At 35.2% G+C, this 72,089-nt stretch overlaps 2 protein-coding genes across 4 annotated transcripts in view; one reads left to right on the top strand and one right to left on the bottom strand.

The window, feature by feature from the left end:
• Positions 1-2,629, top strand: part of Sema2a (Semaphorin 2a) — a 508,917-nt gene extending 506,288 nt beyond the window's left edge. For all 3 annotated transcript variants that reach the window (XM_089094861.1, XM_089094860.1, XM_089094859.1), the window contains one exon: positions 2,239-2,629. In XM_089094861.1, coding sequence (XP_088950987.1) covers positions 2,239-2,319 — 81 coding nt within the window. In that variant the 3' untranslated portion in view covers positions 2,320-2,629. The remainder of the gene's footprint in view (positions 1-2,238) is intronic.
• A 31,189-nt stretch (positions 2,630-33,818) lies between these two features.
• Positions 33,819-64,884, bottom strand: LOC148949008 (uncharacterized). The gene is made up of 4 exons (XM_089094173.1): positions 64,715-64,884; positions 61,666-61,767; positions 36,756-36,844; positions 33,819-34,252 (listed from the first exon to the last, which is right to left on the bottom strand). Exons 2-4 carry the CDS (start codon positions 61,693-61,695, stop codon positions 33,823-33,825), a joined length of 549 nt encoding a protein of 182 aa, XP_088950299.1. The 5' UTR covers positions 61,696-61,767; positions 64,715-64,884; the 3' UTR covers positions 33,819-33,822.
• Between the last annotated feature and the right edge of the window lie 7,205 nt (positions 64,885-72,089).

Raw genomic sequence — 72,089 nt, 5'->3', positions numbered from 1 at the left:
CCTTTCGGCAAACCATCTAGGGCTAAACGGAAATCAGGTCGTCCTCGTCTGGGGTGGGAGGACGTCATAAAGAAAGATTTAAAGGAAATGGGAACTTCGTGGACAGGTATAAAAAGAGAGGTTTTAATTAGATTGGGATGGAGGAGGAGCGTGCTTAGCTGTGTTGGCCTCAGGCGGCTTGGTGCTGCGGTGAGTTGTTAGTACTAGTAGTAGTAGTAGTTAATCGAAACAATAAAATTGACACTTTTTAATGATGCAAGTTTCGTTTAATGAGAGTTTTGTGATATTCAGTTTTGTGAATATCACAAAACTGGAGAAGTTAAAAGTTTTCTTTGATTTCCGTGATAGTAGGTGTCGCCTTTTAGTTTTCTGTCATTTATTCGGATATCTTATCCAAGCTCAGCAAATTATGACAAGATCGCCAAATCAATTCTAAATAGTATGGATACACATTATAATAGAGACGATAGAGCGACTGTCGATGAACTGACGTGTCTATGTTAATGATGCAAGTTTCATTTAATGAGAGTTTTGTGAATATCACAAAACTTGAGAAGTTAAAAGTTTTCTTTGATTTCCGTGATAGTAGGTGTCGCCTTTTAGTTTTCTGTCATTTATTCGGATATCTTATCCAAGCTCAGCAAATTATGACAAGATCGCCAAATCAATTCTAAATAGTATGGATACACAATATAATGGATACGATAGAGCGACTGTCGATGTAACTGTCGATGAACTGACGTGTCGATGTTAATGATGCAAGTTTCATTTAATGAGAGTTTTGTGATATTAAGTTTTGTGAATATCACAAAACTGGAGAAGTTAAAAGTTTTTCTTTGATTTCCGTGAAAGTAGGTGCCGGCTTATAATTTTCTGTCATTTATTCGGATATCTTATCCAAGCTCAGCAAATTATGACAAGACCGCCAAATCAATTCTAAATAGTATGGATACACAAACAAAACACATTTATAATGGATACGATAGGGCGATCCTTTAGGGTATCAAATCCCTGTAAAAGGTTTTAGGTAAAATTTCTGTTTGATGCGTTCTCACCTTTCTTTGTAGTTCACTGATAAATTTATTCATTTGAAATTAATCATTTGCATAAGCTGTTTGTGGTAACCTTTTCGAAATTTCTTTAAAAACTTTAAATGGGCCTAACCAATAAATCCGTAAGATCCTAAATTTAACAACGAATAACAAGCCTACCTTTCTTCGAAGGGTTATTTATTAATTTTACTTGTAGGAAATCAGCAGTTCTTCATAGCTTAGCTTTTGGCCCTTGCCTGGAGGGAGGATGAACGAGTCGTGCTATCTTCGGATTTTTTTTTATTTTTGACCTAAAAGTGTGCAGGGTAGGGTGGGGATATCGGATCCTAACCCTCTTTACCTCGATTCCCCCCTAAAAAATACTACTTACGGGCCTGTTTCAATCAGTCTCGTTAAAATGCCTACCTTGATGCGATCCAATTTTATCCGTAATGGTCCTCGGGGATGCGCATTTTTGCGGAAAGAGATTAATCGTCCTCTGACTATTTTCGTTCTTAAAAAGGGCACCAGTATTCATGATTTTGGTTTAAATGAGACCCCTTCTGAAATTCTCAACGGTCAATGGTTTGATATGATCACTCCTTGTGAAAACAAAAAACACAGACCAATATACATACACCCATAGCACAAACAATACGACATTTTACATTTTGTAGCTATGGTATTGCAAATTTTGCAGAGGGATTTTTGGGCATTCATAATTTGATGGTTTAGTTTTTATTAAAGAATTGATATCGTTTAGGGAACATCCCCATCCCCCTTTTTTCTGAAATTATGCAAGTTTTGGTCGTTACAATTGGAGAGAAAAGAGGTCATAAGAAAGGATTTAAAGGAAACTGGAGCTTTTTGGGAGGGAGTAAAGAGTAGAGCTTTGAAAAGATTGGGGCGGAGAAGGAGAGTGCATAGTTGTATTGACCTCAGGCACCTTGGCACTGCAGTGAGTTGCTAGTAGTAGTAGTAGTACTGGTAATAACTAAAAGCTAGTTCTGCCTGATGAGCTACCCTTCTCTGTGCTACATTTAATGATTAGTCCCTGACTATATCCCACTCTTGTTTACTTTTTCTACAGTTTTTGTGTTCCTACTTTCTTTATATCCACATTATTCTTTTTTTAGTCACTTGATATTGCTTATTTTAAATTTTTTTCCATCGACAACGCCATCTAAATAAGATTTTTTTCTTCTAGCAATGCTTGACAAAGCTAAATCAGAGTACGAATCAAAACACTCACCCCAACGACATCTTCGCTAGAAGTCCTCTCGTTTAAGTTGAATTATGTCGAGAAAGAACTTTATTTCGAAGATGAAGAATTGAAGTGCGCAAAACATATCTTTAGCCTTTCTTAACTTTCCCGTGAACAAAGACGAAGTGTGTATAAATTTTTACTTTTGTGAAAACAAAATAGAGGAATGCATTCCATGGTGACAGATGGCTCTGTGCATAACAGAAAAACATGTGTTTTAGAACGTTGAAAGCTGAGCAGCTATTAGTAACTATTTTATGCTATGTTTATATAATTAAGTTGCATTGATAATAGAATGTGATCTGTTTTTAAATAATAAACGCCTCATTTTTTATTGGAACCTTGATATCACTAACACTCAGTTTAGATGTTGCCCACAAATCTAATGAAGTTAGTCAGTTTTAAATTTGCTTAGTCGATGAAGCTCTATGAAAAATGTCATCCTTCTAAATAATAAAAGTCTCATTTTATATCACCTATTCTCGGTCCCAGAAATTTAGAACAACTAATCAGTTTAAAAGTTATAATAAGTATCTGCTTAATTTTGGAATAAAAGCGTAAGATAAAATCCTCTTGATTCCGGTGCTACAATATAACAGAAGAATTGACTTTTACTACGCACATCGCATGATGAGTTGACGACTGTTTACTCCTCCTACCCTGCCTCCTGCTAAACAATAAGCGCCTCATTTCTTTTTTTAAAGAGCGGTACCACTAACTCTTGAACCGGATGGTAATGATAATTTTGATAAAAATGACCAACTGCAAACATGATTTGTAGATAAAGACTACCAGAAAAAATAATATAACACTTTCTAATTCATTTTTTGGAAAGTGATAAATAAATCCTTTCATTTCTCACTATTTATAAAATTTATTGAAAGCTTGATTCCAATACGACTCAGATGCTACTCAAAGATTTAATAGAAGATGATCAACTGCGAAAGCGAAGAAATATCATAGTTTCTAATTCATTTTCGAAAGAATTTATATTAGGATATAAAGGTAGGCATTTATATGATGATAATTGGCTTTTATTTAGCACATCGCAATTTAATATAACGACATTTTGTTCGCCCAGTCCTCTCCTCTTTCCTCTTTCCTTCTTTCCTTCTCATTTTTCTGTAATTTATTGCAAGCTTAATATCATATATACTCGGCTAATAAATTTAATAACAGTTTAATCAGTTGCAAATGTGATCAGGTAACCTCTCCTAAAAAATAAATAAAAGTTTCTAATTAATTTTGAAAAGAAAAATTCAAGATAAACTTCTCGTTTCTGATATGAAGACATAATAATAGAATTGGTTTTTATTTAGTACATCGCAAGGTGAGTCAACAACAGCTTAGTCAACAAGCACCCATGCCCCCATTTTGAGACGTTTGAATACTAAATGTTTCATGTAACAAGTGCGTAAATATTCACTGGGAAAAATAATATGTTTTGTGATCATCTAAAAAAAATATATGCAAGACTGAACCTTCTTGTTTCCATTACGACGAAATTAAGAGATAATTAGCTTTTAATAGGCACAGGCGCATCTCAAAGTGGGTTGAAAATTGTAACTGAAACTCCACTTGAATTTTTGAAAAGTGTGCGCATTATTTCTTAATGAGGGTCAATATTTTCAAAAGCACCACTGCTATTTACCTTTTCTTTTTTTTTAGAATGAAAATCTACATCCTAAATGTTAAAGTCAACCTTTAGTTACTTTTCTTTCATGAAGAGAAACGGGAATTTCCGGGAAAAGTGTAAATGGAGAGGGAGGCTTTGAATGGATTGGGATGGAGGAAGAGCGTTCGCATCTGTGTTGGCCTCAATGGACTTAGTGTTACAATGAGTTCTTAGTAGTAGTATTAGTTTACTTACAATCTTGATTTACTTAAAATTTTATTCATTTGAAAATCAGTGTCAAATCGACACCCAAAATTTCCAAGTAAATCTTTAGTTTTGCTTTTCTAAATTTGGTCTTCCTTTGCAATACTTTCTAAAAAGAAGCCGGAATTCAGTATTTTGCAAGCTGATTCAGAATATTGAAAAAGGTTCACCTTCAATTGCTTGCAAAAGTATTTATGCTATTTAATTTTGCAAAGATGGGATTTTCTGAACTGAGCAAGAAAAGCTCGCTGCATTTGTTTAATATCGGGTTGACGGGTTGATAGGGGAAGAACCTAAATTTGGGTTGATAGGGGAAGAACCTAAATTTGGGTTGATAGAGGAAGAACCTAAATTTGGCTATCCTCTCTAAAATAAAATTTTCAATGGCCGTTGCCACATCAGCAATTCTCCTATGACTATACAAAAAATATAGTCTTTGGTTTCTGACTGCGTGAAGGTTAAGCAGATCGATTAAGTAGATACTAACTCTCTGAGTTCACTGATATCAGGAGCATAGTTTAAGAAGAACATTGGGTTTGCATTCTAAAAGAAGGGTGTCTCTTCTCTCAGAGTAAGAATTGATAATATCAAGCCCAGTTTCGCCCTGAATTTAGGCCTCTTGGCCCTCACTCTTAAGCAGAAGCTGATAGATAGCGCTTCACTGTTACTGAAGAGAAAGGGACGAACCCTGCTAACAGGCAGGAAGGAGGATGGGAGCTGCTAACTCTTCAACCGGGTAGTTAAATTCTACTGCCTATTTATGTAGTATATTTAATACCGCCTTTTCAATGCATAAATGTCTTGAATATTTCCAGGAATCATCCACCCCAATATCTTCAGTGCTGTGCTCTTGGTTAGAATTAAGCTCATTTGGTTAGAATTAAGCCCGAAGATAATGCTAAAAAATTTAACAGTGTTTTATAAACAGCTGCAGGAAGAATTTTGACTGCTGGGATGTAATTTATACATACTGTCATTTTTGAAACTTACTGTTACAAGCAGTTCGAATTTCTCTGGCGAGCATAGGGTAAAAATAACGGTAACAATAATTTCAAATTCTGTTTAGTCTATGCTCAAGTAAATCGTCTATTACCAGTCTTACTGAACGTAGTATTACAACAAAGAAATAGATTATACTTTTGAAAAACACATTAATTTAAGAAAAAACTTTTCGTTCTTTTCAATTGCATTAAATTCCATAAAAAAAACAAATTATGTTTTGTGTTATCTTTTCTGGCTTAAAGTTTGATAAAGCAACAAAAGATAAATACAACAAAGGCAAGGTTATTTGGCCTTGTTCTCTGATATACGTTTAAATAAATAAATAAGTCCTTTATTCTCCATAATGGCATAAATACACACTACCATCGGACTGTCAATGACGTGTTAATACATTTATTTGCAATAAAATTAAAAACTTCTGGAATTGGAATTACGCACAAAGTAAGGCATAAATTATGATAAGTACTAGTGGACCCAATTAAAAGGTGACAGACCTAGCTTTTGAAGATCGACCGATCGAGTAAACGGTCGGATGCAGGGCTACAGTTGTAAATCCCACACATAATCATCGCGAATATCTCAGTGGGTTTCAGGTGACAGATATTCGAATCCAAGTTCTATCGCCAGGTCGTGCGGTGTTTCTTTCAGGGTCTGCAGACATAATACCCTGAAATTATTTTCATCAATAACATACTGAAATTTGGAAATAATTTTAGTTCCTGGCTATTAGACACCCTTGAGCTTATCACTTTGAGTCAAAGTCTGGCCAGGGCATTACACCGGGCATGTTTGTTCTGCATTTGGCCTAATTTAAGTCCCAAAAAGTAAACCTTAGTTGCTTGAGAGGAATTGCAAATCGACGCAATGCGGCAAACTACTGTAACCACAAGGCACATTTTTGAACTAAAACCGGAGATGGGAGCACCATTTCAGGTTGCTTTCAGCCGTAACACCAAGAATTCCAGCCTTATCGTGAACAGTGAGGCTGATGTCTTCAATAAGTCTTAAAAACGTTTACGGGAACGTAAACGTTTACGTTAAACGTTTACACGTTTACGGGAACGTAAACGTTAAAAACGTAACGGGACGACAGAATTCATAGTGCAAGACTAGACAGCTCGTCAGTGAACTTATAACGATTCAACTTTTCAAAACTCGATTAAAAACTAATAGAACAGGAATTTCTAACAGTTCTATCTCTTTATCTATCTGTTCTGTTCCAAAGTTCTTAGTTCGGAAAAATTGTAGCAAATTCCCCTAGGTAATAAGTTCAAGTGCTAATCCTGTAACGGCGATTAATGTCTCAACAGTTTGGAAAATGACCTAAATTAGTTATTAAGAGGTGGTCAGGACATTTTAGAAAGTTTAAAACATGATCAAGTTGTACCGAGAAAAATTTTGGTAACTTAGAAGAAGTGAAGGAATCTTTATCGTGGTTGCAGCGGCAGCTGCAACTTAGTAAAAGACGAACCACGGCCCATAGTACATTTTAAAAAGTAAAAACACGAAAATAGGAAATTTTAAAAAGTGCTAAAGCGCGATTGAGTTGCAGGGAATAATAGTCTATGGAAATGCTGAGAAATTTTGGAAAATCTAGAAGAATTGAAGGAAGACTTATTTAATTAAGGAGAAGTTAGTGATGGCATAAAAGCACTAAAAAATAACAAGGGTTAAGGACCGAAATTGTGGATAGTTTCTGATAAATTTTGGTAATAAATTTTGCTAAGACGCTGAAAATGATGCTAGTGATTTGTTATGAAGTGGAAGCACATAGTGATTTTACTAGAAAGTAAAGTGGTTAGTGAGATAAATACTCAATAGACTAAGAGATGCTCTAGGTGAAGTCTGAAAGGAAAAACATTGTGAAAAAAAGATTCAATAATGCCGTTGACCTAACTTAAACGCAAGTGGGACGCCGCAGACTCTTAAAATCAACTTATCACTTCAAGTTTATTGCAACCCACAAATATTTACACCATATATCTGTGTTGATTACACCATACACCATAGTGCAAGACTAGACAGTCTTGTCTTCAAGTTTATTACACCATACACCATATGCACCATATATCTGTGTTGTGCTTCTGGTATTATTTTATAATAACACTTGTGGTTTCTTGCATTTTTATCTGCAATAAACAAAGTCGGAAAAAATCTAAAAAGAGGGATTTCAACACTTCCTAACGGAATTAATCGGCCGATAGGTAAGGCACAAAATACTTTAAGTTCTGTTAAAAACCCAATCAGATTGCCTTTTACTTGATCTGGTGCCTTAGCCCTTGCATAGGAGAAGAGTTTCCTACTGGGTAGGTTTTGTTCAGGTCATACTTTTTACAGGTTACACAGTATTATAAGAAAGTAACACCCCCCCCCCCCTCGTAAAATCTTCCAGTTTATGAGGTAAATATTTGTCGATGTTAGTACCCTTGATATCTATTAGTATTCTTGAAAAAATACAATCAAGGAAAAAGTATAACGCTATCCTAACAAAAGCTATTAATATTGTTCTTTTTTTCTAGAATTCCTTCATTTCACTTCAGAAGCCTTGAAATAGTTAAACAAGAAGTTATTATCTGCAGATAAGAAGTACTGGATTCTTGAGCATTAAATTTGCTCTTTCCCTGAACTAAAAAAAAAATGAAGAAGGTAAAAAGCGTTCTACCATAAACTACCCATATAGTATAAGACATTATAGTCTATATTAGTCTATTATAGTCTATTATAGAAATTATTGTCTAGGAAACGTGTGAAGAAAAAGGGATTTACTTCATACAAATTGCTATTCCAATGATTTTAACAACCTGACTAAAAAATATGTGGCCGAATCCGAAAAGTATGCCGCTCTAACTCTTCACAAATTTGATTTTTTTTTTTTTAGGTTGAATTTGAGGTTGATGGGAAGAAATTGTGACTGAGTAAATAACATAAAATGCGTTCAGATGTGTCATTTGTACCATTTTTTTTTGTTTTTGGCTGATCAGGATGAAACTGACGTTTGATGTCAAGAGAATTATTTTGGGCTCAAAGCTTCGAGGTAGGGTGAGATCGAGGGAGAGGAATGCCCGCAGGTGTACAATTGGCTATAATTGCGGATTATAGCCAATATTTATGCTACTAATTAAACTGAGACTGTTATAGTGCCCTATTTCTCTGAAGAATGTGGCTTTTAGTACCATGAGGTATTCCCTCGCAAATAGCCAGGATTCACAGAGGAACCTTGGAATTCATAGAGGTTCTGAAAAAAGTTCGGCAGAATATGATGTCTATTTTTTTGGCTACCTTATGAATGTAATATTTTTGTTGCAGTAAAAATTTTACTCAATTAAGAGGGGTGATATTTTCACATTGACATGCAGATTGAATGCTTTGTCCAAATATATTCTTCTAAACGACGGGAAGGTAAACCCCTCAATATTAATCTAAATGACTTCTCACGAAACTATGAAGAATTTTACACTAGAAATGCCCTTTTGAGCATTCAGGCACCCTCCTCCATAAAAAATATTTGCTTAGCCCACGTTTAATTAGCCCGTGTTAGCCCCAAATAGCCCGTGTTCATTTACGCAACACTGTATGGCCTTTAGTTATTCTGCATATGTGTTCTATAGGATAGCCGCTCGTTTTATGGACTGTAAAAGAATTTAGAGATCAATATGGCATCTGATGAATGCCAGATTGTGGCATCTGAAACTCGGTTGGAAAGCTACGTATATAACTCTTCAGTAGTTTCAAGCCAATTGGCTATCTCAGAATTTGTGCCTCTATATTTGCTTTAGAATCTTTGGTGTGCGAAAAAAAATGGCATAAACTAACAGTTTTTTTGTTGGATATAAAACTGGCTCTCTTAATCACTCAATATATTTATTATAATTTTATTAATCTATGTGAGTTTGATTGAATATTCAAGAAAGTATCACCCAAAAAACGGAAGACTTACCCAAGCTATTCTTCTTTATTTTCTTTAGTTTGTTTTCAAGTACTTACAAAATAAATTGTTTCCCTTATTCAGGGTGAAATCTACAGCAGTTAGATACTGACAAAAATACGAACCTTGACGGAGCCATACACCATGAGACCAGAGAAGATACAGGATATCACCATTCCAATAAAACAGACAATGAAGAGTATCTAGTAAACCAAAAAATTAATTCGTTTTATATAAAACTGATCTTCAATATCAAGCGAAATAATTAATATTAAAAGGAGATTCCTTACATTTTTATGCGTACAAACACAAAATAGACTAAATACATAGACATATAAAGATACTGAAAAAACAAAGAAGAATGCTTGAAAAAATTAAGGCTGAGAATTGACCCAAAATTCTCTGGTGGCTAGCCGGATATATAAACTGAGCTCAGGGGACGGAATTTGCTATTCTAATGATGATACGGATCAATTTTACTTAAAATGTTAATATTGACACACTTGTATTTGTATTGGTGAGTCTCGTTCAAAATCAGTGCTTTGAATAGGGATTGCACGGGCTTGCCACCCCTAGTAATTTTTCACTATTTTTAGAGCTTTTTATGTTGCCTAAAAAAACACTAAATCAGCAAACAAGTCACTAGATTATTGAAGAAAATCACTAAATCAACCAACAAATCACTAAAATCTAGTGATTTTTTTCCTCACAGGGTTGAAACCCTGGGAGTGCATGAGAGGTTAAAATCCGATGTCTTTAATTTTGATAAGTAATTTTAGAAACAACTCAATGTATATTTATTTCCTTGAGATGATTTTCTGCAAGGCATTTAGGTATATGTAGACACCCACAAATAAGGCCAGTTGCGACACACAAATCTTTTAAGACCAATTATGCATATCACTTGAACTATTTTAATAATGTAATTTTACGCAGCGAAAAATGTTAGCTTAAATCACTTATAGCGAATAGTAAGGCTGCAATATTCAATGAGTTAAATCTCGAATTGCTATCGGGTGCTGTAATTGACCTAAAGCTTACATAGTAGAAAACACATCAACCACAGTAGAAAAATTTATACAGTAGGTTCATCCTGAAAAATATTTGTCTATTGAAGTCTCGACGCGAATAAAAGCTCCCCCTACTTTCTCTGTGCAAACAAGCCAGTGTATATTTCTCAGTAGCTCGAGCAACTTTGAATAATGGTGCGAATTTGTATTATTCATGATTGCGAAAGCAGAAAAATAGGGGGGGGGGGGTGATCCGCCGAAGTGGTTCGCTCGCTACTGTCCAATCTCAGAGGTATGACTTAACTGAGGGGCCTATCCAGGATATCTAAGAGCGAGGTATGGATTAAAATTTAATAAACACGGTAATTTCTAGTGCTAACTTTTAATCAACACTGCAACAGGGAAATAGCCGGAATTTCATAAATAGTGAGAGAGGGATCCACAAAGTGGCAGACTATTTGAAATTTGCCACAAAATATTTTACCACGCAGGGGCAACCTAATAGCTTTAGCACAGTTTATCTGTTAGGTTTCACAATAATCTGTGGTTTTAGATAATAATAGTGCACCATGGAGCGGCGAATTTTTTTTTCTTGGCAAGCAAAAATATTCCCTTGAATTTTTCATCTTTTATGCTCTTTTTTGGGCCATAAAATTGTCCTTCAAAATTTCATGGATAACCTTGGTTTTTCTTCTAATAACTGTTGGAATAGCCCTATCCAAGAAAATACCAAACGTCTGTTAATAACAAATTGTCGTGAAATTCTTAGTGAGTTTTCAGAAAATTGAAGGACATCAAAAGAATTGTATTTGTATTATAAAAAAGAATATAAAGTAATGCTTGTTGTTATTATTGTTGTAAATATTCTGCCACGAACTTGCAAATTACGTAAAACTTCTCATCAAAAAGTATTTTTTTATGACTCATTAATTTAACCCTCACGATTATTTTCATTATCGGATTACGTTCATTCGTGCATTACGTTTATAACCCGTTCATTACGGATTACGTTCATATCGTTCAAATTTTTTCAAATTGTCGGTATCTTTTCATTATCGGGTTACGTTCATTCGTTCCTTACGTTCATAACCCGTTCATTACGGGTTACGTTCATATTGTTCAAATTTTTTCACATTATCGGTATCTTTTCATTATCGGGTTACGTTCATACGTTCATTACGTTCATAACCCGTTCATTACGGATTACGTTCATATCGTTCAAATTTTTTCAAATTGTCGGTATCTTTTCATTATCGGGTTACGTTCATTCGTTCCTTACGTTCATAACCCGTTCATTACGGGTTACGTTCATATTGTTCAAATTTTTTCACATTATCGGTATCTTTTCATTATCGGGTTACGTTCATAACCCGTTCATTACGGGTTACGTTCATATCGTTCAAATTTTTTCACATTATCGGTATCTTTTCATTATCGGGTTTCGTTCATTCGTTCATTACGTTCATAACCCGCTCATTACGGGCTACGTTCATATCGTTCAAATTTTTTCACATTATCGGTATCTTTTCATTATCGGTTTACGTTCATTTGTTCATTACGTTCATAACCCGTTCATTACGGGTTACGTTCATATTGTTCAAATTTTTTCACATTATCGGTATCTTTTCATTATCGGGTTACGTTCATAACCCGTTCATTACGGGTTACGTTCATATCGTTCAAATTTTTTCACATTATCGGTATCTTTTCATTATCGGGTTACGTTCATTCGTTCATTACGTTCATAACCCGTTCATTACGGGTTACGCTCATATCGTTCAAATTTTTTCACATTATCGGTATCTTTTCATTTTCGGGTTACGTGCAAGTTTGGTATAAAACTTGGAATGTTTCAGAATTTTGTTAAAATTATTAAATCATTCTAGTTACCAAGTTTTTTGTCAGTTTCTAATAATATTTTGTTCTGTCCAGGGCATATTTCGAACCAGAGGGAGGGGGTATGGCCCCTCACTAGATCCACTAATGGCCTTGCTTGCGTAATTTGCTCTAGCTTAATTATTTAGCATAATTATAACATAATTATGGAACTGAAATATCAATGCGACGCGCCTAATCTCCTAATCAAATGTCTTCACGTTATGGCACTTTTCAAATAAAACTTATTATTAACTTGATTATCCTTATAAATTCGTTCTTTGTTTTGCTTTTCATTCTTAAACCAATGTTATCTTTACCTTTTGCATTATTATAGCCAGACCAATTATTTTCTTTTTTCATCTCATCAGCGTATTGCATTCTTCCTTATCCCCTAGACGCTTGATTCGTCTTATTTCTTTTCCTATTCCCCAGGCTTTGAATACGGATACCACACGCGTGCCTACTCATGAAAAAATCTAATGTCGCTTATGTTTCTTCTGGTTTATATGTTCTCCGGAGGAGCAGCATCCCGGTCCTGCTTTGTCTAATGGTTGAGATAGGAGATGATCGTACTGTACAAATTTTTCTATAATGACCTCAACTTAGTGCTGCTGAATAGGAGATGTCAGAAATTTTCTTCTTAAAGTGTGGTAGACAATCCTCAGAGTTTGTAACTCGGCTCACTAAATAAGATATAGATAACTCTTAAATTTGTTTTGAAGTAACTTTTCAAATTCCATCATCAAGTAAATTTAAGTGATGATAGCAATGTAAAATTTTGTGGAAAACCTATATTTCTCTTTTTTTAGATATGAAGTCTAGGCGCCATAACCAATCAAAACATAATTGTTTTCATGGCATATATTGTTTCCATAGGCAGCGCAATCGCGCTGCCTAAGTAAAGAACAATGTTGGCACAATGTATTATTATTTTTTTTGTTTTCTTCTTATTCTATACCAGGACACTTCGTATTGAAGGAGTTGTCATAGAAACTTCGAAAAGGGCTCCTTCGATTGGAAAATGGAGTGGCTTGTGTCCTTTTTAATGCTCAAAAGTGATTGGAAGGCAGCTAACATCCCTTCCACGGACACCACTTCCCCAAACACATCCAATCAAAATATTGAGATAGCCATATTGTTCAGCGTAGTTGATTTCCAGATAGAAAATATGTTTTTGAGCCACTTCCCTACAACCCTCAGGGCAAGGGTTTTAAGTTATGCCCTGGGGGCATGTAAGAACGATGTTGGCATAATGTATTATTTTTTCCTTTAGACCAGGGCACTTCCTATCGAAGAAGTTGTCGTAGAAACTTCGAAAAGGGCTCATTCAATTAGAGATTGGAGTGGCTTGTGCCCTTTTTAATAGTCGAAAATGATTGGAAGGCAACTAACACCCCTTCCACGCCCACCATTTCCCGAAACACATACAATCAAAATTTTGAGATAGCCATTTTGTTCAGCGTCGTTGATTTCCAGGTAGAAAATATATTTTTGAGGAGGTCACTCCCCCACAGCCCACAGGGGAAGGGGTTTAAGTTATCCCCTTGGGGCATATAAGAACGATGTTGGCCCAATGTATTATTTATTATTTTTTTCGTTTAGACCAGGGGCACTTCGTATCGAAGAGGTTGTCGTAGAAACTTCGAAAAGGGCTCATTCAATTGGAAATCGGAGTGGCTTGTGCCCTTTTTAATAATCGAAAGCGATTGGAAGGCAGTGTTCAGTGTTTATTCAGATCTTGTAGAGTGAACTCTAAAAGGTTAGATTATTGTTGTTTTTTTTTTTTTTTTTTTTTTTTTAGCAATGAGGACGAATTGGCGGAGGTCCTTGTCGAAATATTCGCTGGTTTTCGTCTTAATATTTTACCAATGGCTGACAAAATCCTCGTTTTCTCACCCTTTTCTTGTCTTATTTATCATTTATTATTTCCTTTCCTCTCTTACCCTTCATACGTAAGGCAACTTCCACGCACACCATTTCCCGAAACACATCTAATCAAATTTTTGAGATAGCCATTTTGTTCAGCGTAGTTGATTTCCTGATAGAAATTATGTTTTTGAGGAGGACACACCCCCACAGCCCTCAGGACAAGGCTCACTAAATAAGATAAAGATAACTCTTAAATTTGTTTTGAAGTAACTTTTCAAATTCCATCATCAAGTAAATTTAAGTGATGATAGCAATGTAAAATTTTGTGGAAAACCTATATTTCTCTTTTTTTAGATATGAAGTCTAGGCGCCATAACCAATCAAAACATAATTGTTTTCATGGCATATATTGTTTCCATAGGCAGCGCAATCGCGCTGCCTAAGTAAAGAACAATGTTGGCACAATGTAGCATTATTTTTTTGTTTTCTTCTTTTTCCATACCAGGACACTTCGTATCGAAGGAGTTGTCGAAAAGGAGTAATTATTTATTAATAAATAATGAGGGCAGCTAACACTCCTTCCACGCCCACCATTTCCCCAAACGCATCCAATCAAAATATTGAGATAGCCATATTGTAAACTTCGAAAAGGGCTCATTCAATTGGAAGTTGGAGTGTCTTGTGCCCTTTTTAATAGTCGAAAGTTATCGGAAGGCAACTAACACCCCTTCCACGCCCACCATTTCCCGAAACGCATTCAATCAGAATTTTGAGATAGCCATTTTGTTCAGCGTCGTTGATTTTCAGGTAGAAAATATGTTTTTGAGGAGGTCACTCCCCCACAGCCCACAAGGGAAGGATTTTAAGTTATCCCCTGGGGGCATATAAGAGCGATGTTGGCACAATGTATTATTTATTATTTTTTTCGTTTAGACCAGGGACACTTCATATCGAAGAAGTTGTCGTAGAAACTTCGAAAAGGCTCATTCAATTGGAAATCGGAGTGGCTTGTGCCCTTTATAATAGTCGAAATTGGTTGGAGGGCAGTGTTCAGTGTTTGTTCATATCTTGTAGAGTGAACTCTAAAAGGTTAGATTCTTTTTTGTTTTTTTCTTCTGTTTTTTTTTTAGCACTTAGGACAACTTGGCGGAGGTCGTAGTCGAAATATTTGCTGGTTTTCGTCTTCATATTTTACCACTGGCTGACAAAATCTTTGTTTTCTCACTCTTTTTTAGTTTTATTCATCGTTTATTATTTCCTTTCCTCTCTTAGCTTCATACGTAGGGCAACTTCCACGCACACCATTTCCCGAAACACATCTAATCAAAATTTGAGATAGCCATTTTGTTCAGCGTAGTTGATCTCCTGATAGAAATTATGTTTTTGAGGAGGACACACCCACACAGCCCTCAGGACAAGGGTTATAAGTTATGCCCTGGGGGCATATAAGTTTTTATAAAAAAAAATTGTCGTAGAAACTTCAAAAAGGGCTCATTCGATTGGAAATTGAAATGGCTAGTGCCCTTTTTAACAGTCGAATGTGATTGAAAGGCAACTAACATCCATTCCACGCCCACCCTTTCCCCAAACACATCCAATAAAAATTCTGAGACAGCTATTTTGTTCATAGCAGTTTAAAGTTCAGGAAATTATACCTTTGAGCAGGACACTCCCACCCCCATAGTCTTCAGGGCAAGGGTTATAAGTTATTCTCTGGGGCATATAAGTTTTTATTGAAACCTTTGTCATAGAAACTTGAAAAAGGGCTCATTCAATTGGAACTTCAAAGGTCTAGTGCCCTTTTTAATAGTCAAAAGTGATTTGAGGGCAACTAAGCCCCCTCTCACGTCAACCTTTTCCCCAAACACATCCAATCAAAATTTTTAGATAGCGGTTTTATTCAGTGTAGTTGATTTCCAGATAGAAATTTTGTTTTTGAGGAGGGCACTCCCCCACAGCCCTCAGGGCAAGGGTTGTAAGTTACGCCCTGGGGGCATGTAAGGTTTTTATAGAACTTGTTGTTGTATAAACTTCAAAAAGGGCTTATTAGATGGGAAATAGTCAAAAGTGATTGGATGGCAACTAACACCCCTCCCACGCCCACCATTTCCCCAAACACATCCAATCAAAATTTTGAGATAGCCATTTTGTTCAACGTAGTTGAAACTTCAGGAAATTATGGCTTTGAGGATGACAACCCCCCCCCCCCTCCACAGCCCTCAAGGTAAGGGTTGTAAGTTATGCCCTGGGGGCATATAAGGATTTTATAGAACGCATTGTCGTAGAAACTTCAAAAAGGGCTCATTCGATCGGAAATTGAAATGGCTAGTGCCCTTTTTAATCGTCAAAAGTAATTTGAATGCAACTAACACCCCTTCCACGCCCACCATTTCCCCAAACACATCAAATCAAAATTTTGAGACAGCCATTTTGTTCCACGTAGTGGAAAGTTCAGGAAATTATACCTTTGAGCAGGACACTCCCCCCCCCCCAGTCTTCAGGGAAAGGGTTATAATTTATGCCCTGGGGGAATGTAAGTTTTTATTGAAATCTTTGTCGTAAAAAGTTGAAAAAGAGCTCATTCGATTGGAAATTCAAAAGGTCTAGGCCCACCTTTTCCCCAAACACATCCAATCAAAAATTTTAGATAGCCGTTTTGTTCAGCGTAGTTGATTTCCGAACAGAAATTATGTTTTTGAGGAGGACACTCCCCCACAGCCCTCAGGGAAAGGGTTGTAAGTTATGCCTTGGGGGAATATAGGATTCTAATAGAACGCTTTGTCGAAGAAACTTCAAAAAGAGCTTATTCGGCTGGAAATTGAAATGGCTACGGCCCTTTTTGATAGTCAAAAGTGATTGAAAGGCAACTAACACCCCTTCCACGCCCACCATTTCCCCAAACACAACCAATCAAAATTTTGAGATAGCCATTTCGTTCCACGCAGTTTCGTAGAAACTTCAAAAAGGGCTCATTCGATTGGAAATTGAAATGGCTAGTGCCCTTTTTAACAGTCGAATGTGATTGAAAGGCAACTAACATCCATTCCACGCCCACCCTTTCCCCAAACACATCCAATAAAAATTCTGAGACAGCTATTTTGTTCATAGCAGTTTAAAGTTCAGGAAATTATACCTTTGAGCAGGACACTCCCACCCCCCATAGTCTTCAGGGCAAGGGTTATAAGTTATTCTCTGGGGCATATAAGTTTTTATTGAAACCTTTGTCGTAGAAACTTGAAAAACGGCTCATTCGATTGGAAATTCAAAGGTCTAGTGCCCTTTTTAATAGTCAAAAGTGATTTGAGGGCAACTAAGCCCCCTCTCACGTCAACCTTTTCCCCAAACACATCCAATCAAAATTTTGAGATAGCCATTTCGTTCCACGCAGTTTATAGTTCAGGAAATAATACCTTTGACTAGAACACTCCTCTCACAGTCTTCGGGGCAAGGGTTTTAAGTTGTGCCCTATTGTATAAATTATTTTAGTTATGCCATGGGGCATAACATTTATTTAAAGTTTGTTATGCAATTATTAAAAAACTCTTTCATAGAAACGTGCCTATTTTGTTCTGATCAATTCTAATCCTATATCTATAGGATCATAACCCCCAAGTTGTAAAACGATGCTCAAGGCAATCAGAATAAGCATACAATAAATGTGAGGAAAAACAGAATCAATAAATACCAAGTTTCTTATTAAACCCCACAACCTCTCTAAGTATCTCTTGTTTATATAGATGACTCACTTGTCAACACAATTTGAAATAAACGTAGCTCTGACGAATAGAAGCCTTTATATATATATATATATATATATATATATATATATATATATATATATATATATATATATATATATATATATATATATATATATATATATATATATATATATATATATATATATATATATATATATATATATATATATATATATATATATATATATATACATATATATATATATATATATATATATATATATATATATATATATATATATATATATATATATATATATATATATATATATATATATATATATATATATATATATATATATATATATATATATATATATATATATATATATATATATATATATATATATATATATATATATATATATATATATATATATATATATATATATATATATATATATATATATATATATATATATATATATATATATATATATATATATATATATATATATATATATATATATACATATATATATGTGTGTGTGTATATATATATATATATATATATATATATATATATATATATATATATATATATATATATATATATATATATATATATATATATATATATATATATATATGTGTGTGTGTGTGTGTGTGTGTGTGTGTGTGTGTGTGGCTGTAAGCTTGTAAATCGTGATTTTTGTTGGTTCTCTTTGAAGGTTAGATTATTTTACATTCTTTACTTCGAACTTTTGTGGCCAGTCGTTATTTTTTAATATTGCTACATATTTTTAGATTACAAACAAGCCACCTTAAACCTCACAAATTAGATGTAGACTTAAATGTGCAGTAAGAGAGTCACCTTTATACACCCACATGGTAGGATACGTGCAGAAATATTCATCGAACTTCACCCCTCCTCCACCCTAATTACTCGAAGAACCTCTTGCTGAAAGTTAAAACATTTTGATCTAAAATTCATGTTTCTAGACTTCGAACCCTTCCACCCAGAGAAATATCTTTAAGCCCTCCTCACTAAAATTTCTAACTTCAAAATAAAAAAAAAATTCAACCTCTCATTATTGAACTTGAATTAATGAGGCTTGAAATGAATCAACACAGTCAAAAAAGAGGAGAAATAATTGGGCATAATTCATGGATGCTATGTCTCTTTACAGACGAATGTGCCATCATGCGGTTTCTTGACCTCTGAAACGAGGAAGCTACGTATATAGTTTTTCTATAGTTCCTACTCAACTGTCTAGCTGACAAATTTAACATTAGCATCTTTTCTAATGTTAAATTACATTTTTCCCCTTTTGGGCAAAAATTATTATTTTGCGATAAAAAATCATAGAAAACGATGTGTGGACTATATTTCACATATTTTGTATTTATTTTGAGTTATATATTTCAAATATTTGTTAGCGATCGCTATTTGTTGTTTATTAATGTTTTACCGATATTTTTTTTATTTATAAGCAAGTCAACAAAAACTAAGAAATTATATTTACCCTTCATAAGACCTAAAGTGTCAAAGTAAAACTATTATTAAAGATGACATGGTTAGTTTTTTTCTAGGAATTTCTTAAATACATATAATTAGCTGTCAACCTTGTACTTAACAAATATTTTTGCTCATAAGAAAATTCTGACTTGGCAAAATTTGTTTACATTACACTAAAACCAGAAGTCGTTATAAATTGATCATAGTAACCCGTTTACTTTTGAAATAATATGGCATGCTTAAATATTTAAACAGACAAAAAGTGTAAAAAAAGGAAAGCTTCATTAGTGCTATTAGTAACAGGCAACTTCCACGAGACATACGCCAAGTTAAACTTTTAACGCTAAGTTAAATGTCAACATACTTTTTTGTTCATGAGCACTTAGTTCAAATGGAGGGGATTGAGGGTATTGTATCCAGGGCCGCATTTAGGATTTCTGTTGGGTGGGATTTTTGTTCGGGAGATAACACAAATCTTTAAAAACGCCTTAAATATGTGTTTATAAGGATTTTTGTTACGCTTTTATGAGCTGGACAGCATTTTTTTTTTTGGGGGGGGGGGGGGGGGTTAAAAACCTCTAGCCCCCTTCTGGGTATGACCTTGACTGTATCTCTTGAAAAATGTTAAAAGCCCAACTATTCCACTTTTTCCATACTACCCTCCTTCTTCTTTTCTTTCTTTTATGTTTCTTATCTTGGCTGTATTCAAATGATGAAAAGCAAGATTTCTCATTTGAAAATAAAGGTTGACGCCAACAGTTGAAAAGAACAGAAATTATCTTTTACTCTAGGGGGACTGCTACAAATTATACCCCCACTCTTTCTATTTATATTTTAACATCTGAGAGGGAAACAAAATTCTACATATCTGTCCACTTTTTAACTTTTTTGCGATTTTGTGTTTTAAAAACAGTTGAGAGCTTGAAACCCTGCTATTCAAATTTTGCAGTCAAGTTAAGGACCGCCTTCTAAACCCGTTTGTATTCATCAGAAGATAACCGCCCCATTTTTGAACGGTAAAATCTCTTCTGCATAGCTAATTTTCGGTTTTCATACCGTCCAGCCTCAAAGACACTAATTGTGTTGAGGGAGCAACACTTTTTTTTTTTTTTCTTATACCACCGATTTCAGCTGACAGCGAGAAGATGATAAGGGTCAAACCTTCACAGTTTTTACAGGAAATACAGACCTTTGACCAGACTGATAAACATAATATTATATTTTGGAAAGGTGCATATAGTTCTTGCATAAGGCCAAAATTAATGGTTTTCACTTGCCCTTGAGCCAGAGCCTACAGTGTGTAAGCTGAAGTGGATTTTACGATATATCCCGGAAAGGACTGTATTAAGTTATTCTTCCAAGCTGTCGTTTTTTCGAGCCAACCTCCAAACCTCCTGGTTTTCCCTCCTACCACCCCCTTCCGTCCTCCACCAACTTTATAGCACAACGGTAAGCGAGTTGCACCTTATTCGAACCGTAATCACCTAAAGACTTTCGGCATGATTATGGAAATGAAGTGGGACAGTTGCTTAACACCTCCACCCCCTTCTTTCTAAATATCAAGTGATAAGGTAGTTATGTTGCCTCTGTTTTAAGAGGAAACATACAAGTATTTTCTGCTTGTATAATTACTTGTGGAAATTGTACCCTTAGCACCATCAGGACTACTTCCCATCGCAAACTTTTCCGTAGAAATGGAATTATTTTTACTGGTCAGGAATTTATTTTTACTGATCATGAATTATTTTTACTGATCAGCTTGAAATTTATGAGGCAACAATCCTGGGCTGATAGAACACAACAGTGAAAATTGTCAGTTTGAACTCCAGTCTGTTTGGAATTAGAGGGACAAGTAGTGTTTTGGCTAAAACTACAGATCGGATGTATTTTCTGAGTCGTGAACCCCTTCTAAGTCAAACCAATCTTCCATACTAAAGTGTTGGTATTCACTTGGTATTAGATAGGGGGGTATCAAAAGCCAAGGAGACGCTTTTCAAAAATTTTTAGACTGAAATTTTAAATTTTTTGAATTTAATTTGCCCCCCCCCCCAAAAGTGTCTAGAATAATTTCAGCTAGTTTTAGTTTTAAAGTAACTGTACTTTTATTTAAGTGCGATTGGTTTTTTTTAATTTTCAGTTCAGTCTTCTTTGGAATTTATTTTAAAAAAATTTATGGAATAAATCTATAAAGTTTTAAGCCAAATGATCTTCTCAGAATTTTGAATCGAAATAATTTTGGCCCTAATGGGCCAAAGATTTGGTTTTGCGGTAAAACAAAGACAGGGGTCAGGGCTTTGATGTGGCACGAACTCTCTGCTATTTAGAAAAGGCAGAAGAGCCTTAAATTTGTAGTCGAATGTCCCCTCTCCCAAACATTAAAGGACCACAGGTTTGACACGATCACACGCGGGGAAATAAACAAACAAACTCACATCCATGAATAGCCCTCACTGGAAAAATGTAGAATTTCGTATTTTTGCTTATAGAAATCTCCAGGCATACCTCCAGCGTTCTTTAGCATCTGAAATTTTACGGTTATGTTTTCATTAAAATCGCCTTTTTTTTGGGGGGGGGATGTTCTCCCCAGTTTACAATAATTATCCAATTTTTTTTATTATCCAAATTAGTACATTTAAGACTACTTCGGTGTTATAGACGACGCCTTCCTCTTTCCAAGCAATAATAATACCGAACTACAACCAAGCATTGCTTCCATACTAGGACGATTAATAAGAAAAAACGGTGATCTACTATTCGCCTATTCGCCTTAACCACGTCATTGCCAAGAACAGAAAGATCTTCCAAAGACAAGCGGGTAGACTAATAAAGACAGGGCTTTAAGGAATAGAAAAAATAGCCCGTCTGGAAAATTTCATATGTAAACATTATATACCCTGGCTGGCGGTTCAGATATTTATCCAAAATATACACAAAACTGATACGAGGGAAAACTTCGGTTCTTAAATAAGGTTTTTAATGAGAATTGAAACAACTAGGGGAACTGACAAGAAGCTTCAATGCATACAAATGTGGGGAGAGGGGTTCAAAAATGTATTTTCGGAATAGCAAGGTGGACAATTTTGTTCTTTTTCTTTTTCCTCACTGAAAATGCAGAAAAACTTGCAAAAACTCTAGGTGCCCCCCCCCCTATTGATAGCACTGGAACTGACTCTGAAGTTCTATAGATTAGAGCTGGACAATTTCTAGACATGTGCGGTTTTAACACTTTAGATTTCTAACTGAGTTTCAATCCAACCTTAAATTTCCAGAATAAAATGCCTTTAAGCTATTTTTTTTGCTGATTATAAAATAGTTAGAACTAGATTAGTGTGCAAAAATATGCCAGTTTAAGAAAATGTACGCTGACAAACATATTCTGCTTCTTTCCGTAAAAAGTCCTTATATATACAATATACATATATACAAAATAATATAATATACAAATATACAAAATCTGTTTATAACTAAATTTTCATAAGTAAGTTTATGATTTTTCTGGTAATTCTAGATGTTGTTGGAAGTATTTCTTTGTGGAGAACAAATTGAGTGTCATCTAATATCTGTTTCCCTAAGTCTTTGTGCATAGCTTTAGTTGATCATTAAGAAAGCAAGTCACCACAGAAAAAGTCAAATCATCATTATTTATATTGTTCACAAATCCACCACCCAAAGTGGCCATAATGACTTGAAGTGTATGTCATACATACTTGTCATGGATTATCATATTCAATATTATAAATAACAATTACGACATAGTAACTTTGGTTACCTTTAAAATAAAGATTCCACGATCGGCTTTATTATGATCATCTGACTTGATTACAATTTGTACTTTTTTTTTCAAGGGGAACCTGGAGTATATAATTGTAAGTATAGCTAACAGCCCCCTAAAAATTGAACTAGATCTAAAGCAAAATGAAAGGTTTCATTTTTAAATATGATGAATTTGGCATTGAGCATTCATCATATTTCTGATGAATTTCTCATGATTTCAGATCATCTGACATATTTCAGAGGAATTCTGAGCTCAGAATTCATCAGAAATATGAGGAATTCGGCATTGAGCATTTTAAGTATTTAATAGGCTATGTATAAGTTTCAACAGTCCCGATTTTTGGGGACGATTGGGACTTTTCTAAGAACAAGTGGAGAGAAGGGGTTTTTAGCGAGACATGCGTTTTTAAGCTTAGATACAATTATTTTGGCGCATTTTAGTGTATTGCATGACAAACAAGAAAAAAATGAATAATAAAAAAAAGAAGAAAATCTAACTTTTAACTAGCTTTTCTTCATTTATTTTGAGCACTCAATACGGCTTGGCGGAGGTCCTTATCGAAACATCTGCTTTTTGTCATTTTCAATCTTTTTCTGTCCACTGACTGACATTACCCTCATTTTTCTATTAATTATTTGATTTTATTAATTAAAAAAAACTATTTCCACAAAATAAGTTTTTCAAAGAAAAGTAAAGAACTCTATTAAACCAAAAATGAGCAAAAATAAAATAAAATAATCTATCAAGCGTGAAACTACCACAAATCAGCAGCGATAAATAAATGAAGCCCAAAACGACCAGAAATTACAATAAATAACCGGGTCAAACTCAAAACGAGCAGAAATTAACATGAGTTGGGCTCAAAAACCCTATACCTTCTCAAGGCCCGAACAAAAATTGCAAATTACTGAAAAAAAATAAAAGTTTTTTCTTTATTAAAATTTAAAAAACAAAAAAAATAAAAAATTTTATTACTAAATATAATTATATGTATATTAAAATGACAATGGACATTCATTTGTAGCACTTGTATTTCTCCTTTTCACCATTTTTTTTAGAAGAGCATTCCTTAGTAGTGTCAAGGTATTTACTCTTGTTTTCTCCCTCCCGAAAACCCCATTCACCAGCTTCAGATGAGCTTGGGTAGTCAATCCTCAAAAGAGAAGGGAGAATCGCCCACAGCAGTCTAGCATCAGAATGAAGTGGCACTTGATCCTAAGACTGTTACTAGAAAGAGGACGTCTTTCTCCCCTTTTGAATTGCTCCTCAAGGGATCATTTCTTCCACTACAGCTGATCCTTCATGTGTCCAAGAGGATTTACATTTATAGGCAAGATTTTGGCAGCTATTATTGGCTTCAGTTTCTCTAATTTCGGCAGCACATTCCAAAAACTACCCTGCCTTATAATCAGACACTAGGTAGGACGACCAGTGGCGGGACAGTACCTTAAATTAGCAGTAACAGGTCCCAATTTGTGCCTGTTACTTTCATAAGTACCAAGTAGATAATTTCGGAGACCACACTGCCTTTGCATGACGTTAAAATAAAAGTTTAAAATAGCGATAAAATCATTTTTAATAGACAGTGTATAGAAATCAGAGGCAACGCTGTAGCGTTGCCTAGAGTAAAGGCCATACGGCTCCAATGTTTTATTATTATTTGTTTTTTCCCAGAGGCACTTCATATGGAAGGGGTCGTCATCGAAGCTTCAAAGGGGGCTCATTCAATTGGACATTGAGAGTTCTAGTGCCCTTTTTAATAGTCGACAGTGATTAAAGGGCACTTAGCCCCCCCACACACTTTAGTTCCGCAAATACATCCGCAAACATAGTTGAGACAGCCATTTTGTTCAGAGTACATATTGTCTGGATGGAAAATATGTTTTTGAGATAGGCTCTTCCTAACGACCATAAGCGCAAGGGTTTTAAGTTATGCCATAGGGGCATATAAGGTTTTTATAGAAGGCGTTGTCGTAGAAACTTCAAAACAGGCCCATTCGATTGGAAATTAAAGAGCTAGTGCCATTTTTAATAGGCGAAAGCGATTGGAGTGTAACTAGCCCCCCTCCCCCCACGCCCATCATTTCCCCAAACACATCCAATCAAAATTTTCAGACAGCCATTTTGTTCAGCGTAGTTGATTTTCAGATAGAAAATATGTTTTTGAGTAGAATAATCCCCCATACCCTCAGGACAAGAGTTTTAAATTATACCCTGGGGGCATATAAGCTTTTTATAGAAGGCGTTGTCGTATAAACTTCAAAACATGCTCATTCGATTGGAAATTAAAGGGCTAGTGCCCTTTTTTAATAGTCGAAAGTGATTGGAGGGTATTTATCCCCCCACACCCGTTAGTCCCCCAAAAACATCCAATACAAAATTTTGATATAGCCATTTTGTTCAGCGTAGTTGATTTCTAGATAGAACATATATTTTTGAGAAGGACACTCCCCCACAACTCTACGGGCAAGGATTATAGTTTAAGCCATGGGTGCATAAAAGCTTTATATTGAAACTGTTATCGTAGAAACTTGAAAAAGGGCTCATTCGATTGGAAATTCAAAGGGATAGTGCCCTTTTTAATAGTCGAAAGTGTCCAAGAGGATTTACATTTATAGGCAAGATTTTGGCAGCTATTATTGGCTTCAGTTTCTCCAATTTCGGCAGCACATTCCAAAAACTATCCTGCCTTATAATCAGACACTAGGTAGGACGACCAGTGGCGGGACAGTACCTGAAATTAGCAGTAACAGGTCCTAATTTGTGCCTGTTACTTTCAGAAGTGCCAAGTAGATAATTTCGGAGACCACACTGCCTTTGCATGACGTTAAAATAAAAGTTTAAAATAGCGATAAAATCATTTTTAATAGACAGTGTATAGAAATCAGAGGCAACGCTGTAGCGTTGCCTATAGTAAAGGCCATGCGGCTCTAATGTTTTATTATTTATTATTTTTTTCCCAGAGGAACTTAATATGAAAGGGGTTATCGTAGAAGCTTCAAAGGAGACACATTCGATATGAAGTAGAGTGTTCTAGGGCCTTTTTTAATAGTAGAAACTGTTTGGAGGGCAACTAGCCCCCTCCACTCTCATCATTTCCCCAAGCACATCCAATCAATATTTTGAGATAGCCATTTTGTTCAGCGAAGTTGATTTTTAGATAGAAAACATGTTTTTGAGGAGGACAATCCTCGACAACCCTCAGGGCAAGGGTTTTAAGTTATGCCCTGGGGGCATATAAGGTTTTTATAGAAGGCGTTGTCATAAAAACTTCAAAAAAGGCTCATTCGATTGGAAATTCAAAGGGTTAGTGCCCTTTTTAATAGTCAAAAATTTTTGGTGGGCAAATAGCCCCCCCCCCCCCCTACGCCCATCATTCCCCCAAACTCATCCAATCAAAATTTTGAGATAGCCATTTTCGTTCAGCTTAGTTAATTTCCAGATTCCCCCACAACCCTCAGGGCAAGGGTTTTAAGTTATGCCCTGGGGGCATATAAGGTTTTTATAGAAGGTGTTGTCGTAGAAACTTTAAAACAGGCTCATTCGATTGGAAATTAAAGTGCTAGTGCCCTTTTTAATAGTCGAAAGCGATTGGAGGACAACTAGCCCCCCCCCAGGCCCATCATTTCCCCAAACACATCCAATCAAACTTTTGAGATAGCCATTTTGCTCAGCGTAGTTGATTTTCAGATAGAAAATATGTTTTTGAAGACGACACTCCCACAAAACCCTCAGGGCAAGAGTTTTAAGTTATGCCCTGGGGGCATATAAGGTTTTTATAGAAGGCGTTGTCGTAGAAACTTCAAAACAGGCACATTCGAATGGAAATTCAAACGGCTAGTTTCATTTTTAATAGTCGAAAGTGATTGAAGGGCACCTATCCCCGCCACCCATCAGTCCCTCAAACACATCAAATCAAAATTTTGAGATAGTCATTTTGATCAGCATAGTTGATTTCTAGATAGAAATTGTGTTTTTGAGGAGGACACATCCCCACAACCCTCAGGGGAAGAGTTGTAAGTTATGCACTGTGGGCATATAGGGTTTTTAAGAAGGCGGTGTCTTAGAAACTTCAAAAATGGACCATTCGATTGAAAATTCCGAGGGATAGTGTCCTTTGTAATAGTCGAAAGTCATTTGAGGGCAACTAACCCCCCTCTCACGCCCACCTTTTCCCCAAACACATCCAATCAAAATTTTAAGACAGCCATTTTATTAAACGTAGTTTTAAGTTCTGGAAATTAGGTATTTGAGGATTACAACTCCCCTAAAGCCCTCAGGGCAAAGGTTATAATTTAAGGATTCTCCGAATCCTTCATATTATTTCTTATGGAAGAATACTCGTATAAACTTTAGAGAAGGCTCATTTGATTGAAAATTGAAAGTTCTTGTTCACTTTTTAGGAGTCAAGAGAGATTGGAGGGCAACTAGCCCCCCCCCCTCCTCCACGCCCTAAACGCATCAGATAAAAATTTTGAGATAGACATTTTGTTAAAATAGTTCAAAGTTCTGATAACAAACAACTCTGGTGTCGACACATCCCACCCGGGCCCAGGGGTAGGCGTAGTAAGTTATACCCTGGGGCATAACTTATTAAGGGGAGTTTATAACTTATGGGAAGGGGTTTTGTATGGGAAGAACACATACGAAATCTATTATAATTATCCAATTATAAGGTTAAAATACATACTCTGTGATAGATGCAAAATTGCTTTGGCAGACAAATTCCTATTAAGGTCAATTCCAAATAGTCGTGATCCCTTTGTGTCAGCAAGTGAAATGGTCTAAACCCCCCTTACTGGAGCTATTTTTTCAATCCATTCATTGTTGTCAATCGCTGTCCACAAGTTATGCAAGCTGTCAATTGTTCATATATAAGGTTTTTATCAAAGAGGTAATCGTATAGACTTTGAAAAAAACCTCATTCGATTTAAATTGAAAGTTCTAGATTCGTTTTTTAAAGTCAAGAATAACCGGACAGTAAGCACCCCCCCCCACGCCATAAAAACTTGAAACTTTTTGCAATCAAAAACGAACAAAAATTAATTTAAAAAAAATTCCGAAAATTAATTTTTTCAATTAAAAGTATAGGTAATTTTAAGAGTATGATAATCATATGCAAATACCTGTTACAATTCAAACTCAAAACAACCAGGATTAACCATATAAGAAAAATTGAACCCCAAAACGAACTGTAACTTTATTAACATTCATAGCAAAAAACGAACTACAACTAATAATGTAAATGAATAAATAGATCTTAAAGTGAGTAATGCTTAGATTGAATATGAAAATCAAGCTTAAAACGAAAACAAATATTTTGGTATTAAAGTATAAATGAAACTTAAAACGAACAGAAATTAAATAAACAATCAATGCGAACAAACATACAATATGTATTAATGTAAATGAATAAATAAATCTTAAAACGAGTGAAACTTAAATTGAATGTGCAAATCAAGTTTGAATCGTATAAAAATAACTACAAACAAGAGTTTGGGTATCGTCTCACTGCACAAGCCTAAAACCTACTGTGTCATTGGCGCTTTACTGAAAACGAATTATATTACAAATGTTTTCTTTTTTACTTAATATTGAAAATAAATATTAAAATTACAGTAAAATTTTGAATTGATGAGCTTTTAGCAATTAATATCATTATGCATCAAATATTCAGTTTAATTTATTAGTTCTTTTCAAGATTGGTGAAGACAAATATAGTTTCACTACAAGCAAAATTTGAATACTGCCCCCTTCTTTAACTGTAAAAACCTAAAGCCTTTTGCGTCATTGGTGCTTCATTGAAAACGAATTACTCGTATATTACAAATTTATTATTTTCCAGTTCTTACAGCATTGAAAACGAAAATAAAAATTACAGAGAAAAAAATCTTGAACTGATGGATCTTTTAACAATTAATATCATTATATATCTAATATTCAATTTGATTTTGTTTATACTTTCCAAGACTGTTCAAGACTCATATAGTTTTGCCATTTTTTTTTAACTCTGCCATTTTTTGTAACTAATCTTGCCCCAGATGTAACCAGATGTATTGAGGATGTGGCCCATATTTTCACCGAGTGCCAGCAACTTTCTATATTAAGGGAAAAGTTTTTTGAGGGTGGTAACTGGGAGTTCCCGGGGATCCTGAAAACGACTGTAAAAAGGACAATCAGGCAGTTATGTAATTATGTAAATGAAGCGTTGACATCAATGAGTGAAACTTGATATTTATGTAATTTTTATTGTGGAGTGTAATTAAGAATACTGTTCTGTATGGCCTGTTTTTTTGGCTTATAATAAATTATTATTATTATTATTAATAAAGAAAATCTTATTCAAGAACACTGCTTTGAATCGAGACACAGATGAATATGGGCTGAACTCTATCTATGACTATTTATTAAAATCGGAAACAGTAAAGTTCAGTCCCCCAAATGTAGTTGACTTCGCTCCAAATTTTATATCATTGAACGCACATGAACTGAATCCAAGTCGGTCAAAGAGGCTAGCTTCCGCCTTTGCTTTGAAAAGAATTAGAGAATTAAACAATATGTTGTTTTATTTGATTTCGAATATATACACTTTTGTTTTAAACTGTTTTAGTTTAGTTTTACTACTGATGACGGTCACTGTATATGTGGCCGAAATATCTGGTATTTTTTGTGAATTTCTATACACTGTCTATTAAAAAGGATTTTATCCCTATTTTGAACTTTTATTTTATCGTAGAAATACTGAGATAAGGATGCCCCCCCCCCTGCGGCATAAATATTATTTGAGTGTGGTTTTTGAACTCGGTCTTTGTATTCAAGGGTTCACAAAAGGGCGGATGTTTTTTGTATAAATCTCACCTTATCTTACTTGTTTTTTGTACGGCTATCTTTTGGAATCTTTTGTGTTAGAAATCTATTTGTAAATTTTCCTCTAAATTATAAAGTTAAATTTTCAATGTTATTGCACAAAAATTGATAACAGCCTTGCTACACGAAATATGTAAATAAAAATTTAAAAAATTTGTTTTACGCCTAATTAGAAAAAAAAATAATGGAAATCCAAAAACTGAGCCAATTCCCCCGACATTTTCTTTTGCTTTGTGTTTAAGCATTCCCAAAATTGATGCCCAGTTCTTGGAGCTAACATTTGGTAAAAATGACATCAAACACGTCTTTGAATTACAACATTTAAACAAATATTTGCTAAAGGCAGTTTTAATTACACAAGAAATAAGGGCTAGTGAAATATCATTATGCGCCGGTGTTTTCAATTCGCTAATATCATTTATACATACTATTATGCCTACCTCGCGTTCAACAGAGCTTATTGCAATTTGCTTTTAACCAATTTTCATTACTGTTCAATTCTCTCGATTAGTCTGCCATTTTTTATATAGGGCAAAGAATATGGATAACTAACAAGAGTGGGAACTGGCGCTGGTTTTGACGGGAAAACAACCTCAACGCCATCTAGCATTCGGCGATATGACATTTTTTTTCAGTTTAATAGTAATAAGAATAATGAATTTAATTGTTTCATTGGTAAAATTAGTGTAGTAATAAGTGTCTGATCTCAGCTCCTGCCAGAAGCATGGTTACAAAGCTTGAAAAATGCCAAGTATCATCAAACACTAGATGGTGGTGATCGTTATTTTTGTCGACACTAGCACCAGTTTCCACTCTGATAAGTTACTCATACTCTTTGATACAGGGTGAAAATACCCCAAACAATAACATTACATTCATACTGGCATATCAGGAGCGGAATCTGAGCTGAATTTTTCAACTTCTACAGACTCATCAGTCAGATTTACGGCCTGCTCTCCGGTTTCTACAGAAAATCTACGGAAAATGTTCAAGGAAAAAAAAATACATGATATTCACAAGAAACCTCCAAATTAGTCAATAGAATCTTTCAAAAAAGTTTTTCCCCTTCTGAACTGTAGGGCTGGTCACACAAAACTGACATCGGCACTGCTTGGCAAGCGCATATTTTTTCCAGGGAGGGGGGAGGACTTTAAAAAATCTCTAAAGACAAACCAAAAATTTATTTATATCCATTTTTGTTAACTTGGACAAAGTTTCAGGGGGAGAGGAGGTTCAAACCTGGTACCTCTCCCCTGGATATAGCCTTGCTGCTTGGGTAAATCGACGTCTGTGCTGACTAAAGGTAGAAAAAAATTCTAGTTTTCTCTTCAGATTTGCAATACCAACATGAATTTGACATACTCAATTTTAAGCACTGTAGTACCATTTAGCTTAAGTACCACTAGGTTTAAGCAATGAAATCATAATGTCATAAGAAGAGCAAATATAATGTATTTAAGGTAATGCTTTGATTAAAAAACAAAACTGTTTTCCTACTTTAGCAATTGAGAAAAATAAGCACTTGAACAAGGTCTTGACCTCACTGGCCTATCCATTCACCTTGGACAAAGCAGTACAACCCAGCAATCAAACAAATAGAAGTGTCCAAATTCGTGCGAAGTTAACATTAATAAATGTAAGCCGTCGTAAAATTACCTCACATCATCACCTCACATCTGGACTCCTCAGAGGAATACACACTTGCCAATATGGGTTTTGGCGTATTAAATTCCTAACCCCTTGTGTAGTGCCGCTTGGAAAATACATGCATGTTCTTAAAATACCAAAAAATATACGCACCAAATGTGGTTATACCATCCTTATTCAAATCTACCAAATAACTTTTTAAAAGGTTTCCTGAACCTTCAAACATTCACAACGCGAAATAAGTACCACTAGTATAAGTTACCTAGTATAAGTTATACTAGGGAAGTCAATACAAGCACGGGTGACAATATTTGATAGTTTCATATGTGTATATTCATAAAATAAAGCAATGAGAAATTAAATGATCTCAAAATTCAAATTTCTGCCGATACCGTAATTCCCTCGTTCACACACATCTGCTCTGATCTGAACGAGCATTTCAGCTCAGCGAGGCTGGCCCTTAACATATAACTTTTTATTTCCTTTACCACTTTGTGATTCTTGTCTTTTTCGGATATGATCTTACGACAGGTGAAAGAGTTTGAAATAGTGAGGAATTTCAGCTCGATGATGGAATACGTCAATTATCTACTCTTAAGGTAAACACTTGATTAAAAACTACCATTAGTTCAATGATTTTTTCGATATAATCTCCTCAGAAAGAAAGGAATTTCAGTTCACAGCTGTTAAATGAGCAATTGTGCAGAAAGATCTGCCGTAAAAAAACCCCACAAAAAACGAATGACTTGTGAATTTTTCTGTAGCTGCAGTACGTATGGCTCACCTATAGCCTACTCTATATCTATGAATAAAGTTGGACTGCCGTTTTGTTAGCGAAATAAGCTTATTCAGACAGAAGTGCTTGCAAGTCTAGTTTTCTACTCTGCTCTTAGCTTAATTTACTTAACAAATTTAGTGAACGAAGGAACCGCAGTTTCTGCAGGAATTTGAATTCTGAGAATATCTCCTTTCTCATACGTTTATTTTATGACTTCAAATACGCTGTATTTTATAAACATACCAACTATTATCTCTTTTATTTGTATGGACTTATTCAAAATGGTATTTGTGCAAAAAGGCCTGGAGCAAAAAAAAAAAAAAAAAAAAAAACAACCCAATAGCCGTTTTGTTTTTGCCGCTAGCAATGCCCCCCTAGAGCCCAACCTATATAGGTGAGTAAAGTTGGGCTCCATTTTTGTTGATGAAATAGGCTTTATTCAGATAGAAATGCTTGCAAGCTGAAATGTTTGAAAGGTCTATTGCAAATTGCAGAAATGCTGCAAGCAAATGTTTGCAGCTCACTACTCTGCTCTTAGCTTAAGTTGCTCGGGTAAGGACAGGACCATCTAAAGAAAGAACAAACGCCAGCAGCCAGACTTAAAGAACGGCTTCAGATAGGTTCAACAAACCTGTCTTCTAAAAGTTTTAGGGGGTTTGAGGCTGACACTGTGTTAAACTGAAACCTATGTATTCTTCATGTTTCAGGATACAGGGTTATCTCTACCTTGGGTTTATTTTTTCAACCCTTGGCGTGAAGTTCTCACCTCACAGTGACATGGATGGAATACAACCAATGTGATTATCGCACGGTACGCGAGCGATAAATACTCAGCCTAGATTTCAGATGGTTCCAAATTACCCTTGTGGTACAATCTTAGTCAGGAAGCCGGTACAGTTTTTATCAAAACTTTAGCAACGCTGTTCAACAGACAAACATATTACTAATTATTCCGCAGCGTTTTAGCAACTGATTTTCATCGTTTTTCCGCAAATGGTGCCGCCACAAAACCTACGGAAATTTCCACTAAATTAGAAGAGACATCTATGGAAAACTTAGTTGCTGGAACCGATAGGGGGGAAGTGGAAACATTGCGTAAACTCCCCTTTTTATTTACTCTAAGGCCACCGTTCAAAAAAAAAAAAAAAAAAAATGAAAACGACGAAGAAAAATGTGTTTGCAAAAACTCTAAATATCCCCTAATGAATTGAACCTGGGGGAGCCTATGATATTGCTCAAAAATATTTTTCCTATTTTTTTTCTTTTCTATGCTGAGTGGTTGAGCTAAAGTGAGTTAAAAAGTAGTATTGTATTTGAATATTATAAAAACAGTTTATTCTAAAATTCAGAGCATCCTTTTTCTTCCTTTTTTCTCTTCGTAATTTTTGGCGGAATTAGCTCATAAGCCCAGCCAACTCAAATTTTTAATCAATCTAACTTCCAAGTTTTTTTGGAACTAAGATACCACATCAGGGTAGGACATGTTTTCAAGATTCCTCCTCCAAGCAAAATTTTCTAAGACTCCCCCAAACAGAAGAACCTGTGTGAACTTACGGTCAGAGCCATAATTCCGTTTCCTCTTTCATTTTCCCCTTTTCTATTCTAACTAGATCAACTAAAGTGAGTAAAAAAGTAGATATGTATTTGAAATAATATAAAACAATTTTATTCTTAAGTTCAGGGCATCCTTTTTCTTCCCTTTTTCTTTTTTTTGCCTTTTTGAGGAAGTATTTCACAAGCACAGCCACCTCTAATTTTTATATAATCTAGCTTCCAATGTTTCTTAGAACTAAAATCCCTAATCAGAGCATAAGTGTATGTATACTTTTGCACACATAGAGAATGTTTCTTTGCTTTTTTATCAACAAATGCACATGGCTTATTCACAACGTCGGACCGGCAGGAATGTTCAAAAAACCTCTGCCCAGTTTCTGAGTCACGAAATAGCTCCACCAGTTCTCCTTCTATATTTATTGCTCCTTTTGGCTCCACAAGCTCCATAACCGTTGGGCAGCATTCATAAATTGGTCGTTCGGGAAACATTTTCTCGTTGCCCAGAAGGAAATCCCAAGAGTTATTTGAGAGCATCTTTGATGATTTCGAATTTCTAAAAAAAGGAATAAAATTAAAAGTTGCCGGCTATTAAATAGTGACTTCAGGTACGTTAAACTAAAGTCTGTTCTTCGGTACCAGGGTCGGGTGTCAAACCCGGATAATACCCGAGTTTAAACCCAGGTATCATGAAATCAATAAGTAATTTTTACAACTTTATAATGCCTCCATATATACAGGTTGCCCATTGGACCAATAGTTGATAAAACTGTTACACAAGGGAAACCAAAGTCAATACTATACATACAAAAAAATAGGGGACAAACCTCATTGATGTATTGCCTTCATGAACCCCTCCCCCAAAAACAAACAATAATGTTAATCCACAAGAATTAAACGTTTATTTTTGTGAGAAAATATCGATGACAGTTCTGCCTTATATTCAGGGAGGTACTAGGTACTACCACGTCATCTATCTCATTTTTTGGTTTCCAACGAGTACGGGTGTTAGCAAGCTGCTACACGAAGTTCGAATAAGCATAAACCCGCGTACTGAAGGACGATTTTAATGAAATGTATACTTTTCCACCTGACAAAAATTATATGCAATAATTTTTATTAATTTTGAACAGCAAGTAAATTTTAAAGCATCAATTCAAATTTACACAACTTAAGGACCATTATCATTCTTTAAATAAAAAAAAACCTTAGTTAAATATAAAGTTGGGCTGGCATTATTCGTCTTACCTTCAGGGATAGATCCAGGGTATGGTATAGGGACATGTGTCCCTCAGAAGGTTAAAAGTTGCACTAATTATAAGGGTGGAGGGACGGAAAATACCATTGAGGGAGCAAAGTTTCATTAGTGCCACTCCCAAAAACTAATTTTGTATCCGCCCCTGTTTAGCTTAATTTAAAACTTCATAGCTTCTGTATTTCCTTTTATTTCCTAACATACGTTGCAAATCTGAAATAATTTTCAATCCCAAAATCATTTTTTTTTAACAATTACTAGCAATAGCTAAAAAATTACTAAAAGAAATAAAAGAATTGGGGGTACACTTAGTCAAGGTTTTGCTTTCGTGTATTTTCCAAATACTCATGCCCCGTGTGGAGTCTTTGCGTTAAAATGTGACTTCCATTTTCAGTTTCCCTTAAGAATGACATGCGGTCACTTGTTCAGAATGGCAATGTCATTGAATGGGATTGTCATTCTGACAGTTGATATTATGTCATTGTCAGAATAAAATCTGAACCTATAATTTTTTCACTAATTGACAGTTTTCTTTCCACATAACAGCAAATTATTGTTTCTGCTGCAAAATTTTGTATAAATTGCTGTAAACAATCTTTGGCAACAAATAATTTACAGAACCTCTTTGGTAACTTCGAGTTTCTAAAGGAAGAGGGAAAAAATTAAAGAAGTATTAAATCATAATTAAATCATATTAATTAAGTCATAAATCATAATTCCAGGAATTAACTCGTTAAATTGGCCGGTGGGGTTCAAGCACGAAATCTGGAACTTTGCATAACAAGAATAAAAGCTAAAATTTCCTTCATTTAATAGATAAAAATTATCGAATGCTTTTTGGGTTTTCAAACAGCTACAGTTGTTTGTGTTTTCAATAATTATTGTTACATTTCAGTCAGTGAGACCAAAACAAAAATTCAAAAGGAATGGAAATGTACTGAATTGAGAATAACAAGCCAATTAAATTCTGAAAAATATAAACCATAAACTATAAAAAATATACTTAATTGACTGGATTAAAACCTTATAAAATTGCATCATAAATCAGGAGGAATTTAAGAGGATGCTATACCATAAAATCATTTTGCGAATGTCAACGACGACTTCCCGTCACAAAGACAAAAGACCCATTAGCGAATTCTCCCATGGGACTAGCCCTCATCGACAGTTATTGAGAATATGTGGTTTGACTATGGAATTTGATAAATAATTTTTAGACCACATTGCTTTTCCATTTATAAGAATTTAAGAGAGAAAAATAAGTTTAATTTAAATAAAGCAGTGAAAATTTTTTTCTTTCAACACGTGGTTTAAATTTAGAAAACTTAACTTTCTTGCGTGATTGTTCCACTGTTCTATTTAAATTAAACCCTTTTTTCTCTCTTAAATTTTTGTAAAGAAAATTTGATTGAAAAGACAATGGAAGCTTAGGTCCCTTTTGTCGGCAAGCTTGTCAATCAAAGCGGTTTGCACAACAGGAAACACCCAAAGCTTCTAAATTGCTCAAAGGATATTTCCTTTGAGATAATTTTTTAGCACTCTTCTAGCACGTATGCTAGAACATTTTCAGGGACTGTCCTTTCCTGATTTTTAAAAGAAAATTCTCGTCCGTTTAATGAGAAACATTCACACTTTCTGATGATGTAGGTTTCATTAAAACTGAATATCTCATACTGATAAAACTGAATAAGCAATAATGGGATTGTCTTACGAACATACGTCACAGATATAAACCAATAGAATTACAGCACCTTTTTACCACTAGATTACAAGAAAGTGATATCTCTTTTTATCTTTGACTCACCTGTATCTCTTTTCTTTTACAATCTTGAATGTACTATTCCTACTGATCATTTCAGTCGCTTCGGATGAAACAGCAAAAATGACAACAACCTAAAAATAATTCTATTTAGAAAATAGCAAAATTCACACATGCCAAAAATTGCGAATGAAAATGATGCTGTAAATTTTAGTATTTACATAGCAAATATTGAACTTGTGATAGAAGACAGAGAGAAACTACTTAATCATGCCTTTTTTTCTAATAAATGCAAACAATTTTAAACAGATTTTAGAATTTTTTGCTGTTACTATTAAGTGGATCTTGTTATCATACTTATTACCAACGATTATTTTTTTTTTCACTTGCCAATAAAAAAAATCTTTATAATTTGATAAGAAACGACACGGACAAAAGTCAATAGTGTGGAGACAGGGGGGGGGGTTCAGAGTTTAATTATTCATCAATAAATTTACGGGGCCATAGAGCCCCGTAAGACTCTATGGCCTGGAAAAAACAAAGGAGAAACAAAAATGAAACAAATACATAAAAAATCATTTTCAACACAATATATTCACACCTTCAAGAGATTCAAGACACACAAAAAGACACACACATACACAAAAAAAAAAAAAAAATCATCCACCTCAAAAATCCCCATCATCAAAACCTAGACAAGGGAGTGTAAAATGATTTCAAATTAATTCAAATTACATATTTAGAATCAAGCCCCGAAAGATGCAATCTACTCAAATAATTGGTTAAATCGGTAACTCTCAGCCAATCACTCATCTCAAGCTGGAAAAATTATCGAGTCCTGGTTTCTTTTATTTATCAATTTATTTACAAAAAAAAAAAAAAAAAAAAAAAAATACTGAATCTAACAAAATGAACAAAGACATGGTATTAGTAAAAGCACTAAGTAACAAGTTTCACAGGAAAATTTCAATTTTTTAGTGATTTAAATAGTGGTACCAATTGGGACTGGGGCAGGGGGTGGGGAGTTTGTCCTCTCTAAATTTCGAAAAATACCTTTTTCTTAATATTTCATTGGTAAACCTCCCCTTTTTGGTATTTTTACTGGAAAAAAATTAAACAAAGATTGCTGTCCTAACATTTGAAAAACATAGATTTTGTCCCCCTCCCCCAAAATTTTCCTAAATTGGCACCACCGATTTATATATGAAAAGTTTAAAACTTTACTAAGCGCAGTGGCGCAGAGTGTATCTAATGCAGCTACATTATGGAATCTTCTCTTATAGAAGCGCTCAGGGCGCTCTTTGTCCAGTGTAAAGTTTTTCTTTATCTTCTTTGTAACTAGACCCCGGCGCCGCACCGATAAGGGAAGGGCAGAGGCGGTGGGGCATAAAATAGCAGCGGCGGTGCGCCGCCGGAGCGATCAATGTTGACTGCAAACATTAATGCTTTCATCAGTCTCTCTCAAATCCAAGCTTGAATTTACAACATATTTGGGCCTATTCATGAGTTAAAAAACTTTGCAAGTTACTGGCTGTTCGCTGGTCTTTTTTGTCCTTAATCAAGATAAGTAGAAATCTCGTAGACTTGAAGTGGAAGTGATGTTTCGGGACCGTTGAATAATAGTTGTAACAACAAATAATAGATCCACCATATCATTCAATAATATCCAAGGAATCTAATTAAAAGGGAGCACACACAAAAGCCACATTAGGCCAGTAGCCTATGAGAAACCCAAAAATACCCAAGACAATGAAAAAGTCCCAATGGGGGGCCCTGGGTCTATCAAAATATTTCTATGGCTTACCAGGGAATTTGATATCATTTTCTTCCATTTCAGCTTTAAATCAAAAAATAATTAGCATTTTGGCATCCCTGCTTTTAATTATTTTTTTTTAGGTATTATCATTTAAAAATGATAGACCGTTTCAATCTTCAATTCCCCAACCTTGTACATAGTCAATAGCTAAATATTGTCTCAATAGAAGGTTGTTTTTTGTTTGTTTGTTTTTTTTTGGGGGGGGGGGTAAAAAATTTTCAGAGAGAAGATTGTATTTTCTTTAATCTATCAGGCGTTCAATAATTGTGTATTAAACATTCAGAACATGTATATAAAAATAGCAAAAAAAAATCTACAAACTTACGATTCAGCTGTCATAATAATCTGTTGGCTATCAATTTCAAAATCCAACTTAACCTGTATAGTGTATGCGTTCCGTTCAACTTAAAAATAAAATTCTTAGCTATGAATGATGTAAGAATCTTATAGCAATTGGGAAACTGCATTCGAAAGGTTTTAATCTCATAAAACAGTTCGTCGTAACGAACTGTAAGGAAGGTGCGACCCAGCTCAATAGTAACCGAAACTCTAAAGAACGGATATCAATTTTGATACCAATCGATACATCCAAAGAATCAGATTTTATGTTGATTTTAAATATATAAATTTTAACCCATAAAAAGTTACGAGCCTGAGAATATTTGCCCTATTTTCGAAAAAGGGGGAAAACAACCCGTAAAAGTCTTAATGAAAATCACATCATCAGATTCAGCGTATCAGATATTCCTATTGTAGAGATTTAAAGCTCCTATATGCAAAAATGTGGAATTCTGTATCTAATTTCTGCCAGAAGAAAGATCACGGATGTGTGTTTATTTGTTTTTTCTTTTTCTGTTTTATTTTGTTTTCATCCCAGGGGTGATCGTATCGACCCAGTGGTCCTAAAATATCGCGAGAGGGCTCATTCGAAAGGAAATCAAATGTTCTAGTGCCCTTTTCAGGTGACCAAAAAATTTGGAGGGCAACTAGGCCTCCTCCCACGCTAATATTTTCGAAAGTCATCGGATTGAAATTTTGAGAAATTTTGATTTGTTCAGCATAGTCTAAAAATCTAATAACTATGTCTGTAGGTGTAAAATGACCCCCCAAAGTCACCGGGAGAAGGGCTGCAAGTTTTAAACTTTTTCCCATTGTTTACATATAGTATTTGTTATTGGGAAGTATACAGCCATTTTTTGGGGGAGAGGGGTGTGCTTGGGGTGGATTTCTAGGGGGAGAATCTTCCTTTGAGAGGGAAATCTCTGATGAGTCAATATTCTAGGGGAAATTGTACACTGAGGGGGTTTTGACAGAATTACTATACGAAATTCGTTTTAATTGTCTTACATTCTCTTTGCCAAATTTTTTATATGAAGATATTCCGGGGGAATTATCCGAGCGCTTTTTCCGCGCGTTTTGTTTTCTGGGAAAGAATTTCCACGGAAGGGGTTGTTTCTGGAGTGATTGAGAAACTGATTAAATATTACAATGTTATTCCGATGAAAAAATGCTAAGGAAATTTTTCTGGGTAAATCGTCCACAAACAATTTTACGGAGAGGGGGGGGGGTCTCAGTGAGGAATGAACTGTCTGGAGGGAATTTGAAGGGGGGCGGGGGGGGGTTGCTTTACATTGGATGAAATTTCCACGGAGGAGTCTTCCATGAGCGGGAGGGGTATATTTCATAGAGGGTGAGCCAGATTTACCGGCATTATTTAAAAAACAAACTGAAATTATGCCATATATGAAGGGTTGCCCCCCCCCCTCAATACCTATTCTTTACGTTAAAGTTTGACTGTTTACTAAAATTGAAACACAGGGCCCGTTTAATTAGAAAAGGAACTTTTTTAAAATGCTAACGGTTTTAGTGCAAAGAGGAAGGTATTGAGGAGAGGGCGACCTCTCATGTCCGGAATAAATCTGCCAAAATTAATAAGCAAACCGTGTTTTAATTTTTCTTGTACGGTGAGCAAAATCGAACCTGCTTTAGTTGAAAAACGTCAGAGAAATTAAATAAAAAACAGTTTTTTTAACTTAAAGAAAGGAGCGACAGGAACAGAGATTATTCCGTATATGAAAGGGCCTCTTCCCTCCTCAATGCCTCGCTCTTTACGCTGTAGTTTGACTATTTTTTACCACTCTACTTTTTAAACAATAAAAAACTTTACAGTAAAGAGCGAGGCGTTGAGGAGGGGACATCCCCTTTCATATACGGAATAATTACTGTTCCTTTTAAGTTTTAATGTCGCTCCTTACTTTATGTTAAGAATTTTTTTTTTTTAATAAATTGCATAAAGACGGTACTTTCGTCAACATATCAAGAACCGTATATTGCAATCGTATCTATCGGTTTATATGCAAAGTAACACAAGACACGAAAATTAACGAACAAGAGAGTAGTGAAGAATTATGGTATACAAAATAATACTTGGCAGGGATAGTCACAAGTGATAAATCACTAGGAGTGGCATGGTGATTGGGTGATTTTAGGGGATTCGAGAATCCAAATTTGTTTTCGGGGTGACGCATATATTCTCAGGGAAATCCCCGAAAATCGAGGATAGTGCAAGCCCTGCGTGATTTCTAATCAGGAACATCAAAGTACTTAACCACACGAGAAAAGAAAAGCTCCGACTTTGCGGTTGATGCAATAAAGAATTACCGCAAAATTAATTCGAAGTCCGCCGAACGCCACCACCTCTGCCGGCGGCGTTGCGACACTTCTGTGGTGATCAAAGGGGCCTTTTTCGTTGGTGGCGTTCTGTCGATTTGCCGGTGTGGCACCAGGGTCTATTTTTAACCCTATGTCAGCGTTGTCCGATAATATGGGGTTCGACCTGTGGAGGATTTCAAGCGTCTTTATCTTTCATAAAGTTTCTTAGCATAAAATGTTTATGCATACATATAATACAGTTAGGACAATAAATGTCCGTACGACGAGGACAGAATCGGAACTGACTAAAGTGATCTTAATTGGTCGCTTAAATTTAGTAAAAATAGGATACAGACACCCGGAACTATGACTGGAACTGTCATACTTTAATCTGTCAATTTTAGAACTTTGTAAAATTGACAGATAGCCATTTTGTTCAGTGTAAAGTCTCTCTCTCTCTCTGTGCTCTCTTCTCTTCTCTGTAGTCCTATGGTAGAATTGGCTGACAATATGGGGTTCGACCGGTGCCTGTAGAAAGGCCTCAATTGATCCCAAAATGACCACGTGGTTTATGGTTTTCTCAGTGAGAATAAAAAAACAGGAATTTTCTCACTTAAATAACATGAATTTTCTTACTTTGATGGATGTTTTCTTGGATGGTTATAGGTGTTGGTCAATTTATTTGATGTTTTTCATGGATGTCAACAGTAATTCATGTCTTTTTTCATGGTTTTTGTCAGTGAGAATGAAAAAACAGGAACTTTCTCACATTTATGGATGTCAACAGAAATTTATGTTCCTGTTTTATGGTTCGTTGTCAGTGAGAATGAAAAAACATGAATTTTCTCACTTTGATGGATGTCAACAGCAATTCATGTCCGTTTTATGTCTGTTCGTTGTCAGTGAGAAACAAACATGCTCGACGCGAATGTTATGAGATTGTTTGGCTAACCTAACCTGAGAAATTGATTTACATAATCGGTGGGGAAATTACTGGTTAACGATATAGTGATTAAAAAACAATCATGGTTTATTTGATCGTTAGGGTAACCTAACCTGAGAACATGATTTAAATAATTGGTTGGTACATTATTGATACACTAAGGAGGAATTAAGCAAAAAAAATGGTTTCCTATTTCTATATGCTAACCTAACCTGAGAAATCGATTTACATAATCTGCGGGGGATTTATTGATTCACGAAGGGGAATTAAGAAACATTATGGCTTCTTTGATCTTTAGGCGAACCTAACCTGAGAAATTGATTTACATAATCGCTAGGGGAATGTATTGATTCACGAAGGGGGAATTAAGAAACATTATGGATTTCTTTAATCTTAGGTCTGAGGGATAAACGTTCTTTAGGTCAGAGAGAAAAATTAATATTCTATTTTGAAATAGGGCTTCATTGATCTTTACTGTCAGGAGTTAGAAATGACATCACTTGTTATCTTGGAATTATGAGGGAGGCTAAAGAGATAGAAATTCTATTTTTAAATACGGCTTCACTGAGCTTTAAGTCGGAGAGATCAATTAATATTCTAACGAAACCTTAATAGTATAGCTAGGAAAATTTATGAGATGAAGAGATTAACATAGGAAAAGGTTTCCTAGAAATTTGAAATGTGAATGCACAGAGATGCCAAAAACAAAAGGAACACGCTGAGATTACTTTTAGGGGATTATTTGGCTGAAATGGTCTTAGACATTTTAGGGAATTATTTCGGCGAAACAGTTAGAGACATTTTAAAAAAGGTTTTTAGAAAAGGTTTTAGAAGAGGTTTTGAGTGTGGTCGTTATAGTAAACAAGTTCTATTTGAACAGTGTCGTGAGGTCCTCTACCCCAACCCCAAAGGGCCCCGATCGCCCTACCCCGATCCAAAGGGCTCCAATCCCCATACCCCAATCCAGAAGGAACCCCCCGGTCCCCACAGGTTCCCAGGGCTCCCACCCGGCCCCCCCGACCCCCAAAGGCCCGCCCCAGGCCCCGGCTTTCGTTGGTGTATGTTTTCTGAAACCTATGATTTGGGGTGTATGGGGTGCTATTTTTGACTTTTCTGAGTTGGATTTCTTAGTCTTTCATAGGTATGTGTTGTCTGAAACCTATGATTTGGGATGGGTGGTTTGCTATTTTGACTTTTCTGAGCTGAATTTCTTAGCCTTTCATAGGTGTGTGTTGTCAGAAAATTATGATTTGGGATGTATAGTTTGCTATTTGGACTTTTCAGAGCTAGGATTCTTAGTCTCTCATAGGTTTTTGTTGTCTGAAACTTCTAGTTTGGGAATGATTAGTTTGCTATTTCAGACTTTTATGAGCTAGGCTTTCCTAGTATATCGTAGGTGAATGTTGTCAGAAAATTATGATTTGGGATATGTAAATTACTATTTCGAGCTTTTCTGAGCTAGATTTCTTAGTCCCTCATTGGTGTTTGTTGACTGAAACCTCTAGTTTGGGATGAGTAGTTTGCTATTTCAGACTTAAATGAGCTAGGCTTTCCTAGTATATCGTAGGTGAATGTTGTCAGAAAATTATGATTTGGGATATATAAATTACTATTTCGGGCTTTTCTGAGCTAGATTTCTTAGTCCCTCATAGGTGTTTGTTGTCTGAAACCTATAGTTTGGGATGAGTAGTTTGCTATTTTTGACTTTTCTGAGCTAGGTTTCTTAGCCTTTCATAGGTGTGTGTTGTCAGAAACTTATGATTTGGGATATGTAAATTACTATTTTTGACTTTTCTGAGCTAGATTTCTTAGCCTTTCATAGGTGTTTGTTGTCTGAAACCTATAGTTTGGGATGAGTAGTTTGCTTTTGGACTTTTCAGAGCTGGATTTCTTAGCCTTTCGTGGGTGTGTGTTGACTGAAACTTATGATTTAGGATATGTAAATTACTGTTTCGGGCTTTTCTAAGCTAGATTTCTTAGTCTTTCGTTGGTGTGTGTTGTCTGAAACCTATGATTTGAGATTTGTAATTTTGCTTTTTGGACTCTTCAGAGCTAGGATTCTTAGTTCCTCATAGCTGTTTGTTGTCTGAAACCTATAGTTTGGGATGAGTTGTTTGCTATTTCAGGCTTTTCTGAGCTAAGGTTTCTTAGTATTTCATAGGTGTGTGTTGTCTGAAACTTATGACTTGAGGTGTCTAATTTGCTATTTCAGGCCTTTCTGAGCTAAGGTTTCATAGTATTTCTTTGGTAAATGTTGTCTTAAACGTATGATTTGGGATATGTAAATTAATATCTCGGGGTTTTCTAAGTTAGTTTTCTTAGTCCGTTGTTGGTTTGTGTTAACAGAAACTTATGATTTGAGATATAAGGTTCTTAGCTTTTTGTTGGTGTGTATTGTCTGAAACCTATGATTTGGGATTTTTAGTTTGATTTTTGTACTTTTCAGAGCTAGGATTCATAGTCCCTCATAGATATTTGTTGTCTGAAACCTACAGTTTGGGATGAGTAGTTTGCTATTTCAGGCTTTTCTGAGCTAAGGTTTCCTAGTATTTCGTATGTGTGTGTTGTCCGAAACTTATGATTTGAGGTGTCTAATTTGCTATTTTAGGCTTTTCTGAGCTAAGGTTTCATAGTATTTCGTAGGTGAATGTTGTCTGAAACTTATGATTTGGGATATGTAAATTACTATTTCGGGGTTTTCTAAGCTAGATTTCTTAGTCTTTCGTTGGTGTGTGTTGTCTGAAACCTATGATTTGGGATTTGTAGTTTTGCTTTTTGGACTTTTCAGAGCTAGGATTCTTAGTCCCTCATAGCTGTTTGTTGTCTGAAACCTATAGTTTGGGATGAGTTGTTTGCTATTTCAGGCTTTTCTGAGCTAAGGTTTCTTAGTATTTCATAGGTGTGTGTTGTCTGAAACTTATGACTTGAGGTGTCTAATTTGCTATTTCAGGCCTGTCTGAGCTAAGGTTTCATAGTATTTCGTAGGTGAATGTTGTCTGAAACTTCTGATTTGGGATATGTAAATTACTATTTCGGGCTTTTCTAAGTTAGATTTCTTAGTCTTTTGTTGGTGTGTGTTGACTGAAACCTATAATATGGTATATAAGTTCCTTAGTCTTTCGTTGGTGTGTGTTGTCTGAAACCTATGATTTGGGATTTGTAGTTTGCTTTTTGGACTTTTCAGAGCTAGGATTCATAGTCCCTAATAGGTTTTTGTTGTCTGAAACCTATAGTTTGGGATGAGTAGTTTGCTATTTCAGGCTTTTTTGAGCTAAGGTTTCCTAGTATTTCATAGGTGTGTGTTGTCTGAAACTTATGATTTGAGGTGTGTAATTTGCTATTTCAGGCTTTTCTGAGCTAAGGTTTCATAGTATTTCGTAGGTGAATGTTGTCTGAAACTTATGATTTGGGATATGTAAATTACTATTTCAGGGTTTTCTAAGCTAGATTTCTTAGTCTTTTGTTGATGTGTGTTGTCTGAAACCAATGATTAGGGATGGGTGGGTTGCTATTTTTGACTTTTCTGAGCTGGATTTCTTAGCCTTTCATAGGTGTGTGTTGTCTGAAACCTATGATTTGGGATGGTTAATTTGCTATTTTTGACTTTTCTGAGCTAGGTTTCTTAGCCTTTCATAGGTGTGTGCTGTCAGAAAATTATGATTTGGGATTTGTAGTTTGCTTTTTTAGACTTTTCAGAGCTAGGATTCTTAGTCCCTCATAGGTGTTTGTCGTCTGAAACCTATAGTTTGGGATGAATAGTTTGCTATTTCAAGCTTTTCTGAGCTATGGTTTCTTAGTATTTCATAGGTGTGTGTTGTCTGAAACTTATGATTTGAGGTATGCAATTTGCTATTTCCGACTTTTCATAACCAGATTTCTTAGTCTTTCGTAGGTATGTGGTGTCTAAAACCTATGATTTGGGATGTGTGGGTAGCTATTTTTGACTTTTCTGAGCTGGATTTCTTACCCTTTTGTAGGTGTGTGTTGACTGAAACCTATGATTTGGGAATGAGTTGTTTGCTATTTTTGACTCTTCTGAGCTAGATTTCTTAGCATTTAATAGGTGTGTGATTTCAGAAAATTATGATTTGGGATGTGTAGTTTGCTTTTTTGAATTTTAAGAGCTAGGATTCTTAGTCACTCATAGGTGTTTGTTGTCTGAAAATTCTAGTTTGGGATGAGTAGTTGGATATTTCAGGCTTTTGTGAGCTAAGGTTTCTTAGTATTTCGTAGGTGAAGCTTCCACGTCAGTTTTAAGTTCACCAAGACATAAAAAATTTAAAGTTCAGTTCTAATTTTTCAATAGAAGATAGGAAAAGTTATACTATGATTGTGATTATTTTCTATGAAGATAGAAAGTTTTACTTTAATTTTAAATTTTCTTAAATTCAGTTCCGACTTTTCTCAAAGAGATGAAAAAATTTAAAGTTCAATTAAAATTTTCACAAAGTAGTCAAGGAAAGTTCAAGTTCTCTTCTGAATTTTCTCAATGAAAAAGAAATTAGTCATTTATCATTTCTATTTTTCCAAATAATATAAAAATTTTCCACTTTAGTTCAGATCTGTCTCGAAGAGATGAAAAATTTAAAATACTGTTCCAAATTTTTTCACAGAAGATAAAAAAGTTCAAGTTCTCTTCAGAATTTTACCAAAGAACACAATTCAATTCTAATTTCTCCAGAGAAAACAAAAATCTTCCACTTCAGTTCTTCATTTCACAAAGACATAAAGAAATTTAGAGTTCAATTCTAAATTTTTCGGTGGAAGATAGAAAAAGTAATACCATACTTGTGAATATTTTCACAGAAGATAAAAAGTTCTAGTTCAATTTTAAATTTTCTCAACGAAGTGAAGAAAAGTTCAAGTTCTCTACTGAATTTTACAAGAGAACACAATTCAATTCTAATTTATCCAGAGAAAATTAAAATCTTCCACCTAAGTTCTTTATTTCACAAAGACATAAAGAAATTTAAAGTTCAATTCTAAATTTTTCAGTTGAAGATAGAAAAAGTAATACCATACTTGTGAATATTTTCCCGGAAGATAAAAAGTTCTAGTTCAATTTAAAATTTTCTCAACGAAGTGAAGAAAAATTCAAGTTCTCTTCTGAATTTTACCAAAGAACACAATTCAATTCTAATTTCACCAGAGAAAATAAAAATCTTCCACTTCAGTTCTTTATTTCACAATGACATAAAGAAATTTAATGTTCAATTCTAAATTTTTCGGTGCAAGATAGGAAAAGTAATACCATACTTGTGAATATTTTCACGGACGATAAAAAGTTGTAGTTCAATTTAAAATTTTCTCAACGAAGGGAAGAAAAGTTCAAGTTATCTTCTGAATTTTACCAATGAAAAAGAAATTAGTCATTGATCATTTCTATTTTTCCAAATAATATAAAAATTTTCCACTTTAGTTCAGATCTGTATCGAAGAGATGAAAAATTTAAAATACTGTTCCAAATTTTCCACAGAAGACAAAAAAGTTCAAGTTCTCTTCGGAATTTTATCTAAGAACACACTTCAATTCTAATTTCTCCAGAGAAAACAAAAATCTTCCACTTCAGTTCTTTATTTCACAAAGACATAAAGAAATTTAAAGTTCAATTCTAAAGAAATTTAAAGTTAGCCTACGTACGCGCGCGTACGTAGGCTAACCTAACTTAACCTAACCTAACTTAATCTAACCTAACCTAATCATACACCTAACTTTTTGCCTGTCTCTCACCTAACCTAAGCTAACCTAAGTGAAGCGTCCGTAGGCTAACCTAACCTAACTTAACCTAACCTGATCTAACCTAACTTAATCTACCCTAAACTTACCTAACCATACTCGCCGGAAAATTTTAGGTTAACTTATCCTGAGAACTCAATATAAGTTAACCTAACCTAACCTAACTTAAACATGTAGAAATGTTTCTATTTATTTATTAATATTTATTTATACCTAACCTAACCTATTGTTTTGGAGGTTAGATGAAGGAGTTTGAACGATTGTCTTTAATAATAGAACGCGTCACTCATTTTCTAATTTAAAAATTTTGATGGGTAAATCCATAAGACAAAGGAGCCAACATTTAATTTAAAATTAGAATAGAACTTTAAATTGTTAATCTCTTTGAGAAAAAAGCCAGAGCTGAAGTGGAGCCTTTTTATTTTATTGGAAAAATTAGAAGAGAACTTCGATTTTTTTATGTATTTAAGGAATTAATAACTGAAGTGTAAGCTTTTTTAATTTTAATTGGTAAATTTCAGAATTGAGCTAACTTTTTTACTTCTTTAAGAAAATTCAGAAGAGAACTTGAACATTTTGCACTTCTTCGAGAAAACTCAGAATTAAAGTGATGCTCCTTATCTTCATGTCGAATATTCAAATCAATGTATAACTTTTTCTATCTTCTATGAAAAATTTGGAACAGAACTTTAAATTTTTCATCTCTTTTCAAAAAATACGAAGTGAACTTAAGAAAATTAGAATTAAAGTGTAATTTTCTATCTTCATTGGAAAATAATCATAATCATAGTATAACTTTTCCCATCTTCTACCGAAAAATTTAGAACTGAACTTTGAATTTTTTATGTCTTTGAGAAATTAAGAACTGAAGTGGAAGGTTTTTTCATTTTAATTGGTAAAATTCAGAATTGAGTTAACTTTTTTCTCTTCTTTAAGAAAATTCAGAAGAGAACTTGAACAATTTCCACTTCTTCGAGAAAACTCAGAATTAAAGTGGAGTTCCTTATCTTCATGTTGAATATTCACAATCAATGTATAACTTTTTCTATCTTCTATGAAAAATTTGGAACAGAACTTTAAATTTTTCCTCTCTTTGAGAAAAATCAAAACTTAATTTAAAAAAAATTATAAATAAAGTAAAACTTTTGATCTTCATGGAAAACAATCACAGTCATAGTATTACTTTTTCTATCTTCCATCTAAAAATTTTGAATATAACTAAATTTCTTTATTTCTTTGGGGAACTTAAAACTGAAGTGGAAGATTTTTATTTTCTCTGGAGAAATTAGAATTGAAGTGTGTTCTTTGGTAAAGTTCAGAAGAGAACTTGAGCTTTTCTTCACTTCGTTGAGAAAATTTTAAATTGAACTAGAACTTTCTATCTTCCGGGAAAATATTCCCAAGTATGATATTACTTTTTCTATCTTCCACCGAAAAATTTAGAATTGAACTTTAAATTTCTTTATGTCTTTTGTGAAATAAAGAACTGAAGTGGAAGATTTTTATTTTCTCTGGTGAAATTAGAAAGGGATTGTGTTCTTTAGTAAAATTCAGAAGAGAACTTGAACTTTTCTTCACTTCGTTGAGAAAATTTTAAGTTGAACTAGAACATTTTATCTTCCGGGAAAATATTCACAAGTATGGTATTACTTTTTCTATCTACTACCGTAAAATTTAGAATTGAACTGTAAATTTCATTATGTCTTTTTGAAATAAAGAACTTAAGTGGGAGATTTTTATTTTCTCTGTATAAATTAGAATTGAGTTGTGTTGTTTGGTAAAATTCTGTAAAGAACATGAACTTTTCTTCACTTCATTGAGAAAATTTAAAATTGAACTAAAACTTTTTATCTTCCGTGAAAATATTCACAAGTATGATATTACGTTTTCTATCTTCCACCGAAAAATTTAGAATTGAACTTTAAATTTCTTTATGTCTTTTGTGAAATAAAGAACTGAAGTGGAAGATTTTTATTTTCTCTGGTGAAATTAGAAATGAATTGTGTTCTTTAGTAAACTTCAATAGAGAACATGAAATTTCCTTGACTTCATTGATAATATTTAAAATTGAACTAAAACTTTTTATCTTCTGTGAAAATAATCACAAGTATGGTATTACTTTTTATATCTTACGCTGAAATATTTGGAATTTAACTTTAAATGTCCGTATGTCTTTGTGAAATAAATAACTGAATTGTAAAATTATGGTTTCTCTGGAGAAATTAGAATTGAAGTGTATTCTATGGTAAAGTTCAGAAGAGAACTTGAACTTTCCTTGACTTCGTTGAGAAAATTTTAAATTGAACTAGAACTTTTTATCTTCCGTGAAAATATTCACAAGTATGGTATTACTTTTTCTATCTTCCACCGAAAAATTAGAATTGAACTTTAAATTTCTTTATGTCTTTGTGAAATAAAGAAATGAAGTGGAAGATTTTTGTTTTCTCTGGAGAAATTAGAATTGAAGTGTGTTCTTTGGTAAAGTTCAGAAGAGAACTTGAACTTTTCTTCACTTCGTTGAGAAAATTTTAAATTGAACTAGAACTTTTTATCTTCCGTGAAAATAGTTTCAAGTGTGGTATTACTTTTTCTATCATCCACCGAAAAATTTAGAATTGAACTTTAAATTTCATTATGTCTTTGTGAAATAAAGAACTGAAGTGGAAGATTTTTATCTTCTCTGGAGAAATTAGAATTGAATTGTGTTCTTTGATAAAATTCCGAAGAGAACTTGAACTTTTTTATCTTCTGTGAAAAATTTGGAACAGTATTTTAAATTTTTCATCCCTTCGAGACAGATCTGAACTAAAGTGGAAAATTTTTGTATTATTTGGAAAAATAGAAATGATCAATGACTAATTTCTTTTTCATTGGTAAAATTCAGTAGAGAACTTGAACTTTTCTTCACTTCGTTGAGAAAATTTTAAATTGAACTGGAACTTTTTATCTTCCGTGAAAATATTCACAAGTATGGTATTACTTTTCCTATCTTGCAACGAAAAATTTAGAATTGAACTTCAAATTTCTTTATGTCATTGTGAAATAAAGAACTGAAGTGGAAGATTTTTATTTTCTCTGGTGAAATTAGAATTGAATTGTGTTCTTTGGTAAAATTCAGAAGAGAACTTGAATTCTTCTTCACTTCGTTGAGAAAATTTTAAATTGAACTAGAACTTTTTATCTTCCGGGAAAATATTCACAAGTATGGTATTACTTTTTCTATCTTCCACTGAAAAATTTAGGATTGAACTTTAAATTTCTTTATGTCTTTGTGAAATAAAGAACTTAGGTGGAAGACTTTTATTTTCTCTGGATAAATTAGAATTGAATTGTGTTCTTTGGTAAAATTCAGTAGGGAACTTGAACTTTTCTTCACTTCGTTGAGAAAATTTAAAATTGAACTAGAACTTCTTATCTTCCGTGAAAATATTCACAAGTATGGTATTACTTTTTCTATCTTCCACCGAAAAATTTCGAATTGAACTCTAAATTTCTTTATGTCTTTGTGAAATAAAGAACTGAAGTGGAAGATTTTTGTTTTCTCTGGAGAAATTAGAATTGAATTGTGTTCTTTGGTAAAATTCCGAAGAGAACTTGAACTTTTTTATCTTCTGTGAAAAAATTTGGAACAGTATTTTAAATTTTTCATCTGTTCGAGACAGATCTGAACTAAAGTGGAAAATTTTTATATTATTTGGAAAAATAGAAATGATCGATGACTAATGTCTTTTTAATTGATAAAATTCAGATAATAACTTTAACAGTCCTTGACGATTTTTTTAAAATTTTAAATTGAACTTTAAATGTTTTCATCTCTTTGAAAAAAGTCTGAACAGAATTTTATAAAACTTAGAATTAAAGTAAAACTCACTATCTTCATATAAAAGAATCACTATCATGGTATAACTTTTCCTATCTTTGATGGAAAAATTAGAACTGAAATTTAAATTTTTTATGTCTTGGAGAACTTAAAACTGACGTGGAAGCTTCACCTACGAAATACTAAGAAACCTTAGCTCAGAAAAGCCTGAAATATCCAACTACTCATCCCAAACTAGAAGTTTCAGACAACAAACACCTATGAGGGACTAAGAATCCTAGCTCTGAGAAGTCCAAAAAGCAAACTACACCTCCCAAATCATAATTTTCTGAAAGCACACACCTATGAAATGCTAAGAAATCTAGCTCAGAAAAGTCAAAAATAGCAAACCACTCATTCCCAAAACATAGGTTTCAGTCAACACACACCTAAGAAATGCTATGAAATCCAGCTTAGAAAAGTAAAAAAATAGCAACCCAAATATCCCAAATCATTGGTTTGAGACACCATATAGCTACGAAAGACTAAGAAATCTGGTTATGAAAAGTCGGAAATAGCAAATTGCATACCTCAAATCATAAGTTTCAGACAACACACACCTATTAAATACTAAGAAACCATAGGTCAGAAAAGCTTGAAATAGCAAACTATTCATCCCAAACTATAGGTTTCAGACGACAAACACCTATGAGAGACTAAGAATCCTATCTCTGAAAAGTATAAAAAGCAAACTAAAAATCCCAAATCATAATTTTCTGACAGCACACACCTATGAAAGGCTAAGAAACCTAGCTCAGAAAAGTCAAAAATAGCAAATTAACCATCCCAAATCATAGGTTTCAGACAACATACACCTATGAAAGGCTAAGAAATCCAGCTCAGAAAAGTCAAAAATAGCAACCCACCCATCCCAAATCATTGGTTTCAGACAACACACATCAACAAAAGACTAAGAAATCTAGCTTAGAAAACCCTGAAATAGTAATTTACATATCCCAAATCATAAGTTTCAGACAACATTCACCTACGAAATACTATGAAACCTTAGCTCAGAAAAGCCTGAAATAGCAAATTACACAACTCAAATCATAAGTTTCAGACAACGAACACCTACGAAATACTAGGAAAACTAAGATCAGAAAATCCTGAAATAGCAAACTACTCATCCCAAACTATAGGTTTCAGACAACAAACACCTATGAGTGACTATGAATCCTAGCTCTGAAAAGTCCAAAAAGCAAACTACAAAACCCGAATCACAGGTTTCAGACAACACATACCATCTAAATACTAATAACCTGATATCAAAAATCCGATGTTTCAGTCAACCCACACCAACAACATACTAATATATCTAACTTAGAAAAGCCCGAGATAGTAATTTACATATCCAAAATCATAAGTTTCAGACAACATTCACCTACGAAATACTATGAAACCTTAGCTCAGAAAGGCCTGAAATAGCAAATTAGACACCTCAAGTCATAAGTTTCAGACAACACACACCTATGAAATACTAAGAAACCTTAGCTCAGAAAAGCCTGAAATAGCAAACTACTCATCCCAAAATATAGGTTTCAGACAACAAACACCTATGAGGGACTAAGAATCCTAGCTCAGAAAAGTCTAAAAAGCATAACTACAAATCCCAAATCATAGGTTTCAGACAACACACACCAAGGAAAGACTAAGAAATCTAACTTAGAAAAGCCCAAAATAGTAATTTACATATCCCAAATCATAAGTTTCAGTCAACACACACCCAATAAAGGCTAAGAAATACAGCTCTGAATAGTCCAAAAGCAAACTACCCATCCCAACCTATAGGTTTCAGACAACAAACATCTATGAAAGGCTAAAAAATCCAGCTCAGAAAAGTCAAAAATAGTAATTTACATATCCCAAATCATGAGTTTCTGACAACACACACCTATGTAAGGCTAAGAAACCTAGCTCAGAAAAGTCAAAAATAGCAAACTACTCATCCCAAACTCTAGGTTTCAGACAACAAACACCTATGAAGGGCTAAGAAATCTAGCTCAGAAAAGTCCGAAATAGTAATTTACATATCCCAAATCATAATTTTCTGACAACATTCACCTTAGATATACTAGGAAAGCCTAGCTCATAAAAGTCTGAAATAGCAAACTACTCATCCCAAACTAGAGGTTTCAGTCAACAAACACCTATGAGGGACTAAGAAATCTAGCTCAGAAAAGCCCGAAATAGTAATTTACATATCCCAAATCATAATTTTCTGACAACATTCACCTACGATATACTAGGAAAGCCTAGCTCATAAAAGTCTGAAATAGCAAACTACTCATTCCCAAACTAGAAGTTTCAGACAACAAACACCTATGAGAGACTAAGAATCCTAGCTCTGAAAAGTCCAAATAGCAAACTACACATCCCAAATCATAATCTTCTGACAACACACACCTATGAAAGGCTATGAAATCCAGCTCAGAAAAGTCAAAATAGCAAACCAACCATCCCAAATCATAGGTTTCAGACAACACAGACCTATTAATGACTAAGAACTCCAACTCATAAAATAAAAAAATAGCAACCCATACACCCCAAATCATCGTTTTCAGAAACCCTACATCAACGAAAGACAGGGCCCGGGGAGGTCTTGTCTGGGTCAGGGGGACCGGGTGGGAGCCCGGGGAACCTTTGGGGGCCGGGGGTTCCTTCTGGATTGGGGTATGGGGATTGGAGCCCTTTGGATCGGGGTAGGGCGATCGGGGCCCTTTGGGGTTGGGGTAGAGGACCTCACGACACTGTTCAAATAGAACTTGTTTACTATAACGACCACACTCAAAACCTCTTCTAAAACCTTCTCTATAATCATTTTTTAAAACATCTCTCACTGTTTTGCCGACATAAGTCCCTAAAATATATAAGACCGTTTCAACCGAATAATCACCTAAGAATAATCTCAAACTGTTCTTGTTGTTTTTGGTATTTCTGTGTATTCAAACTTCAAATTTATAGGAAACCTTGTCCTCTGGTACTATCTTCGTCTCAAGAATTTACATAGCTAAACTATTAAAGTTTCGTTAGAATATCAATTTATCTCTCCGACTTAAAGCTCAGTGAAGCCGTATTTAAAAATAGAATTTCTATCTCTTTAGCCTCCCGCATAATTCCAAGATAACAAGTGATGTCATTTCTAACTCCTAACAGTAAAGATCAATGAAGCCCTATTTAAAAATAGAATATTAATTTTTCTCTTTGACCTAAAGAACGTTTATCCCTCAGACCTAAGATTAAAGAAAGCCATAATGTTTCTTAATTCCCCCTTTCGTGAATCAATATATTCCCCTAGCGATTATGTAAATCAATTTCTCAGGTTAGGTTCGCCTAAAGATCAAAGAAACCATGTTTGTTTCTTAATTCCCCCTTCGTGAATCAATAATTTCCCCACCGATTATGTAAATCAAGTTCTCAGGTTAGGTTAGCCTAAAGATCAAAGAAGCCGAGATTGTTTCTTAATTCCCCTTTCGTGGACCAATAATTCCCCCACCGATTATGTAAATCAATTTCTCAGGCTAGGTTAGCCAAACAATCTCATAACATTCGCGTCGAGCATGTTTGTTTCTCACTGACAACGAACAGACATAAAACAGACATAAATTGCTGTTGACATCCATAAATGTGAGAAAGTTCCTGTTTTTTCATTCTCACTGACAACGAACCATAAAACAGGAACATAAATTGCTGTTGACATCCATAAATGTGAGAAAGTTCCTGTTTTTTCATTCTCACTGACAAAAACCATGAAAACAGACATAAATTGCTGTTGACATCCATGAAAAAACATCAAATAAATTGACCAACACCCATAATCGTCCAAGAAAAATCCATAAAAGTGAGAAAATTCATGTTTTTTCAAGTGAGAAAATTCCTGTTTTTTCATTCTCACTGAGAAAACCATAAACCACGTGGTCATCGTGGGATCAATTGAGGCCTTTCTACTGGTGCACGAAGTGTAGCACAGTATAAAGATATAGCAGTAAGTTTACCGCAGATAATTTCTGGCTCTTCATTCTCGGTGCGAACAAACAGCTCCTCCCATTTATTCTTGCATTAGCGCGTACAAACAGCTCCTCTTATTTGATCTGCCATCAGTGGTCCAATTACCCTTGAACACGTAATTTGGCAGAAACTTTCTCAAAATGCCTGTAAAACCAACTTGAGACTTCGAAACCTACTTTTAACTCCTAAAAATATCTAATAATAACATTGCACTACTAATTACCAATTTTCATATAGGTATTGGAATAAATTAATTTAAAATTAGTTTCTTCAAAATTTAGTGTTCCAACGTTGAAGCCAAGTTTCGCGTTCAAGAGAAATCTGGCTTGTCTACCTGTGAAAAGATCTAATGTCACCTATGTTTCTACGTTCTCTGGAGCACTCGCACCTCGGTCTGGGTTTTTATAATGGACGAGATAGGGAAAGATCATACTGCCTATAATTTACATACTGTGATGTATAGCGTCTCTAACTTTCATAAAGTTTGTGTAGAGTATAAAATTGTTATTTATACATATAATACAGTTAGAACAAGTAATGTCCAAACGATGAGGACAGAATCAGAATTGATCAGTAATCTTAATTTAATGTCTATATTCACTTCAACTAGGAAATGGACACCCGGACATAGATAGAAATTGACTTAATTTACGACTCTGCAATTTAACACAAAAAGGCAATAATGTTTACAATATTGCCCTTATTTTTCCAGTAAATACACAGGTAATTTCCAACAGCATATTTGACTATAGCTATGTTTTGGCTTAAGACTTACCACACGAGAATGATTATGTAGCCAGGGGCGGATGCGGGACTTTTTTTAGGGGGGGGGGGCGAAAAATAGGTTGATCCTATAAACTTGCGTTAGGAGCAAGTTAAATTAACGCAAACTTACGTTAATTAAGTAAATTACACTACTTTAGACTACGCTAGGGGGCGCCCCTCCCCCCTGGATCCACCACTGTATTTGGCTCTCATTCGAGGTTAGATCGAGGGATTTCAAACTGCCCTGCAGTATTGTACTATCTAAATAGCTTAGAATTGAAGATTATCAGACATCTTTTTTTCCTTTTTTTTTTGGTGGAAAAAATTCCTTTTTTTGGTGGAAGAACCCTGTCAAAATACCACCATAATTCTTCGACTGTTATGTTCGTTCACTCAAATTTCGCTGGAGGGCAAATTTTAATTATTTTGAATAAATAGTATTGTTTTTGAACTATTCAAATGCCAAAAAGTTGTAAAATTACTAAGTGTGGTGTTAATAATGCGGCTTGATTTTGAAGCCGTCTTATAGCCCAAATACATTGGCTTATTGTCCAGAAAAAATCTTGTCTGTCAGGCACTTTCTCAAACCCCTTCGCTCATTCAATAAGCATTCAAAATAGGCAGAGAAAAAAAAATCACACACACTAGATATAACTATAGAAAAACAAAACTATTCTTTAGAAAATGAAATATCTATCACAAGGAAAAACTTCCTAGGAGTGAAACAGGTACTGGGAAGGGGGAAGAGACAATATATTTACCCTTAGAACATAGAAATACACGAAACACGTGAAAAATTTTGTAAGAAATCTAGCACTTTTCCAAAAAAACCACGTTTTTCAAACATTTTCCCCCTTCCTACAAAAAATTGCTTGATGGCTTTCCCTCTTTCTGTGCAAAATTTCTACCGAAGCCGAGTGACAACCCTATCAATTGACTCTTTTTAAAAACGACAAGGATCCAAATTACTCGAATTTCCCGTCATATCCGTTGATCATTGTTGACTGACAGATTGACATATGGTATTTCTACAAGTGTTGACAAGCCCAGTTGCAATAACAGATTAAAATTCAATAAAAGATTAATCTTTTCATCTGTCTTAAAAGGAGGGCGATAGAGGTGATTTCTGACGGAAAGATTAGGATACAAATTGCAGACCTTTCTTAACACTTCAGACTTCTTGACTTGATCAATAAATGCTGCAGGTATGAAAATGATTCGATTAGTAAATTGTACGGACTGGTGACAAGAACTAATCAACAATATTAAACCTGACATGCTTAAAGATTTAATCTGGACTTATTCATCAAAAGAAAATGAAATTAACGCCCTTTTGATTGTAGCTCTTCTGGGTTTGTTCTTCTGGCCTTCTCTCCTACCCCCCTCCTCTCTCTTCTGCAGTTTCATCTCTTTTCTTGCCTTTTGAATTTTCCTCCCTTCTTACAATAATAAAGAAAACTTAATGAAGATTCACACTGCTGAAGATACTTGTACATACTACTCCAAGATTTACGCCTACCTTTACAAAATAAATTTAAAATAAGCAGAACATGCACCTATACCAATCAGGCTCGTACGGAAGAATTTTTCGGGGGGGGGGGGGCAAATAAAATAGATTTCACCTGGTAGTTTAAATAAGAATTTCCCTACAATTCGGGAGAATTTAAGATTTCAAGGAGTTCAGGCACCAAGGCCGCACTGCGTAAGGCCCTGTTACCAATGCATGACAAATTATTTGCATAGATAAACCTGTGCATTCTGAAGGATGTACATCGGAAACATGATCAGCATTTTTGATATGTTCTATTTGTTTTTGTTCAAAATAGAAAACATAGTTTTCGCATTGTTGTCGTCGAATGGGAGGGGAAGACATCCAAAAATTATGTCCGTACTCCATTCCAAGGCTAGACCACTCCTGGCCCCGTAAACTCAAAAATTGTTGAAATCATTTTTGGTCATAAATGGGGGATGTTCTACTAGAACCATTTTTTTTTTAGAAGCTGTGCCCCAACTTCTGCTGTACCCCAAACCTACCATGGAAACTATTGAGTCAAACAATTTTTGAATTTGAATGCTGGTGGAGTGCTATCACAAAACAACTTTGTCCCAGGGTTGTTAAAGAGTGAACGATGGCCCACAGCTGCAAAAAATAACAAAATACGTTTTCGATGAAACTGTCTGGTGAGAATTCCATTTTTATATATTAATAGTTATTAGAATTGATGAGGATTATTCGGATCTGACTTAATCTTATCTTATTTTTGGAAAAAAGATATCCCTGAGTATTTTGAAATGAAGCCTTGAATCCCTCAAAAATGGCGTATGGTTGAAAAAAAATTCATTGTCGTAAACACTATAGTCGGAGATTACCAGGAGATTTATAGGTCTCCATGGAAGTCATAGTCTAGCATGGTAAGGCTGATGTGTCTCCAATTTTTTTTAATGTCTTGTCAATAGCACTAGCACCCTACTTGGCGGTCGTAGGGTGGTGAGTAGGGGCTTGTTCGAAGGACATTTTTTCCAAAATGCTTTTAAAACCCGTACTGACAGCTGTCGGACAATGTGCGATGCTACAGAAAAAAATGGCAATTTAGAAGGCCATTTTTTCCACCCATATATAGTAGTAGTTTACCGGATGTTGCAGGCTGATGATTATGTGCAAACTCGACATTTCATCTTTTTGGCAATCTGATTTTTGATAATTCCTTACTGATAATTTCTTAATGATAATTTCTTACTGACTAAATGAAAGAGCTATATGGCCACACCGATGGCAATTTTCGTGCCAAAATAAAATGCCATATGGGACGAAAAACGATAATTTTTTCTTTTATTTCTCATTAAGTTTTTCACCTGCCATACCAGCTTACAAGATGGTCATAGGATAGTGACTCATTCGTAGATTCGCTCGACACAAAAAATGGTCCCGTCTCCGAAGTTGATGGGGCATAACACGGCTAGGAGGCTTGTTCGACCTTTTCGAGAGAGGTCTTGTAAGAGAGATTCCTTGGAATAGATAAAAATCGATGGATCTCTTAGGCACATTGCTAGGTACAATGATGCCACACGCGACTGAGTTTTATTATCTACTCAACTGATAGAAGAAAAGAGTCTAAAAAAAAGCTTACAGAAGCTGTTCTAACGGTAATTCGAGAAAGAATACCTATTGCCAAATAAAAATAAATCGCCTACAAAATTGAAATTCAACAATAAGCCTTATGACTTGTGCATTAGCCTCTCTAGCCTGCTCACTTGTCATATTGTAAGACATGATGCGGGCAAAAGCCATTTTTATGTGTCATCTGAGGGATGGAGTGGGCTACAAGGCCGGTAAGGCCCTCTTTGGATTGCTGTTATTAAGATATTTTTTTGACCTGAACACACATCCAGATATTCTGGCTTTCAGCGGATTTGCTCCTTGACTTAGGCAGACATAGCGACCATTTCTAGGTAAAGATAGAATTAATGATTTTTTTTTGGGGGGGGGGGCACCAGAAAAAATTAGGATCCCCAGTCGGTTTTTTCAACCCTCAACCCTCATAATTAGCACAGCTTTTAACGATCTAATACCATTACTTTATGCTAGTTTTTTTTTTGTTCTGCATCGTAACACTGTATGTTAGCATCAGTGGCGGATCTGGGTGGTGGCGATCACTCCATCCCCTGGCTTGGGTGTAATTTGCTTTTGTATGTTTTGAAGTTACATTTATACGTATCTATCAAGCCAAGAAAAAAGCAACAAAATAAAACAACAGAAAAACAAACCATACCAAAACACACATAGAAACCTACACAACCCCCCCCCCCTGTCTCAAATTCACAGATCTGCCACTAAGTAGCATCGGAACAGGCAGTATTCTAAAATCTATTCCTTTATATTCATCGAAATACCTCTCCTAAAACTTTTAACAAAGTATTCCAACTAATGATTAGTTCATTGCAGCCTCGTAGGTTGATCGCTGGCGTACTACCACTTCAATTTCGCGTTGACGATTTTTTAAATTTTTTTCTTTTGACTCTCTTCGTTTTGTTTCACAGATATTCGGTTCCATTTATACTGTCTAGGTTAAGTGAATTAAATGTTGACCACGAATTGGTAGCATAAGATGGAATGTATGCACGTTTAGTGTGCAAATTTCCTAACATCAAAACATTTAATAATAAATAAAAAAATGTGCTTAGACTATCTCCAGTTTCAAGTAGGCTAAAGCAAAAATGGAAGTTAAGCGTTGAAATTAAAAGGCTGTCACACGTAAATAAGAGCAATCCCTCGTACTATCGGGAGAATAATATAATTTAGAATGAAAAAAAATTGTTTAAAACACAAATAAAAGGGGAAAAAATAACCTTGATCAAGCCAGAGCATTTGCTAAATAAACCTTCACTGGTAACGTTCAAGGGGTTGTTTGTGACTTTACTGAAAAAAGAACTATAGGATGATAGATGTCCAATCCGTAAATACAAAACGTTTATCTATTTTCAAAAATAGAGTCCTAAGTTCTAATGGAGTGGGGTCTTTCGCCCCCACGATCAACACTCGCAGCCTTCAAGTGGTTGCTGGCCCTTTATTGAGAACATATATTCAATATATTCTAATTTTGCTCATTCTGAGTTCAAATGTCGCTATTAACTTTTACTTGAAAAAAACTTGTTTTTTGTTAATTTAATGTATACTGAAGGTAACCATAATTACAGAGCTTAAGTGAAAACGATCACAAATATGGCGGTGCAGACCTGACAATAGAAGGCCAAGTATAGGTACAGCAGTACCCATTGTCTGGTTAAGCTGCTCCAGGTGAATCAGCAATGGAAGCTCGAAGGGACGTTCAAAAGAGGGTAAAACTTTCAGAAAACTGATCACTCTTTGCTACATTTTTTTCCTATCTAACATTTGCCCAAACTTATATTCCATCTTTTAAACACGAACACACATAACATCAAAATACTTTTTTTAGTAATGGTCTGAAACCGCAAAATTTCAAGTTCAATATCTCCTACACTACGCTTTTCGGTTTCTTTTGTGGGACTCCGTGTCTCCTCCCTACAAACACAACATGGAATGTAGTTCTACATAAAACTCCCCTTCTGAGTTGTTTCAATGGCAGTAAATTTCGTCAAGGTAAAACACTTAATAAAGGAAAAACTTAGTGGAAGTGAAAAAAGCTAGAAAAATTCTTACTATTATATTCAGCAAGGTGCATATCAACATGCTTTAACAACATCTTTTACTTTCTTGATTCGATTCTTCTCAAAGATTTCCTAATCATTGCTGTCAGGATTCCTAGAAGAAGAAAAAAGCAAGAAGAAAATAAGAAAAGAAGAAAAGATGAAATAGCTGTGGTTAAATTATCGACTATCCTTTAAATCAAATTCAACACGACATGGTTTAATTAGCAGCCAGTATTTAGCAGCCGATTTGAACGCTTTGGCATCGATGGAATGTACGTATGACTTCCAAGAACATATCCAGGGGGTTGGGGTTACCTAGTTTGAGCCCCCCTGTAATTTATGTCTGACCCGTAAAAAGTACCAAAAATACATTAAGTTTCTGTTGCGTTATACAATTTTTAGTACCCCCCCCCCCCAAACAAATATCCTGAACATGACCCTGATGGCTTCATTTTTCCCAGGGTAATACGCTTTCTGGGAAATCCGGAGGAATTCCATAGAAAATGTGACCCGATGAATTCACACAGGTTAAAATAAAGATAGAATTCATATCTTGGAATCAAATTTATTTTTGGAGTTTTTTATCTAGAGCTTGATGCATACTCAAGTTATAATATTTTGTTGATATAAAGTTAATAAAATTGTAATAGCAGTAATCGATTGAAAATGTTGTTAATATTAGAAATCAGGCATCAGAAGTGGAAAACAAATGCAGCCTAGTGCCTCTGCAGATAAAGGAACGAGAAAAGTAAGTGGATGCAAAAATAATTTTGCAAGTCCAAAGCTTGCTAATTTTAATTAAAAATGGGACAAAACTTAGAATAGCATAAAGGAAAAGTGGTTGCGATTTCTGAATTCATTAGTCTAGATTCTGGTGGAATGGCACTATCAAAAGTTTCAACGATGCAGATATATATATCAGAGAAAAATAGCGGTTCCTGCTATTTCGTGTCGCAAACAAAACTGTTGGCCCGAATAAGACGGGAATGCTATCAGGCCAAATTCTGAATACCAGGTGTTGAATACGCCAAGCACTGCATCTAAAACTATTGCAGCTACTGTGGTGTTAGAAGGTCAGAACTAGCTTCAACTTTCATGTGGCAACAATGTGTTTGGGCCTAGCTTCACCTGGTCTACGAATCTCGACGATACTTCCAGTGATGTCCATGGATCATGATAAACTTACAAGGATCACTGACAATTGTGATGACAATGCCCTTAGAAAGCATTTTAAGAGAGGCCGCTAGGTCTGACTGCAATTTTCCGCTAGCCAGTCAATTTGTGTCAGTTCTGATTGAAATTCTTTACTCATGATGTGAATCTTAGGAAGCACAACCAGCAACAAATACAGACAAACCTTGACGCTTTAATCGCGCATAAAAAAGAAGTATTTTGATCGAGTTTTCTTTTGCTACTCTATTTCCAGCTGAGTTACCTTCTCCACGGTTGATGAAGAAGAGCTAAAGAATGTTCTGCTTCTCAATTAGTCTAAAGATTGCGGCCTCCAGGGACAGCCACCTCTAGTTGACAACCTGCAGCATTTTTGAGTTTTTCATACAAACAAACTCTTAATACTCATCAATCAACTCATCAATTCTTTTTTGACTATCGCCAACATGCATGACGATGTCTTAGTTGCATTAGGAAATAATGCCAGAGAATGGCTCATATAGGCCTATCCCAGAATAAACAATTGTTGTGACCTAAAAAAGTCACATTTTTGTGCTACTTTCCCCAAAATGACCAATTTAACCAAAAACGGTGATATCCAGTGTCTTTCGGATGCTTGCCACAGTCCCACACTAGATAAGAAAATTCGACAAAAGGTACAGAATTAAGACACTTAGGAACTCTGGTATAATAAAATCAAAAAAAATTCTTAATGCAACATTTTAGAAAAAGAAGCTTCATTAAATTTCACCGATCTAGATTGCTTGAGTCAACATGTCTCTCAAATTACGCTAAACATTTCTAATGGGGACGGAAAGGCGAGAAGAATTCCACGCAGCAAAAATGGGCGATTCTACACCTTTCTAAGATTTTTTTTAAGAACTTTTGGATAGACAAAAAAATTGAAAAAAAAAATTTCCTTGAAGTTTGACAGTCTAGTCAAGAATTTGAGTGGTAGACACGTAGGGACAAAAGGAACTTCCAAACCCACTTATACAATTAGTTGCAATTTTATGGGTAATTCAATAAAATCCATAGGCTGTCGTATCCAGAGAGTAATATTCTTCCATTGATTTTATATTATTTATTTTCATCAGCTTGTTTACCTAATAAAAAAAACTTGTCCAGTAAAATAGCGGAGCTTTGAGCCACTATTTTATCAACCAAATTTTTTTTTACCGACTGGCTGAAAACATTGGGGGAGGGGTGTCTCAACTGACATATCACGCTCTTCAAGCATGAAGAGCGAGTTATTGACTAGGGGGCAAACTCCCTAATATACGTAATAAAAACATACGAATATAAAAGTTCGTTACGTAAGTTTCGTCAGAACAAAATTTCGAGAAAGCCATTTAACCAAAAAAAGTAAAATTAATATGCAAATTTCGTTTTAATTTTTCATGTACGGTAAGCTAAGATCAAAGCTGCATTAATTCAAAAACGCCCAGAAATTAAATAAAAAAAACAAAATAAGTTTTTTTAACGGAAAGTAAGGAGCGACATTAGAACTTAAAACGAACAGAAATTATTCCGTATATGAAAGGGGCTGTCCCCTCCTCAATGTCTTGCTCTTTACGCTAGTTTTTTATTGTTTTAAAAAATAAAGTTGTGAGAAAGAGTCAAACTTTAGCGGAAAGAGCGAGGCGTTGAGGAGGGGACAGCCCCTTTAATATACGGAATAATTTCTGTTTGTTTTAAGTTTTAATGTCGCTCCTTACTTTCAGTTAAAAAAAACTTGTTTTTTTTATTTAATCTCAAAACAAAATGAGACTTTTGCTGTGTAGTGTTTAATTCGGAAGCGGGGATAAAATACAGCGGTACCAAAAAATAGAATCTGTCGCAACATATTTAGAACTATTTAAAAAGTGTAAGGATCCAATATTACTTACATATAGTTTAATTCCAAAAATAGTTCAAATCCAAATGATGAATTTATGACGGTCTAGACTTTTCTGCAATGGTTCCAAACATGCACTGTCAGTACTTATACTTTAAAACATATGACACCGCGCGAATGACAAGGAGGAATACCTTTCATATTCTTGCATAAAGGCACAACTCTCGCGCAACTCTTCAATTGTGACTGCAACACCCATTTGGTGTCTGTTGTTGCTTCGCTTTTCTAAAGACCGAGTTCGCTACCCGAGAATAGTGAAGTATGACTTAACAGTTTTTTTTTATCATTGAATAGTCTGCAAAGGTTCTATAGACACTAGAGCCTGCCTTTTATGTAAACTTCAAGCACACTTTTTTCAAATAAGATTTATGCTTAGCCTAGATTTCCCCTCGACACATGAATTCATCAGCTTAAAAGATAAAGTAAAAATCTAGATTTTTCTATCTTGGAAAGTAGTTGAATTGGGAGAATGAAATTTCCAGGTTTTAATGGAGAGCCTAAATTATGGCCTGGGGAGGTGCTTTCTAGCTTCTATCTATACTCGTTCCCTATTTACTGTTGTCTAGAAAATTCCATAAAAGACAGGTTTTGAGAATAAGACTTAGTCTGCTAATTTGGTTGAAAAAAACTATTCCCCTGATTTAAGGTATATGTTCCCTCCAAAACAAGCAATTTTCCGACAAACATTCGGCCATAACTTGCGCTAAACGGACAAAGTATTTATATCGTTGCAATAGCAAGTAAGATAAGATTTATTCATAATCAATTAATCATACAAGAAAATACATTGTTCCATTCACCGAGCCAGTATCTTGATACTACTTCGACTTTTTCTTGGGGAAGATTCTAAAATTGCTTAAAAAATAGGGGAAATCGTCCTTTTCACAACGATTTTCAATCAACTTTTGACGTATTTTTAGTCTAAAAAAACCCTTATACTAAATTTAAAAATATAGTTCGGTAGATGGATAGAACTGATTCTCAGCTATGGAGTGATAATAAAATTTTCGTCTTTTGTTGGTATATTAAAGCCCTAGGAGATCAGAAAAGATAATACCTAAATTAGCAAAGGACATATAATCCTCTTTTCTCTGCGTCTCACTTTCCTCTTTCTCTGCGTCTCACATCCTCTTTTCTCTGCGTCTCACTTTCCTCTTTCTCTGCGTCTCACATCCTCTTTTCTCTGCGTCTCACTTTCCTGTTTCTCTGCGTCTAACATCCTCTTTTCTCTTTTTCTCTTTCCTCTTTTCTCTTTCGTCTCACATTAAAAGTCATTGTCTTTTGGAAGGAAGAGGGTAGCGGTAGATACTTCAAAGGACCTTCCCGGGCATATATCAGGCTCAGTTTCAGCCACCCGATTCAACTAATTTCCAGAAGCGGAAAGCCCCTCATCTACAACTATACCCAAGATAAACTCTCAGTATACGAAAACACTGGCCATCCAGAACCAAAAATTTTTTAAGCGCAAAAAGGAGAAATCATTGCTCCAAGTTAATGAAGAAAATGATGGTAAACTAAAAAAATAAATAAAGAATAGGACGTATTTGAGCCCAGTACACTTCGCTGATCAAGATACCTTTTTCCATTTGTTAGGTCGGGTCGTAGTAGGTAGGGTCCTCAATTTGGTCGTGTCCAAGATTGAGCCCCCAAACTAAGCAAATACGGTAAAAACAAGAGCAGGCCGTGAAAAAATCAAAGTCACAAAGTCATTCAAAGCAATTTCTGAATTTTTTTAGTGACATTTCTTTTATTTTGAATGGCCTATGTCTGTCATCAATTCTTCAAGGTTATTTCAACACAACTACAATATTTTAGCTTTAATAATTTGGTTGTTTATTCGATGTAAAAATAAAACAGACAAGCACCTGAATGTAGTAGACTAATGCCCTATTTACAATTCGATTTTACTAATACCAATAATCAGCTAGCCCTAATTTATTAGTTTTATTAGAATTTTTCAGCCGATCAGAAAGTTCTACGAAAAATCTGATTGGCTCAAACCAGCGCTTGTTGTGAATGGGCCCTAATGAACATAATCATAAAATACCCAGGGAATGGGCTCTTTGTTACATCACTTGGGAGGGGGCATTGGTCCTCCAACGACGTAGTTCCAAGTAAAACTTTCTGTTTTCTTTTTATGCTCAGTTACAATTTTTGAGGTACAACTAATCATTCCAGTGTCATGATCCAAAGCTATCCAGAAGTTCGATGAATTATATTCTTCTCAATTATCATGGTTGCCGCGACAGATGCAACCTAGTAAAGAGGAAAGCACGGCCTATAGTAACGAGAAGTTTAAAACCGTGTTAAAAAAAAAAAAAACGGAAAAAACTAGCTAGTGAAAATAAGTTTCCATCTGCCGCTGATTCAGGAATGATAAATATTATTTCGATTAATCTTAATAGTAAGATATTATTTTGAAAACAAATTTACAGAAATCATTGGCAGCGCAATCGCGCTGCCTAAGTAAAGAACGAAGTTGGCACAATGTATTATTTATTATTATGATTATTTTTTTCCATACCGGGGCACTTCGTATCGAAGGAGTTGTCGTAAAAACTTCGAAAAAGGCTCATTCGATTGGAAATTGGAGGGGCTAGTGCCCTTTTTAATAGTCAAAAGTGATTGGAGGGCAAATAGCCCCCCCCCCATGTCCATCATTGCCCCAAACACATCCAATCAAAATTTTTGAGATAGCCATTTTGTTCAGCGTAGTTGATTTCCAGATAGAAATTATATTTTTGGGGAGGGTACTCCCCCACAACCCTCAGGGCAAGGGTTTTAAGTTGTGCCTTGGGGGCATATAAGAACGATGTTGGCGCAAAGTATTATTTATTATTTTTTCCTTTAGAGCAGGGCACTTCGTATCGAAGAAGTTGTCGTAGAAACTTCGAAAAGGGCTCATTCAATCAGAAATTGGAGTGGCTCGTGCCCTTTTTAATAGTCGAAAGTTATTGGAAGGCAACTAACACCTCTTCCACGCCCACCATTTCCCGAAACACATCCAATCAAAATTTTGAGATAGCCATTTTGTTCAGAGTAGTTGATTTCCATATAGACATTATGTTTTTGAGGAGGACACTCCCCCACCGCCCTCAGGGCAAGGGTTGTAAGTTATGCCCTGGAGGCATATAAGGTTTTTATAAAGAGCGTTGTCGTAGAAACTTCAAAAAAGGCTCATTCGATTGGAAATTCAAAGGGCTATTGCCTTTTTTAATAGTCGAAAGTGATTGGAGGCCAACTAACCCACCTCACACGCCCACCTTTCCCTAACCACAACTCAACAACACTTTGAGATATCCATTGTGTTCAGCTTAGTTGTAAGTTCACTCAATTAGGCCTTAGAGAATGACAACCCCCCCCCCCCCACAACACTAAGAAATAAGGTTGTAAGTTATGCCTTGGGGGCACATAAGGTTTTTATAGAACGCGTTGTCGTAGAAACTAAAAAAAGGGCTCATTCGATTGGAAATTGAAATGGCTAGTGCCCTTTTTAATACTCGAAAGTGATTGGAAGGCCACTAACACTCCTTCAACTCCCACCATTTCCCCAAACACATCCAATAACAATTTGAGATATCCATTTTGTTCTATGCAATTCAAAAATCAGGAAATTAAACATTTGAGCAGGGCAGTCCCCCCACAATCTTCAGGGCAAGGGTTATAATTTATTCCCTGGGGGCATATAAGGTTTTTATTGAAATCTTTGTCGTAGAAACTGGAAAAAGGACTCATTCGATTGGAAATTCAAAGGGCTAGTGCCCTTTTAATGGTCGAAAGTGATTTGAGGGCAACTAACCCCCCTCTCACGCCCACCTTTTCCCCAAACACATCCAATCAACATTTCTAGATAGCCATTTTATACAACGTAGTTGAAAGTTTTGGAAAATAGGTCTTAGAGGATGACAACCACCCTAACAACCCTTAGAGTAAGGCTTGTAATTTATGCCCTGGGGGCATAAGTAGAAGTGACCCTAAAGCTCGTGACCCCACACCATATATGGGCATAGAACCACGTGGTTCTGTCGGCATTTTTAATGCTGACGGGAGTCCTAATATGGGCATAGAGTCATTAGGGAGAAAGATTGCGTAATGGGGTCAATGACCTCTTTTTCCAAGATCGATTTATTTGATGTTTCTATGTGTAATAGCTCCGGGGCGAAGGTTGCACATGCGCATTGAATTCTAACGGGAACAATGTTATTGATCTAGGACTCGAGGGGGAGTGAATTTCCGAGAACTTGATTGCGTAATCAAAGTGTGTCAACAACAACAACAACGACCTTGACATTCGCTGAGAGCGTGCACTTACAACAACATCGACCTTGGAACACCTGTGCAGTCGACCTCAATTCACCTATCGTGAATCAATAATTCACCTTAGAAACAACAAATTAATTCCCATTTCTTGACAGATCAATCAATCAATGACATCATCTGTCAGACTTTAAAAATTTCCGCCTAGAAACATTTCTCCAGGAATAGATCCATATCATTAATGTCTTTGCCTCGGGAACAACTCTTTTGGTCGAACTCCAAAGGATATTAATACCCACAGGCCATGGAAACAATTAGGCAAGAAACATCTTAGCGATGAATTGTTTGAGCGCGCGAGAAGGTTTCCTATTAATTTGAAATGAATTAGCACAGAGATGCCAATAACAAAGGAACACGCTGAATTTCCGTTTAGTGATTATTTGGGCGAAACCGTTTTAGACAGGTTATGGAACTATTTCGGCGAAACAGCTAGAGACATATTAAAAGGTGATTTTTGAAGAGATTTTGGAGGAGGTTTTGAGTTTGGTCGTTATAATACACAAGTTTCATTTGAACAGTGTTGTGAGGTCCTCTAACCCAACCCCAAAGGGTTCCAATCCTCCTACCCCAACCCCGAAGGAAGCCCCCGGTCCTCAAAGGGCCCCCAAGCTCCCAAAGGGCCTCCCCCGGTCCCCAAATGTCCCCCAGGCCCCCAACTGTCCCCCCGGACACTCAAAGGCCCCCCAAGCTCCCAAAGGGCCACCGGCGCCCCAAAGGCCCACCCAGACACCCAAATGCCATCCCCGGGCCCCCCAAAGGCACATCGAGCTCCCAAAGGACCAACGGGGTCCCAAAGGCCCTCCACCGGTCGCCAAATGTCCCCCAGGCACCCAAAGACCCTCCCGGCGCCCCAAAGGCCTACCCAGACCCCCAAATGCCATCCCCGGACCCCAAAGCCCATCCCCCGGTCCCCAAAGGTCCCCCCGAGCTCCCAAAGGACCACCGACCCTCAAGGGACCCACAGACCCTCAAAGGCTCTCCCCGAGCACCCGCCTTTCGTTGATGTGACTTGTCTGAAACCTATGATTTGGGATGTGTAGTTTGCTAATTCAGGCTTTTCTGAGCTAAGGTTTCCTAGTATTTCGTAGGTGAATGTTGTCTGAAAACAATAGTTTGGGATGAGTAGTTTGCTATTTCAGGCTTTTATGAGCTAGGTTTCTTAGCGTTTAGTTGGTGTGTGTTGAGTGAAACTTATGATTTGGGATATGTAGTTTGCTTTTTTGACTTTTCTGAGTTGGATTTCTTAGTCTTTCATAGTTGTGTGGTGTCTGAAACCTATGATTTGGGATGTGTAATTTGCTATTTTTGACTTTTCTGAGCTAGATTTCTTAGCCTTTCATATGTGTGCGTTTTCAGAAAATTATGATTTGGGATGTATAGTTTGCTATTTCAGGCTTTTCTGAGCTAAGGTTTTCTAGTATTTCGTAGGTGAATGTTGTCTGAAACCAATAGTTTGGGATGACTGGTTTGCTATTTTTGACTTTTATTAGCTAGGTTTCTTAGTCTTTCTTAGGTGTGTGTTGTCTGATAACTATTATTTTGTATATTTAGTTTGATATTTTTTACTTTTGTGAGATGGATTTCTTAGTCTTTCATAGGTGTGTGTTCTATGAAACCTATGATTTGTGATGGGTGTATTGCTACTTTGAATTTTCTGAGCTGGATTTCTTAGCCTTTCATAGGTGTTTGTTGTCTGAAACCTATAGTTTGGGATGTGTAGTTTGCTATTTTTGACTTTTCTGAGCTAGGTTTCTTAGCCGTTCATAGGTGAGTGTTGTCTGAAACCTATGATTCGGGATGGTTAATTTGCTATTTTTGACTTTTCTGAGCTAGATTTCTTAGCCTATCATATGTTTGCCCTTTCAGAAAATTATGATTTGGGAGGTATAGTTTGCTTTTTGGACTTTTAAGAGCTAGGATTCTTAGTCACTCATAGGTGTTTGTTGTCTGAAACTTCGAGTTTGGGATGAGTAGTTGGCTATGTCAGACTTTTCTGAGCTAAGGTTTCTTAGTATTTCGTAGGTGAATGCTGTCTGAAACTTATGATTTGGGATATGTAAATTACTATTTCGGGCTTTTCTGAGTTAGATTTCTTAGTCTTTCATAGGCGCGTGATGTCTGAAACCTATGATTTGGGCTATGTAATTTCCCTTTCTGACTTTTCATAACCGGATTTCTTAGTCTTTCGTAGGTGTGTGGTGTCTGAAACCTATGATTTGGGATGTGTGGGTTGCTATTTTTTTACTTTTCTGAGCAGGATTTCTTAGCCATTCGTAGGTGTGTGTTGACTGAAACCTATGATTTGGGTTGGTTAATTTGCTATTTTTGACTTTTCTGAGCTAGATTTCTTAGCCTTTCATAGGTGTGTCCTTTCAGAAAATTATGATTTGGGAGGTATAGTTTGCTTTTTGGACTTTTCATAGCTAGGATTCTTAGTCACTCATAGGTGTTTGTTGTCTGAAACTTCGAGTTTGGGATGAGTAGTTGGCTATTTCAGACTTTTCTGAGCTAAGGTTTCTTAGTATTTCGTAGGTGAATGCTGTCTGAAACTTATGATTTGGGATATGTAAATTACTATTTCGGGCTTTTCTGAGTTGGATTTCTTAGTCTTTCATAGGTGTGTGATGTATGAAACCTATTGTTTGGGATGAATAGTTTTCTATTTCAGAATTTTATGAGATAGGTTTATTATACTTTAATATTTATGTTTATTCTGAAAAATATGATTTGGGATGTGTAGTTTGCTATTTCAGGCTTTTCTGAGTTAAGGTTTTCTAGTATGTCATAGGTGAATGTTGTCTGAAACCAATAATTTGGGAGGTGTAGTTTGATTTTTGGACATTTCAGAGATAGGTTTATTAGCCGTTCATAGGTGAGTGTGGTCTGAAAACTGTTATTTGGGATATTTAATTTGCTATTTCAGACTTTTATGAGCTAAGTTTTCTTAGTATTTCGTAGGTGAATGATGTCTGAAACCTATGATTTGGGATATGTAAATTACTATTTCGGTCTTTTCTGAGTTGGATTTTTTAGTCTTTCATAGGTGTGTA

The sequence above is a fragment of the Artemia sp. Qi Xiang Cuo genome, chromosome 9, assembly GCF_049724085.1.
Source record: "Artemia sp. Qi Xiang Cuo chromosome 9, ASM4972408v1, whole genome shotgun sequence".
Taxonomy (NCBI): domain Eukaryota; kingdom Metazoa; phylum Arthropoda; class Branchiopoda; order Anostraca; family Artemiidae; genus Artemia; species Artemia sp. Qi Xiang Cuo.
Note: the sequence above shows the minus strand (reverse complement) of the source record. Positions and strands in the feature narration are given on the sequence as shown.

Coding starts and splice junctions, on each gene's coding strand:
- LOC148949008 (XM_089094173.1), bottom strand. CDS start 61,695: ATGTTGATATGCACCTTGCTGAATATAATA. Junction 36,845..61,665: donor GCACCTTGCTGAATATAATA/GTAAGAATTTTT, acceptor AATTATTTTTAG/GTTGTTGTCATTTTTGCTGT. Junction 34,253..36,755: donor GTAAAAGAAAAGAGATACAG/GTGAGTCAAAGA, acceptor TCCTTTTTTTAG/AAATTCGAAATCATCAAAGA.